The sequence below is a fragment of the Balaenoptera borealis genome (genome assembly GCF_965194805.1).
Source record: "Balaenoptera borealis genome assembly, chromosome: 13".
Classification (NCBI taxonomy): Eukaryota; Metazoa; Chordata; class Mammalia; order Artiodactyla; family Balaenopteridae; genus Balaenoptera; species Balaenoptera borealis.
In genome coordinates, this window is record NC_138870.1 from 104,807,849 (window position 1) to 104,871,557 (window position 63,709).

At 56.5% G+C, this 63,709-nt stretch overlaps 1 long non-coding RNA gene across 2 annotated transcripts; it reads left to right on the forward strand.

The window, feature by feature from the left end:
* Positions 1-7,926: 7,926 nt before the first annotated feature.
* LOC309610294 lies at positions 7,927-47,912 on the forward strand. 2 transcript variants are annotated; one of them, XR_014233819.1, is made up of 3 exons: positions 7,927-8,542; positions 15,556-15,683; positions 45,809-47,912. It is a non-coding gene; the product is annotated as an uncharacterized lncRNA (long non-coding RNA). The 2 variants fall into 2 exon arrangements; XR_014233820.1 differs by lacking the exon at positions 7,927-8,542 and adding an exon at positions 11,835-12,157.
* Positions 47,913-63,709: the final 15,797 nt, after the last annotated feature.

Sequence of the window (63,709 nt, forward strand, 5' to 3'; positions counted from 1 at the left end):
CTCCCCAGCGATGCCCGCCCACCGTCTGAGCTGCGAGGGTTCAGGGGGCACAGAGCCCTGGTTGGGAAGGACCCTCATGAGGAAACTGAAAGACGACGTTGGGGCAGGGGCTTCTCACGCTTGGCAGCTGGCAGCCCGAGCCCAGCCGGGGGCGCAGGGCTGCCTGTCTCTATCTGTCCCTCCCTCCCTCCCCCCTCTAGTGGATATTTCCAGAACCTTCTATGTGCAAGATGCTGTGCCGGGTATACAGCAGGGGACAGAGCAGGCCGGGCCCCACTCTCACGGAGCTGACCTTTTGTGGGGCTCAGACTCCCCAAATCCACGCTCAAATTCATGTGTCACTGGCCTCGTGAAGGGTCAGGGCGCCCGAGGGAGACCCTGGGGCCTGGGGTCAGTGGAAGGGGCAGGAGAGACCTCCATCGGGGGGGAGGTCTGGGTCAGGCCTGAGAGGCGTGGAGAAGGGCGTTGGGACAGTGGACCCCTTGCAGCGGGGGCGAGGGAGGGGGAAGGGCTGCAGGCAGGCGGCCAGTGGGCATGGGCAGGGTGGTCTTGGTCCACAGTCAGAAAGGGTCTCCGGCATGGCCCACGGGATGGAATCCTGTGCTCAGTGACAAGATGCTGGAGATAGATGTCACGACACGGAAACAACACTCAAGGTTGAATTAAAAAGAAAAGAAGCAACAGGACAAAAAACCACGTGCAGGTTTACGTAGCTCGATGTCATGGGGCAGATGGAAAGAGCAGAGGATGCCCCTCAAGGGTCAGAGGTTGGCTCCGAACGCCTGGCTCCGCCCTCAGCTCTCCGCGGTCCCCGCAAGGCCTTGGGCTGACTCCCTGGGACCTTGGCTCCCCCCTTGTAAGCGGGGAGGACGGCTCTGTCCCCAGGAGTCACGGGGGCCGCAGGAAGCCCAGACAGAGCCCTCTGGCCAGCTCCCAGCCCCGAGCCGGCCTTGCCTCTGTAGCCGGTTTGGTGCTGCCTTTGCCCCAGAGGGAGCCTTTGTCCAGCCGGGCCGTGGATGGGACTTCATTTCGAAAGCTATAGGCCCACAGGCTCCGTTCCCCAGACCCCGACCCTGGCTCCAGCCCGTGCTCTTAGTGGAGGCGGAGCTATAAATAACTCCCAATTTGCAGCTCTGTGGACACCAGGCAGGTGAGCCATTCATCCTGCTGCCCAGGCGGCCACCAGCTGTTGCTGGATTCTTGGAGCCGAAAAAGGGAGAGATTCAGAGAGAGGGCTTAGTTTCCAGCCCAGTTCTGCAGCCTGGAGCCTCCCTCCTGTGGCCCTGGGCACTTCCTCCCCTTCAAGCCGTGGGCGCCCCGAGGCGGCAAGGGTGCCCCCTGCACTGATTGGGGCCGGGCAGTCCCCCGGCAGTGAAGGAAAGCAGCCCCGAGAACAGGGGGCACAGGGCACGAGGGGTACAGGTAAGCCGAGGGCTGGTGGCTTTCCCAAACTGCTGGGAGACCCCCGGATGCATCCTGCATCCAGCAGCAGCCCCACGAGCATGAGGCGTGGGGACCCCCAGGCACCGGGACTGCATCAGCCCCACCTCCCCAGTAGGAAGGGCTGGGGATCCCTGGGCGGGGCACCGAGCCCATTTCAGCGTGCCATCCGCAGTGCTTCCAGAAGACTCCAGCCCGTGAACTGAGGGTCTTAGATTCCTGTGTCTCCAGTGGGCGTTTCACTCCCCAGGGCCCTTTCTTTCTGATTCAGCAGCTTTACTCGGGTGATTGGCAGGTCCTTGCCGTTACCCTGGCACAACATCCAGCCTTTGGGGATTTCAGCAAGAAGATTAGTGATGCCGGGCAGGGCCCTGTGCTTGGACCGAACCTGAGCTCAGAGTTATGGAGAGACTTGGGGATGCAGATCAAGGCAGTAACCAAGGAAACCGGATCAGACCCAGTTTGCCCCATTTTGGAGCCTCTCAGAACATGAGGGGCTCAAACCATCGAGCAAATAAACAGACCATCAGGAAAGACTTCCTTCCCGTTACTTTAAATCAAGCTTTGTAAATCTTACAATACAGGCGAAAAGCTTCCGTTAGAGACACCTTTCGCAGATTGTAAGATAAAACACGCGTGCAAAACTATTTGATTGGTTGGAAGCAGTCTATCCTTCTTGCAAACACGATAGGTTCTGGTGTGGTGTCCAAACACAGCCTCTCCCTGGTACTTGATCAAACACCCGTGCCCCTCATTTCCCAGGCTCCGTGCTGAGTTCACGTGACCTTGGATTCTGGGCAATCTGCCCACAATTCAGTCCACTTCCCAGGGTCAGGGGGCCTTGTGCTAGTCAATTCTGAGTGTGGGACATGGAACGTGGGATATGGCCTGTCCCGTGACCTGTACCCTGTTTTCTGTGCCCCAGGGAGGGCGTCTGTGGTGTGTTGGATTCAACAGAGAGATGCGTTGAAGTTCTAATCCGTGTGCCTGTGAATGTGGCTGTAGGTGGAAATGTAATCAGATATAATCAGGTTACGATGAGGTCATCAAGGTGGGCTCTGATCCATTGACTGGGGTCCTTATAGGAGGAGGAAATACCACGTGAAGACAGAGGCACTTGGGGAGCAGGCCATGTGATGATGGAGGTGGAGACTGGAGTGGTGTGTCCACCTTTCATCCCCGGGAGGCACCAGCCTCCTCCTGGGCCAGCATCTGCCTATCGATACCTTTCCACAGGCCTCACAACCTCCCTTCCTGCAGGGGCAAGGGGTTGGGGTCTCTGAGGCCGTCAGGGCCAACTGGCAGGTGCCCGTGTCAGGGAGGAGAGAGCAGAGCTGCTGGAGGATGGGGCGGTTGGTCTGGAGAACACCCTCCAAGAGCCGCTGGCACCTCTAGTTCCGTGGGTGGAAACTCGATGGTTCCCCACTTACAATGGTGACCCCAAGCCCCCACCTCCGCCCGTCTGCCCCGCTGTTTACTTCTCGAGAGGTGGTCACAGGTTGCTTCTTTACAGTTCCTCTCTGGGCCAGTCAGGAAGAGCCTGGGCAGAGGCCTTGGAGCCCATGGGCTGTCCCTGGCTTCTTCCATCACTGCCGGCTGACCTTCCCCGTGGACGCAGGAGAGGCTCAGAGGAGGGGAGAGGTGGGAAGCCCAGAATGCCTCGTGTTGACTACGCATTGGCCATGCATGCCTCAGGAGTCAGAGGGAGGCACGGTGGGGTCAGCACAGCCACCGATGCCACCCCTTCCCTCCCTCCTCCTTCTGAAGTTTGCTCTGGGGGGGAGGAGGACAGAGGGGTCCCTGAGCAGTGCGTTCCTTGGCCCTTCCCAGTACGCGTGGCACTGTGTGATGCTACCAGGCATCTCTGACCATTGGGGGAAGGAAGTCAAGTTCAGGGTTTCACGGTGCTCTGAACGCCAAAGGTTTGAGTGGATGGATGGATGAGTGTGTGGATGGATGGATGAGTGGATGGGTGGATGAGTGGGTGGATGGATGGATGAGTAGATAGATGGGTGGGTGGATGGATGGATGGGTGGATGGATGGATGGGTGTGTGGATGGATGGATGGAAGATGGATGGATGGATGGATGGATGGATGGATGGATGGATGGATGGATGGGTGGATGGATGGGTGTGTGGATGGATGGATGGATGATGGATGGATGGATGGATGGATGATGGATGGATGGATGGATGGATGGATGATGGATGGATGGATGGGTGTGTGGATGAGTGGGTGGATGGATGAGTGGATGGATGGATGGGTGTGTGGATGGATGGATGGGTGTGTGGATGGATGGATGGATGAGTCGATGAGTGGATGGATGGATGAGTGGGCAGATGGATGGATGAGTGGATGGGGGGATGGATGAGTGGATGGGAGGATGGATGGATGGGCAGATGAGTGGGTGGACGGATGGATAGTTGGGTGGATGGATAGTTGGATGGATGGGTAGATAGATGAATGGAGGGGTGGATGACTGGATGGCTGGACAGTTGAACAGAAGGAGAAATGAGTGGACAGAGGATGGTTTTCTAAATATTTCATGGGCCTCACAGTGAAACTTTCTGTGAGAGCTGATAGGTCTGAGTCCTAGTGGGGGCCTGGATTCCCTGAAAGCAGCCAGTGTTCTCAGCCTCAGTGCCCCTCTGTCATGCCCAGTATCTCCCCCATGCAGGCAAGACCACACCCCTGGACCATGGCCCTCATCACTTCCTGGGAGACTGACCCACAACACAGCCCCCACCCCCATGGGCGCCCGGCTGCCACAAGTGGCCTCCCTAAATGAAAGTGTGTCCCAGCTCTCTACGGAGGGCTGTGCAGGGTCTCCACACAGTGAGGCCGTGGCGCTCCCCTGCTGCCCCCCAGGAGCCCTGCCACCTCCCGGGACCAGGGAGATGCTTTCCTGCCTCAGGTTAAAGTGAAAAGCCGGTTGCATCTCCTGTCTGCCCGCTCAAGGGGCTTCTGTCAATTCATGGGAATTTGCCCAAGAAAAATGATTGGAGTGTTTTTCTTTTCCCCTCTACTTACATTTCTTAATCCTAGTGAAATAACGAGACAGGTAGCTCATGACAACTGTGGTTTTTCTCTCTCAATCCAATATGATTACCCAAATCTGGAGTGTTTTCCACGGGCGCAGGACGCTAACTTATCGTACCGGGACACTTCTCCACTCTCGAGCTCTGGTGGGGACAGGTCCCAGGCAGCTAATGAATCACACTAATCAGAGAACCGTCTCAAAAATTAATCCATTCTACTGTAACTTTTTAAAGAAAAAATAATTATCGAGACTGTTCTCGCTAAATTATGCTGTCTAGAAGTGGTCGAAAGAAAATTTTGTCTAATTTTAAAATGTAATCTGGGTTTTGCAGATTTTTCTTTTCTGAGTGGTTAAAGGATTCAGCATGAATGACCAGGAGAAGAATGTGCCTTTTCTTCCCGAATTGTCAGGTCTTGGGTGTGACGTGTGCCAGCCTGGTGTGGCCCACGGCCTTGGCCTCCATCACAGACCCCACCCGGGAGCGTGCATGGCCTTGGGGCCACTGGAGCCCAGGCTTCTCCAGGGAAAGTGGGTCTCCCCGCCTGCCCCTTGGTCCTGAGAACAGACCCACATCCTTGAGCTGGGCGTGCCCCATGGCTTGGGGTGAGTGCAGCCTGAGTGAGTGACCCTGGCCCTCTTTGCCCGGGAGGTAGAGGTTGACAGGCCCCTTGAGCTCAGGGGTCCCAGCGGCAGAGCTGTGCCCACTCCCATCCCACTCGGTTCCCTGATGGGTTAATCCCGGTGCCAAGGGCGGACGGGGGCCTCCCGTGCTTGGCCCCGAAGTGTTCAGAACATCTGAGAAGACTCCAGAAAAGTGACAGCTTCCTTGCCTGCGAAGGAGGAAGGTGTGACTCACAGAGGTTTTGCAGTTTGGGCTGGCTCACCGACGTCTGTCCATCCCAAGTGACCAAGGAGACCAGAGCAGTTCAGGGAGCCCGGAGCCAGAGCCCTGGGGTGGCCCCCCCTCAGAGAGGAGGCGGGCTGCTCCCAAGAGGTCCCCGAGCCTCGGGCTCCCCGGCCAGGCTGGGCACAGAGGCCACCCCTGGACCACAGAGTCAGGCCCCGGCTGGCTCGGGGGCGGTGCAGGGGTGCGGGGGGCTGCCGCTCGGAGCCCGTCCCTAGTCTGCTGGCTGGGACCTTCCTTCCTGCTCTGGCCTGGTGAGGATGGAATGGGATGGGGTCCTCGGGACCCTGTACTGACGCAGCTCTTCCTGTTGGCATTTTGGCCTTGCCGTCCTGCCCGTCCTGAGTGAGGGTGGGGGTGGGGGAGGGGGGATGACCAAACCAGTGAGGGGGGACAGGTACGTGACCCGCACACGGTGCTGAGTGTCAGGCCCCGTGACCCCAGGAATAGCGGGGGCCGTGGTAGCGATGACAAGCCACCCACCCCAGCCCAGGAGCAGAAGCCGGGCAGGGTCAGAGAAGGTTCCGGAAAGCCGGGATAGGGAGGGCTCTTTGTCCCTGGCACCCTTCTCCTGGCCCGACGCTCACCTGTGTATCCAGGACCACCTGGTCCATCCCCCCAGCATCCTTGTGGACCCCCTTCCGTGCACGACCCGTGCGCCCCAGCACAGGGAGCTTTTAAACCATCACCTGGGCCAGTGCTCTCCAGTAAGGACGTAGGGTCAGTGGCCACGTGTCTGTTAGTCCTGCGTCTCCTCACACCTTTTCCCACGGAACCCACTAAACCTCCCCAGCAGGGTCCACAGACGATGGACCCTATGTCCCTCCATCCTGGGGCTGAAGTCCACCTGTCACCAAGTGGGCCTCAGAGCTGGGGGCTGGAGCAGGTGTGCGCACAGGGCCAGCCCTGCATGGGGGCTTCTCTGCTCGGAGGCCCCTCCCTACCTCCCTCACCTCTACCCGGGCAGCTCCTTACCGTGACTTCAGGGTCTCAGGTTCCTTCAGGCTGTGTGTTCCTTCTCCCCACGGCCCTGTGCCCGTCCGAGGCCGCTGTGAGAATCCACACCACGCTCTCAGCTGGGACGTCTGGGGCCCCCAGAACACAGGTGGGTAGCGGGAGCTGCTGTGATTCAAGGCCCTGCTGCCATCACGGACCCCCCTTCCTGGCTGTCAGCTGTAATCAGCATGGCAAAGACCCGAAGCATATTTGGGGACCATTGGAGGCGATTCTATGTACCCAGTTCCTACAAGAGGAATCGGCACAGCCTGGCACTGGGGGAAGGTTGAGGGAATGAAGCTAGCCCTATAAACTGATGAATGTCAACACAGCCCACCCTGAAATCACAGGTAGGGCAGACACGTGCGTGCGGCGTACTCTAATTATTGGGAACCAAGCAAAATGTGTGAGCACGTAGAAGCTCCTAATACACGCGTGTATAGACGTATACCTGTGTATATGTTAGAAAGCCTTGTGGGGGGTGGCAGGGGGCTGTAGGCGGAGCACAGCCCCAGGCGGGTCAGAATGGGAAGCAGCTCCCTGTCCTCGGGCTGCTGACCGCAGACCCAGCCGGGCCCAGGCCAGAGCAGCCCAGAGCTGGCAGCCAGGCCTCTGGAGCCAGCGTGGAGGCCCCTCGGGGCTGGGATGCTGCTGGGGGGTCTTATGGGTCCAGCACAGTGGGAGCCCCAGGACCCCGTCCATCCTCTACCCCCCAGATGCTTCTGGGGACAGAGAGGGGCTGGGACAAGCCACCACCAAGGCCTCCTGGAGTCTCCCGTGACCCCTGCCGAGACCGCCCCTCCTCCAGAGCCCTGTGACCCCAGCCTGGGGCGTCTCGGGGACGGAGCAGCTTCTCCAGGGAGGACGGGAAATGCCATTTCTACCTGCAGCTCTCAGAACACAGGCTCGCTGGCCTAACGTGCACAGAATAAATGTCTGTGGGAGAGAGTTATTCAGGCCCAAGGCCGTCGGAAAGCTGCCCTCTGACCCTCCTCCTACTGATGGTCACAGAGTCGCCTGCAGGACGGGACTCGGTGCCAGCTCCCCTGGGGACAGATGACCGAGGACACGTGATTGGCCGTGGTCAGGGTCTGATCCACTTGGCGGTCAGCCTGGCGGGATGCGTCCAGGGCCGTGGAGACGCTCAGACCCTCTGACCCTGTAATTCCTCTCCCGGAAATATGTCCTGAGAAGATACTTCAAAAGAAGAGGAAAGGCGTGTTGATAGCAGAGCTAAGCTGGAAAGCGCAAACAGCAGAGATGCCCGTCTCGGGACAGCGTGGTGGACCACAGGAAGGGGCCTGAGTAGGTCTCCTGCAGCTGGGGGTGTAGCTGTGGAGCAGCGTGGAGGGCCTAGCGGACTCGGAGATGGAGACGGACGGGGCAGGCGGCGGCTACGCAAGGGCCCTTTAACAGAGTCGGGGGGTGGGGCTGCCCCAGGGGAGGGTCACCTCCCTGTGCCCTCAGTGGCCCTGGCACTGGTCCTCGGTGGGGCTGTGCTGTCCCTTGCTGGCCTCCAGAGCTCAGGATGCTGGCGCGGAAGGCCTCTGCCCCCCACCAACTGCCGGGCCAGCCACCCGCCTGCAGCAGAGGAGCCTGGTGCTGGGGGCACGCGCGTGTCGCGCCACAGCTTCCCTTGAGCTGTCCTAGCCCATAATGATGCTGAGAGAATGCACAGTGGTGGGGCGGGGGCGTTCCCTCAGCCGCGGCCGTTCAGACTGGCTCTTACATCAGCTGTGTCCTTGCATCAGCCCCCTACCCTGCCCCGACACAGCGGCCTTCATCCCTTCCACAGGTGAGAAGGCTGAGGCACAGAGAGGGCAGGCGCCTGACCTGAGGGCCCAGCTGTGAGCAGCCCTGGGACTCGGACCCCAAGGGGTCGAGCTCCGAACGCCCCCCTGGCCGCCTCTCCCTCCCTGGTCGAGTCACGGTTTCTCCTGCCGGCCGGGCCCTTCCTGCTCATCCTCTTGCTGCCTCTGGGATCCCGTTCCTGCGCACGGCCGCGTGGAATCAGGGAGGATGGGGGACCCTGTTCAGGCTGACCAGGCTCAAGCCCTCGCATCGTCGCCTCCCGGCAGCTGTGTGAATGTGGAAATCTCCTAACCTCTCTGAGCTTCCTTGTTCCCATGTGTGACGTGAAGATCAGGCGAATTGATTCCTCGTAAGTAATAACCAATAATCAGTGTATCGATGAAGGAGCATGTGACTCCCCATGAGCACCGGCAAGCCAGTCCCCACGGTCAGCAGCTGCCTGCGCGGCCCAGCAGCTTGCTTCAGAGCCCCCAGGAGCCACCTGGCCCGGCCCGGCAGCTTGCTTCAGAGCCCCCAGGAGCCACCTGGCCCGGCCCAGCAGCTTGCTTCAGAGCCCCCAGGAGCCACCTGGCCTGCTCCGTCCCGCCCGGTGTGCTCACCTGCTGTGTTTGGGCATTGACGTTTCAAATGGGAGTTTGTAAAATGCAGAAGCTGCCCTGGGTGTGTAAGGGCAAAATGGATTTCTCCCGGAATCGGGGGGGTGTCCCAGCAGGTGCTCTGGTTGTTTGCGTTTTCCCAAGCCCAAGGCCACCGATCCCCTGGTGGGGTCAGGGGGAGACCAGAGCCCGCCAGGGAGGCCCACGTGTGCCAGGTCATTTCCACACAGCTGCCGGCCCTCCCCAGGCCGGGCGGGGCCTCCCGTGGGCTCACCTGTCCTTCCACCATCGCTGTGCCCTCCTCCAGAGCGCTACTCCTCTGATTCCTCCCGCCCCCGGGGCCAGGGTGCCAGGGAGGGACGGCCTGAGAGAGGCTATTGCCAGGAAGGTCCTCTAAGGGTAGCTCGGGGGCTACCCAGGGTACCCTCTGACCTCCCAGCCCCACGGGCCTTCCTGCCCCTGCTGGTAACTGCTCCCAGGAGGGGCCTCAACATGCCATCCTGAGGAGCACAGAGATGGGAGCCCAGGGCCCTCCTGGGGTCCTCGAAACGTTCCCTGCAGCAGTAGCCTCTGGATTACATCCTCAGGGCCTGTGTCAGCTCTTCATGCGGTAGATTCTTCCAGAACCCTTGATACATCCCAGATATATTTGACTCCCGTGTGTGTGTGTGTAATTAATATCTATATGCTTATATTAAATGTCAGCCGCCCTTTTCCTCATGGGTGTGGATGTGGCCTCACCTCTCTGTCACCAGCAAGATCCGGGGGACTTTGGGGACAGATGCTTCTGGGTTAGATGCTGCCGGAGACAGCGGCCTCCCCGTCTCAGACGGACAAGGTCCATTTATGACCGTATCTGAGAATGTGGCCAGAGATTTCTGGAATCCCACTGGTTTTGTTCTGGATGATTCATTTTTCCAAGCTGTTGAGTAAAGTAAGCAGATTCATGTGTTAATGGAAATGAAGAAACAGTTTATTCCGAAGGGAACCATGCAGTTGACGAGCAGCAAAGGGTGCGGGCGTTGAGCGGAGCGGTATGGCCTCCGCGATCCCCGTGCATCTGTCCAGACCCAAGCGAGCAGCGCGCTGGTCGCCGCGGTTGCTGTCTGAGAAGGCGTGCTGTCCACCAGACCCCGGATGGCTTCACGGTCGCCCTGGTTGTCCAATCCCTAGGTTTGGGGGTGGGCGAAGGCATCTCGTTGGGGTGCGTTTCTGAGCTTCCACATCTTTGGAGCTTGTTTGTGCTGGTAAACAAAGAGGGGGGGGTCCCAGCATCACATGCATCACGGTGGGGAGAGGGGTGTTGCTGGCGGCAGCGTTCCCACATACGTGCAGCTCAGTCACTAGAATAGACTTTCAGACGTCACACAGGGACACACACACACACAAATACTTGTGCGTGCACGTGCGCACACAACATACAGGTGTGTGCACACACACGCACACATATACACACACACACACACGGGATCAACAGCTGGGCACACAGGCTCTTGGCCATAGGAGGCTCCCGTGGCTGGTGAGCTGATTGAACTGGGGTCCACTCAGACCCTCTGTATCTCCTCGGGACGCTGATCAGGAAGGTTGAAAGGAATCAAATAGGGGCGCTTAGCCCGGTCGAGGAGAGCACTGGGGAGAAGCCACAGCGCTGTGTCCCCTGTGAACAGGGCGAGTCTGGACTCTGAAGCCCGCCAGCTTCTGCCTTCAGTCCTGGCCCTTCCTGCGTTTTTCCTGCCTCACGTGGGTCGTCTTTTTCCCAAGATGGAAAATTCCAGAGCATTGGCCCTGGAGGGTGGACCCTGCAGCTCCAGGGCTAAGCCAGCCAGAGGCCCTCACGGGGCCTGGTGAGGGCAAGGGCTCAGGAAATGTGAGCAGATAAGAAAAAAAGCTTTGTCTCATGGGCCTTCCGAAGAAAGATGCTGCTGGTCTCTGCTGTTTGAGACCAACTCTGAATGTTTTGCAGGTTCCTGAGAAATTGCATATGTAAAGCACCATTGGCTTTTTGGGGCGTAAATGAACTCAACCAAGGGCCCCTCTCTCCGCTGGCTGTCAGATCTGAGTGAATTTAGCCCCGAATCCCTCTGATCCCAGGTGGCAGATCTTCAGAGCAGGGACCACAGGGGCTGGGCTCCTTCTGTCTCTTAAGGAGGAAGGAGCTGGTCCCCCAGGCAGGGCCCCAAGGCAGATGAGCTGTGTCCCCGTTAGGACCCCTGGGGAGCGCACCTGTCCTGAGGGTCCTCCCTCGGGTTCTTCGTGGGCTGCAGTGCCCAGGGCTTGGGAAAAGCCGTCCTGTCCCTTGAATGCATCACTCCGTCTCCTCTTGGCTGTGTCCCCGCAGCCCCTTCTGTGGCCCTTGTCACCCTGCAGCTGCCAGGATGTGTCTTCGACTCCAGGCACAGTTTGCCCCACAGTTTTGGCAAATTGGCCCTTCAGCCGATTGACCCAGACCCACCTGAACCAGTCCGGTCGTGTCCAGGACCTGCACCCCATCCGGGCCCCCAGCTTCTCAGCCCCCTGGACGCCCTGGGCCCTGCCCTGCTCCCCTCCCAGACGCCAGGCCCCTCCCTGCCTGAGAGGTTGGCCCGGCGCTCTCTGTGTCCCGAGAGGCCTTCTGTTCTGTCCTTCACGAGCAACTAGGCTGCAGGGGCGGCTTCCTTCTGGGGAGGCGGCAGCTGGGAATGAGCCTCTCCGGGCCTGGAGTCACCCGGGTGTCCTCGCAGAGGGGGATTCGGAGAGAAGGGACCCAGCCTCTGCATCCCCAGGCCCCAGCACTGGCCGCTGGAGAGACGGGTGACCCTGCAGGCCGACGTCCACACATACACATGGTGGATGTGTGTGCACGTGGGCGTGTGTACATGCGAGGTGGAGGGAGAGGCGTGTGGGCCGGGCCGGGTCCCGGGGCTTCCGCTTCCTCTCAAAGGCTCGAGCTCGCAGAGCTGGTCCACGCTGGGCCCCGAGGCCCGGGACAGGCACCAGGCACGCGGCCATCGGGAGATCCACGCCCCTGGCCTGCACGGGCCGAGGGCCCCGTGGTTGTGACACAGATGCAGGCTGGACCGCTCCCTCAGCACCCCCAGCCCTGGGCGATGCCCTCCCCCGCTGGGAGCTGCCACGACGCTGGGGCCAGAGGAGAGGAGGTGGTGACGTGTGGGCACGAAAGGCCCCTTTGTCCCTGGGACGTGGTGGCCCAGCCCTGCGCCTCCGTCCGCCCCCAGCAGGAAGTGGGCCAGGGCTGGGTGAGCCGAGCTCCCGCGGCCAACAAAAGGCGCTGTGTGATCAGCCTGGCTGGCCAGTGCCCTCCGCAGGGCCGGCACCCGCCCGCCCAGGCCACCGCGCCAGGTGGGGACAGGACGGTGGCCAGGCAGCAGGTATGCCCATTTGTTTTGCAGACACACCCGCGTGCCTGCTGTGTGCCAGGCCAGCCCGTGAAGTGGTCCCACAAGTATGGCAGTGAGTGTGCCTGTGAACGAGTGCGCATATCTGTGTGTGTGTCCGTGGTGTGCACGTGTGTGCTGTTCCACACGTGTAGGTGTGGTGTGCATGCCTTTGTGGGTGTTTACGTGTGTGCATGTGCCTGCACGTGGGCATTTGTGTGACCTCTGCCTTCCTGATTGACCCTCAAATGTTGTCCCATTATGTTTGTGGGGCTCCCCCCAGGAGAATGGGCGCTGCATGTTCCCCCACCGCCATCGCCCCGCCTCTTAGAACTGCGTGTGGGACAGAGCAGAGGGGATGAAGGCTTGGTGACACCCCGTGTGCTTTGGGGAAGGGGCACGGGGCCCGTGTCCTCGACCGAGGGCCCGGAGCCGAGCTGAGCTGCGGCCTGGGGGGAGGAGCCTCAGGGGACCAGCGGGCGCCCCAGCCCCTTGGATGCTTGCAGGCTGGCTCGGTCTCTGCCAGTGTCCGTCTACCGTCTCCAGCCCCACGGTCAGCGGCCAAGAGTGGCTTCTGTCCTCACCTGACCATGAAGGATGTGTGTTTTACACATGGACTGGCCGAGCCCTGGGCCAGGTACTCCACCTGCAGCTTCTCCTCTGTCCCCTTGGTCACCAAGCTTCCCGGGGAGGACGGAGCCCACGGGAAGCACTGCTGGCTCGAGGTCCCCTGCTGGCACAGTAGTGCAGGATTGAACCCAACCCTCCTCTATTTTCTGGTCCTGCAGACTAGCCAGGGAGGCGTGGGTATCAGAACCAGGCCTCTGACGTTGCCCATGCTGCCCTGCCCCGCTGGTCTGGGCCAGCGGCCTTCTGGGTGGCTCCAGTCTCTCTGTGTGGGGCCTCGCCTCGGCCTCCCTGCCTCCAGAGCTGCATTTCCCTCTTGCAGCGGAGGGCAGGTCTGTCACCTGAGAAGGCCCCGTTCCTGCTCTTAGCTCTGCTCCCTGGGCACAGCTGGGGTCTGGGTGCCCCGCCTCCGTGGTGACAGGCACAGTACGCTGACAGCATTTCCCTGGGTGCGGCCCAGGAGACAGACAGGAGCACAGATCCAGATTCTTTTTTAGCCACTCTTGAGCCCCCTCCCATGCCGTCTGTCCTGGTTGATCCCAGAGAAACCCTCCCTTCTTTCTTTAGTTCGTTATGACCGTCTCTAAGCCATGCACATAGGGTTTCCGGGAATTGGCGGGTTCTGTATTTCAATCCTGTTGCTTCCTCATGGGTTTACAGTTTGCATTTGTCGGTGTGCAACGAGCTTTTTGTGTTGTCATTTACTGTCACCAAAGTGGTGCACCAGGGACGGCGGGGCTGCTGCGGGGACTGCTGCGGGGACAATGAGCGAATGAGGAAGAGGCCCGAGGGGATGTGCCAGGGATGCAGCCGCCTGTGGCCCGCGGGTCCTGGGAGGGCCGCGTGGAGCACAGGTGCGGCTGGAGCCGGGCCTGCCGTGGCCTAGAGACGTTTCTGGGCGGCGAGACGGCCCGTCCCCCACGCCTGCCGTGAGAGCAGAGCCGCGTCTCCTCTTCCGTGGGAACCACGCTGACACTCAGCTGGAGTGTTTTTCCACTCTGACTTCAGTTGGATGTGGGGCATTTCCATGCTGTGAGGTCTCCCGGGCCGTCTTAGCTCAGGCTGCGGTCACAAAGCACCATAGGCTGTAGGGCTTGAACAGCAGAAATTCATTTTCTCGAAGTCCAGAGGCGAGGCGGGTGCGACGCAGGTGCGGCTGACGCGCCCCTGGTGGGGACCCCCTCCTGGCCCACAGATGGCCGCCTGCGCTGTGTCCCACGTGGGAGAGGCTGAGGTCTCTGAGGTCAGTTCCTATAAGGGCACCAATGCTGTGGGGTGAGGCCCCACCCTTATGACCTCATTTAACCTCAGGTACTTCTGTAAAGGCCCTGTTTCCAAGTCCAGCCACTCTGGGGTCAGGACTTCATCCTACAACCGCAGGGAGTGGGGGTCACAGTTCCGTCCGTAGCTCAGCCTAGAAAGGAGCCGGTCTCAGGATGACCAGCTGGCTGTGGGTAGAGGGATGCTTGGTGTGGGTCCAGGTGAGCAACACACTACCCACAGGGCCCTCTGCTGTGCCCTTGGCAGGCACCACCAATCGATCCCAGGACACTCCCCGCTGTGCTCAGGCAGCTCCTGCTTGCTTGTCAGAATTGGCATCAAGAGGTCACCTGGGATGCCATCCTTGTCTGTTTTCCAGACCACCTCCCAGTTCACCCTTTGTTAAGACTCACCGAGTCACCCTCCCCTGCAGGGGCCCCAAGGCCCAGGCCCCCATGGGGTGAGGCCCTTCCCAGGTCCCCTATCACCTTTGTAGGGACAGTCAACTGCCTGCAGGGCTGGTGGCGTGATGGGCGGCCCCCCTGCAAAGTGGAAATGCTGGGATCCTTGAGAAGTTATTAAGAATTTCAAGATGTAGGAAGAGCAGGGTGGGGCCATGGGGGCCGCTGCAGCCACCAAAGCAGTCGAACCTGCCTTGAAAAGGACGCACATCACTCTGTCCTAATTCAAAACGACCCGTAGTTCCCAGGTTCCTTGAACAGTTCCATGCATACAGTCGGTGTTCTTTCCATCACAAAGTCCCTCCTTCCACGGCCTCCGTCACTGATGGGTTCCCAGGCCCTCCCACCACTGCCACAGAAAGGTGGTGGGTTTCCCAGGAAGAGAGAGACGCAGCCCCCTTCTGCCTGGAAGCGTGGGTTTGGAGTCATCAGTGCTTAGCGGCCACGGGGTCTACCTTCCCCACCCCACCTGACAATGACAAGGACTTGAGTCCTGATGTCACCAGCCCTGGGACGTCCTCGGGGAGGGGGGTCCCCTTTGTGGATGAGGCCCCGGGAGGGCCGTGGCCTCCGTACGATCTGCCAGGAGTCCCCACCGTCCCCCTGCCCGCCTCCCTCCCAGCACCCACCCAGGCCCCAGGATTCCGGCCCGCAGACGGGCAGTCCCCACTGCATCTGAGGGGGGTCCTGATTGGGAGACCTCCCCCACCGCCCCCCGCCCGCCGCTGTCTTTCCTGGCTCTCACGTGGATTCCAGACAAAGGAGAGAAGTACATTGTTGCCTCCGGGAAGGGAGGTCCTTGAAACTGTCCCCCACGCCCTCAGTCACTACTTACTGAGTGGCCAATGGCAGAGCTGGTGATGGGCAGTGAGCGATTGACTGTGAGGCCAGGGATGGGGCAGCAGTCTGGCCAGGCCACCCTGATTGACACCAGGCGCTGCCCACTGGACCGTCCCATCCCTGAATTCCGGTGCCGGGAAGTGGGCTATGTAGGAACCGCTCATGCCCCAGGCCAGCGCTCACAGCTCTCTCTTCTCTCCGCAGCACGAATTATCCGAACAAAGCAGTGGTGTGACATGCTCCCTTGTCTGGAGGGGGAAGGCTGTGACTTGTTGATCAACCGGTCAGGCTGGACGTGCACGCAGCCCGGCGGGCGGATAAAGACCACCACGGTACGTACGCGGCCCCCTGGCTGTACTGGGGGTGCGGGAGCCTTAGGCACCAGAGCACACTGGGGCGGGGGTACACCCCACACCGGCGATGACAGGACAGACAGACAGGCCGCCAGCCCCTCCTCCTCCAGAACCTCCCTGCTCTGCGGCCGGGTCAGTCTGTCCCCGGGCTGCTCAGACCCATCACACGGTCACTGAGTGCCCAGCGGCCCGAGAGGCTGGACAGAACCCCCTCCAGGCCGATCAGCCCACATGAGATTGCTGGTGAAGTTGTCCTGTTTCTGGGCGATGTACTCCCAGCTCCAGGCTGGAGGGAAGGTTAGAACCCACAGAAGGGCTTCAAAACGAAGGGCCTTTAAAGAAAAAGGATTGGGGAGGGGCCGTGGGCCTCATCCAGGCCATCCCCTCCCCCCCCAGGCAGGCATGGTGGCTGTTTGGAGCAGAGACCCCGAGAGCCCCTGAGGGTGCCTCTGTCCCTCCTGGATCCCACCAAGAGGGACAGTTGTGGACTCTGGGCTCCCCAGGCTGGTCTCCAGCAGGCTGGGAGGCAGAGGGCGGCAAAGTGGCTCTGGGGCTGTTTTCTCTGAGATTCCTTTCCCAAAGGAAAACTCATTAAGCGCAGGCTGGGATGGTGTGGGCCAGGGGAGCGGGGCTGCCCGGCCGGGGCCAGGGGGCGGCTCTGGTGCTCCGTAGGCTGGGCCCGCACGGTGTTGGACTCGACCAGCCAATTGTCACCCCTCATCCGGGCTCTTCCTCGCGAGGCTGACGTAGACAGCTGAGGACTGGGGTGGGCTATGGCTCCTGGCCAAAATTCCCGCCTCGATGCTGGGGGACGTTATGTCAGGGAGGTCTGGGGTTCCGTGGAAGGATCTGGAAATTCTCCCCTGGCATCCACGGCAGAGAGGACAGGGCCACAGCCCCTCAGGAATTAGTCTAGAGGAAAACCCACCCCTTCCTGCCCTTGCAGCCTCCGCTGCAGAAGTCAGATGGGCTGTTTCAGCAACGTCCTTAAGAGGCCAATTAGGTGTAGCTGCTCCGAGATGAGACACGGATACCCCCCCGGTCCCATCGCCGTCAGGGAGGTCAGGTGGGGACAAGCCAGGCCTCTGGGGGCACATTCTGGGGACGGGGCTGTCAAGCGGAGACGCGGGCCCCCGGCTGCACCCAGGCAGCCCATCGGATGTCTCGGAGGCCTCTTGTGTTGGCGGGAGTTCAGGCAGGGGGGCCGTGGCTGCAGCCTCCCCTCACAGGCCTGGGGGCCCGTCCCGAGCGGGGCCGCCCACGAGGAGCGCTGGGTTGGGCTGCAGCGTGCGCCCCAGGTCTCCGGTCGCTGAAGCCGCAGCTGTGCGCTTGTCTGAGCGTCGGCCATGCTTGTTCATCCACGTGCAGCACGGAAGCGAGGGACCTGTCCTCACACCTGGCAGGTGTGCAGGTGTGCCAGCTCATTACCTGCCACCTGCCTCCCTGCTCCGGGAGCGGAAGGGCCTCTGAGGTGGGGCCGCTGCCTCCCCGACCGTCTAGGAAGCAGCTGACCTTTCCAGGTTTCCCGAAAGGTGGAGACTGGGGGACAAGCAGACCCCTGGACCCCCGGGGCCACCGTCCCCAGATCCGTGGGGCCCGGGGTCAGCGTGTGGATTCCCAGGGCGCCTGGTCCAGCCCTGGTGCGGGAGGCGCTGTGTTGGGGGTCTTTTGAATGAACACCCACAGGAGGTGAGGCTTGGAGGGGGCTCCGGGCCACCCGCCCTCCGTGGCGGGCCTGGCTGTGCATGGCTGCGGGGTCAGGCCTGCCCTCCAGGCCGCGGGGCCCAGGCAGCACCCCTCAGTCTCCTCACGGTGAATCGGGGCGTCTCCTCCCGTCAAGCCCCCGAGCCCTTCCCGGCTCCCGGCGCCCTGCGCCCCCGCCCCTCGGAGGTTCTGGGGGGCCTCTACGTGCAAAGGGCGCACCTTCGGCAGCCCTAGCGCCCTCTCCCTGCAAGCACAGCCTCAGGTCCTTAAGTTGCTCTAAGACCTTGGTTAGAAGGTGCAGACAGTCGTTCCCTTCGGGCTCACAGGTCTCGAAGCTCAGGACCATCACCTTGGGTTTCCAGCCGTGAAAACTGCAGCTGGGGTGGCTGAGGGAGGCCACGGCCGGGGGTCAGTGGGCCGTGGAGGTGGGGCTTGAATCTGCCGGGTCTGCCCAACTCAGACGCGGCCTTGGCGCTGCAGAAGGCCCACGCGTCTTCCGGGTGAGAAGACAGTCTCTGATGCGCACATCCTGAGATCAGCCCGCCCTGGAGAGCGCCTGGTGCTGGAACAGTTGCGTCAGGAGAAGCCCACGGTCCAGGCAGGAAGGCCCCGCCACACCTGGGGCAGGTCAGGGAGGGGTGCACCCGCTCAGGGCCCCTTCACTCCCCTGGCGGGAGACGCTCACACTTGGAGACACGGCCGAGCGGCTGGACGTGTTCAGTGACAGTGACCTCCTCCTGCCTGTGTGCTGGCCCGCAGGGTCACATCCCCACCGGGGAAGTGGGCCCCGGGTGCTTGGGTTGGCAGATCCTGCTGAGATGACCCTAGGGGACCAGCGAGCTCTGTCATCGTCCCAAGTGTCTGCAGAGGTGACCCTGGCCTGTGGAGACCTATTTTCAAAGCTTTCTTAAAAGCTTACTTTTAACCCAAACACCTTATAATTGGAGCACGTAATCCCCTTCCACGATTGCATCTAGGGCCTCTTACAGATGGCAGATTGGCACTGTGGGCTTTCACATTTTGGCATAAATTGGTTTTCCATGAGGGGGCTGTAAGACACCTCAGGATTGCTTGGCCACGTGACTGCTAATTCATCCCAGATGCCAGGGTCTCAGCCCAGCGCCCCTGCAGCCGGGGCCACGTCCGGAAGTGGCTGTCACCCCACCCCTGCCTGGTCACGCCCCACCCCCTTCTCTGCGTGGGCTGCGGCTGCTCCCTTCTCTGTGTCCCCAGCAAACCATGAGCTGCCTGAGGGCAGGCGCAGGCCTTGTGGTCCCGCCAGCCCCGTTCCCTCATTCGGGGCTCCCGTACATCCATGTGATAAATTGATTAACTGATTAGCAGGACCCAGACCCCAGGCTCATGCTGACGTTTGCATTTCCTAGATCACCTCTTTTCAAAGTGCAGGTCGTCACTCCATTAGTGGGTCGTGAAATTAATTTAGTGGCTCACGATCAGCATTTCAAAGAAGGAGGAAGAAACAGAATAAAAACATTCGGGCGCATCCGTGTCTTGAGGGTGAAAGCCACCTCGTGAGGCGCACACAGGGTCACAAGGTGAGGTCACGCGGGTACCAGGACAGGTCACAGTGAAGAGCTGGGCACCCGGCATCCCGGAGGTACTCGGGGCTGGGGGGGGACCTGGCATCTGTGGCTCCCGCGATCCCTTTTCCAAGGGCTGCCTGTGACGTTGGTCTGCACCGTGCATGTTGAGCAGGTGGACCTCACGGGCCCTCCCCAAGGTCGCAACCAGCATCCCCTCCTTAGCCCCCTCGCGGCCCCTTAGAGCAGGGCTGACTGGGCAGGCAGAAGGGGAAGGAAAAGGCCAGGCCCCAGGTAGGCGTGAGGCCCCCGCCAGTGGAGCGCCGTCCTGCCCACCCTCGGCTTCTGTCCAGACGTGAGCAGCTGGGGCGGCGCCCGGGCTTTAGCGGCACTCGGGACAGGCGAGTACATGCTCCGTCTGCCACGTGCGGTGCTTCTGTGTTAAAGATGCTCCACAGTGGCTGCTATAATGCACACCTCCTAGACCAGACAGACCAGCTGATTGAATCTGTCTCTCAAATGAACAGTTAAGTCCCACGTTTTAATTCTGTGCCACATGGACACACCACTGTGGGGGGCGAGGGGTATTCTGGGGGGTGTCTGTACAATCTACTCCAGGACCTCGGATGTCATGGAAATTCATGACAACAAAAGCGCTTTCCCAGGAGCTGCCTCTGATCACCTTTGCCCCTGGAAGTCCAAATTCTGCCCAGGCCCAGGTGTCCTGGACCTGGGAGTGCGCAGCAGGGAGGTGTGGACGGGCACCCGGGGGGCTCCCTTAGGCCCCGGAGGGACGGAGGCGTGCCCAGCTCTGCCCGAAGCCTGGAGGCCTGCGGCTCTCACCCCTGCCTCGCTCATCGTGTCGTGAACTGGCCGTGCTGGGGCCGGACAGCCCGGTACTTAGGCCGGCGTGCGCCGCGCACACTGACCCACGTGGCATCCAGGCCCAGGCGGCTCTTGCTGTCGCTCATCCATGCCGAGCGTCCGTCCTCCACGTGGCTGGTCCAGGATTGAAGAGCCAGCCCGGTACGGGGCAGGGGATGAGGAGGGTGCAGTGCCTCTTCTGGTTGTCCGTTCTCACTGCCCCAGGGACGGCCGGCCTCATCCAGGCTGCCCCCGCAGACCCAGCGCCGCCCCACCCAGGAAGCTTGGAGCTTCAGGAGGGAGCAGTCCTAGGTCCTACCTGGAGGCCTCTGCGTTCCCGGATTCAAAATGTACTACCCGAGGGCCTCGCGTGTGTCCGGTGTGAGCCTCTCCCACCGAGATTCCTGAGAAAGACTGGCCGGGGCCTTCTGTCCAAGGAGTTCTCCCAGCACGTCGCCCATGCTTCAGCCAGGGTCCTTGTGCCAGGTACCCACCCAGGGCTGGACACGCAGAAGGAGGAGACTCGGGGGCCCCGAGCACTGGACCCCTCACGCTGGGGCTCAGGTTCTCGAAGGGCAGTCAGGGGGCACTTCGCAGGTGCTTGTGCCAGGCTCCCAGGTGTAACGAACAGAATACACGCTTCCCACTTCTGGCCCCTGGAAACCCCTGGACGTGGCGGGGACGTGCGGGGAGTGAACGGAAGAGGAGGCAACAGCAAAGCCAAACGGGAGAGGCAGCTGCACTTGGCAGGTCACAGGGAGCTGAACCCCAGGGGAGCAGCAGGGTCACGCTCAGACCCCAGGACTCAGGAGTCGGGGCACAGGCCCCCTGCGTGTGGAGTGGAGGCAGAGCTGACACGGGGCCGGTGGAAAGGCCGCAGGAGGGCTCCCAGGTCCTCCCTACCCAGATCGTGGCTGGGGCCCCCTGTGTGCCCTGCAGGAGCCTGGAGCCCCCAGAGGCTCACGCCGGGGAGGAATCACACCTGCACAACTCTGGACCCCATAAAGCCAACGCCAAGTGTGGGGGAGCTTCCTGAAAACCCGGAGATGGAGAGAAACCCAAGTCCCAAGATGTGAGACCCACCCACTCCCAGAGGGTGCAGTCAGGACAGGGGGGGTTCTTTACCGAGAAACTTAGGCTCTGAGCTTCCCACGGCTGCTGTAACAAGTGACCACACGCTGGGTGACTTCCAGCAACAAAAATCACCCCCTCGCAGTGTGGAGGCCAGAGGTCCAAGATCAAGGGGTCAGTGCGGCCGCGCTCCCTCTGCATCCTTGGGGAGGGTCCTTCCTGCCTCTTTCTGCCTCTGGGGTTTGCCTGCCGTCCTGGGGGCTCCTGGGCTGTGGCTGCGTCCCGCCAGGCTCGGCCTCCGGCTTCCTCCCTGGGCATCTGAACTTCCCTCTTTCCTCTTACGGAGATGCCAGCATCTCATTTAGAGCCCGCCCTACATGAGGGATGATTTCATCTCAAGGTCCTTAACTAATTGCATCTTCAAAGACCCAATTCCGAAGAAGGTCATAGTCTGAGGTTTCGGGTGGACAAGAATTTGGGGGGGGGATATCCCGCTAGCCTACCAACCAAGCCTGATGCAGAACCTGGGCGCTGTGACCTGGGGTCTGAGGCCCCTCTGTGAAGCCCCCCATCCCCCCGCCAGGCTTCTAGCATCAGGATCCTCGTCTGGTGGGAGGAGAGATGACAAACAAACACAAACCTAAGGAAAGGGGTTAGGAGCTTGGAGGGGACAGAACAGCGGAGGCAGCAGAGAGGAGGCGGCACAGACGCAGAGACGCACGGCGAGCCCACCAGGCTCGCTGGCCAAGGTCACTTTCACCCCCAGCTCCCACCCAGAGTCGGGTGCTGCTTGTCACACGGCAGTAGCTTCCTTGAAGGAAGACTTATTTCAAGAGCTGTAAGAAGACAAGAAAGCGCTTCTGGAAATTACACACGTGCACACACACGTGATGTGTGTATATGTCTTCGCAGACTTAATACATACCTGTATGAGTATGTGTGTGTGTAACAGAATTTGTTACAACTCCAGCTAATGTTTGGGACATAAAACTGTGGAAATCTCAAAAAGCCAGGAACAGAATTTTTTTAAAAAAGTAGGAAGTAGGAAAGGAAAAGAAAAAGCAGATTAGAAGATCGATTCAGGAGGTCTAAAGAATATAAGATCCAAAAATAGAGACCAATGAAGAAGGAATTATCAAAGACATATTTTCTAAAGAAATTCCCAGGACTCAAAGCCCGGGTTTCCTGTGTGCAAGGACTCACCACGGGCCAGAAATGAATGAAGAAAGACCCATCCTGAGGCGTATCAGCATGAAATTTCAGGCCACTGGAGATGAAAACAACATTGTAAAACCTCAGAGGGAAAAAATAGGTCACATACAAAGGCTCAGACATCAGAGTGTATCTGGCTTCTCAGCTGAAGCGCTCCAAGCCAGAAAACAGCAGCCCTGGCCCTTCAGAGTTGGGATGCGTTGGAATTCAACGCCAGCCCAACAGTCCATGGGGGTAGGGGTCCACCAGTCTAAAATCAGTAACTGGGACGGTCCTCCCGGGGTCAGGCAGCCGTGGCCCTGCCCCCGCTCTGGGCACCCCATCCTCAGGAGGCTGTGCATGAGGTGGTCCAGGGGGATGAGGATGAAGTGAGCCCGGGAAGCCGAGCGGCCCCCAGTGCAGCCCCCGGCACAGCCCCCCGTGGCAACACGGGCTCCGAAGAGGGCTCCTCGAGGGAGGGGCAGTGAGGGGCTCCTGACGGATGCTCCCCGGAAGTTGTGGGTAAACCCCAAATGCAGAGGAGTCAGGCAGTGGGATACCCTGAAGCTCCCCCAGGAAGACAAAAAGGGAACTCATCCCAGGATACTACAGGGAAGGTGTGGGAGCCTTGGGTCTGATGCAGCCATGCGGGTGTATCAAGATCGGACGCCCTGGCACCTGTTGGGCACTGCGGCTGCCCTCGGGGACGTCTGGCCACTCGCGCGATGGACACGCACCCTTCCTCGCAGAGCTCCCGTGGGTCATCGGTACCACTTCCCAGGGAGCTGACCGCTGAGCTGACCTAGCCGGAAGTCAGGACCTGTCTACGGCCAGCTCCCCAGGCGCCGGCCCTTACGAGTTCAGGGGCCGAGGCGTCACCAGCAGTGTGCGAGGCGGGACCCAGGGGCCGTACGAGGTGTGAGTGCATCCTGAGCGGCTTCTGAGTGACTCTCGAGGCACCGGGATGGGCTTGGGCGTGGAGTTCAGGTCACTCTCTGAGGCCGGGCGGGGCTGCAGGTGAGATGCTGAGGTCTCAGCAGGAACGGAGGGACCCTGACGTGTCTGCAGTACCAGGGAGGGGACACGGCTGCACACGGCGGGTGCAGGGGCGTGAGGAGAGGCGGGGTTCATGAGGACTGGTGACCCCGGCCTGACCCCTCCTGGCCCACACACAGCAGGCCAGGGCCACATCCAGGTCGGAAGGACCAGGGACCCGCTGAGGACAAAGGGGAGCCACGTGGCAGGCCCCCGGCATCCGTGTGGAGGCAGTTTGTGTGCGTCCCCAAGCAGGGCGGGTAGGGGCTGTGGTCCTGGAGGGGAGGTCGGAGGTGTCCTGGTGGGTGAGATCCGCTGCTGGGTGGCCAGCACCGCGTGGCCGATGAAGGGGGGGGTGCGGCTTAGGTCCGGCGGGGCCCACTGTGCGCCCTTTGCCCCCTTCCCAGCCTCACCAGGGAGCCCATGCTTTCTCTTTCTCCCAGAGCTTGGCCCGGCCGGCTCTGGGTTCCCCTCTGCTCTGCAGGGTGCCCCCTGACCCTGCCAGGCTCCCTCCCAGGCCTGCGGTCACCCAGGGGCTCCTGCAGCCTTTCTGATGCTCTGCGGTGTCTGGGGTGACACGCCCCCACTTTGCTGTCCCTCGTGGGAGTCCTTCTGTCTCTCTCTGGGAACGTGGCTCCTTCCACGGCCAAGATGGCAGGGCCTCCTCCCCCAGGGCCAGCACTTCGGGGGGCCTTTGGTGCGGTTTGTCACTCCCCCGACCGGCATCCTCCAGGCCTCACTCCCGTCACAGCGGAAGGCCTTCCCTCCTCCACCAAATGGCCGTCCATCCACTTTTGGCTCCGGCCGGCCCTCCTCTGGGCCCCGGGAACCGTGGGCTCCGGCCCCAGTGTGGAGGAACACACGCTCAGTCCATTTCATGACCCAGGGCTTCGGGGGTCCCCAGCCTCCTTGCCGGGTGTGAGTTCCCACAGACAGGACTATCCCGACACCGGGTGGGGGGAAGGCCAGGGCTCCTTGGGGACAGTTGGAGGGTGTTTGGTTCCTCTCTGCTCCCAAACGAAGGAGCCATCCCAGCAATCAGAAGGGTTTATTACAGACCCTTACCACTTCTTGTTCTGAAAACCAACAAAAGAAAACTGATTCTGAGCCGGGATGAGGTGGTGTGCGGCCCTAGTGATCAGAGGCCACGGCCGGCTGCCTTCTGGCCGGTCTTTCCTGTTTCCTTTGGGAAGAGGAGATGGACAGTCCTGAGGACCTGCTGGGATCTCCTGCCCTGAGAGGGTCCACGGGGTCCGTGCTTCCGGCCGCTGCCCAGGCCTTTCCCGTCCGACAGATGACGCCCAGTGGGACCCTGGCGGGAGGCTGCAGGAATGGCCCAGGGCGAGGCCACAGCCTCCTGTCATCTGCTAAGCTCTCCGCCCGGCGGGGAGCAACAGGGGCTCAGCCCAGTCCTTCTCTCCAGGGAGAGTCCTTGACTTACGTGGTCCCTCCTGGTTCTGGGTGCCGGCTCTGCGCTGGGTATCTGGCTCGGGGCCACGTCTGCCCCTTGAGGGGAGCGGAGGGACAGAGAAGGAGCTGGCCGAACTGTGAGGTCTGGGGCTGAGTCGCCCCCCAGGCAGAGCATGGAGGCTGCCGTCTGTCTTCTGGAATTTGATCGGATGGTGTTTATGGCGGGTTTTGCTGGAGCTCACTCGGTGCTCGGAGCCTGAACTGGGGGCAGAGAGCAGGGCCCTGGAGCCCAGGGCTGAGCTCAGCAGGAGGGCTGGGGAGAGGAAAAGCCTGGAAGGAGCACTGTGGGTGGGAGGACCGCCCCCTCTCACCGCTGAAGGGAGCTGAGGTGGGTGGACCCCAACCCACGCCAGCCCCTCCGTTGTCTTCCAAGGACCACCCGGGAGGGAGCTGGATGATCTGTGTCCACGACGTCCTCCCAAGGGCGAGAGGCTTTTGTGCAGGAGGTTCTACGGGTGGAGGAATCCCCGGATGGTGGGTCCTCCTCCAGGAGAAACTCGGTACCTGCCACTCACCGATTCTTCCTCACACACAATGAAAAATACCCCGTCATGACGCTGATCCCTGTCTGCAATCCATGTTGTGTTCTTTTGAATCACTGCTATTCATCACGGCGGTAATAGCTGGACATTTTAATAGGTTCTGTGTGTAAACACAGACGTAGATGGCCGGCCTGGCACCAACGCATCGCGAGCACTGACATTCTTCATTTTCTCGGCAGAAGTGAGCCTGGAAACAAAAAACGGGTTTGACCAAACCCACAGTATTTCCATTGGCACTTTTGGCCAGTTTCGTTATAGGAGGCCTGACACACGGACAGCTGTTTACAGTAATTGTGCTGCATGAGTCTCGATTTTCCTTAAAGCAGTTGTTCTTTGAATCATTTTAAATGGCAAGGGTTGAAACAGGAGGAAAGGGGTCCAGTGGAGAAAGCCAGTGGGCACTGGACGGGCCACCACGGTGGGGTCGGGCGTTCCTGACACCACAGAAGTGACAGGCAGCCTGCCAAGAGGACCAGGTCAGGGTAAGGGTCAGGGTCAGGGTCAGCTGAGTTCTGACCTGCTTTTCCGTACCTAGGGGTGGCCTTCCCCTTGGCCCTGCACGGGCAGCTGGGTCACATGATTAGTACATCAGTATTGCCAGCTCCCCCTTCCCTCCGCTTCCCCCTGCTTCCCTGCCCTCCATCCTTTTTGGCTCCATGTGGGATGCTGGGATACAGGGATGAAACACTCATGGCCTCCAGACCTGAGGGAGGCAGCGGGCATGCCTTCAGAGTCCCTGGAGGGGCCGCTTTGGGGGCTGCAAGGATGGCTATTACTTAACACATGAGGTCAAGAAGTTGCTGACCAAATAGAAGAGAATGCTTTCTGCAGGACCTGGGTGAGGGGGATGCTGGCCAGGTACCCAAGTCCTACAGCTCAGCCTGATGGGGGTGCCTGGGATCCAAGTATTCCAAATAGTCCCAGATCTCAGCAATCCTAAGGGAAGCCTGGGGCCCCACCTTCGATGGGGTATGTGTCCCCACAGGGGAACCCTCAGAGGACACCATTGTTGATCCAGACAGCCGTTCTAGAGCGAGCAGACATTGCTACCACCATGCTGTCCATTTCAGCCAGCCCGCCATGCCGGCCAGGGCTGTCCAGGGCCTGCCACCTCCCCCCGGCCCTGTGCCACGGCCAGGAGCGCCCCTGTGGTCCTGCAGGCATGCAGTGTGTTCTCATCGTGTCAACGTGAGCCTTCACTAAGGATGTGCAAAGTTCAGAGTCATCCCCGGTTTCCAGCAGAGCTGTTTGAATTGATGCTATTTGCTGAGTCCACGTTTCATGAACTAATTGGGCAGAACTACTGGCAAAGCTGTTGAAAACACGGTTTTGTCCTGTTGGTTTACTATGTCCTTGTAATCTTACACATGACACTTCATTACCTAGAGATTTATTTTTTCATGAAAGACAAAGGTAAATCTGATCCTGCTTAACTGTACTGTGAAAAGGCAGATCGTATATTTGAGACGGAAGTTAAGTCAGCATGAGCACGGCAGAAATCGTCAGGGCAGTGATGTTCTTCCTAACCCAGCGCGGTTCTGGCTCTGACTCAGAACAACGGGCCCCTGGCATCTCTCCACCCACCCAGGCCTGCCCCTCACGCCCCAGGGTCTGGTCACCCAAACCTCTCTCTGTGGTTGTGTCTTGCTGCTCGGCCCTCTTGCTGCGGTCCGGGTGTGACCCACGGTCCCCAGCCCAGCCCCTCCGCCCACAGAGCAGCTCTGATGGCTTCTGGGCGCTACAGAGGGTGTGAAATACGGCATTTGGCGTAGACATTTGTTAAAGATCAGTCTTGAAAAATGAAATAGAAGGATTTGTGTCTCAATCTAAATCACTTTAAATGTCAACTCCCCATTAAACTGAGATATACCCGGTGATGTAAGTGCCGGGATGGTACCAAGGCCGGCACTGTCATCTCTGCAGTTCTGCCCCTGGGTCCCCTCCTCCCCCAACCGGAGCGTCACCTCAGGCTCACCTGGACCTGTGTGGGATCGCACCTCCCCACACTGTCCTGTTCTGTCAAGCCTTGTTCTCTGGGGCTGCTGCCCGGACGGGCCGCCCCCTGCCCCCCGCCGCCCCCCCCCCCCCCCGCCTGCAGGCTTGACAGGTGTAATGCACACTTGGGTGGCTGGCCTTGAGGGAGTCACTTTCACCTCTCAGAGCCTCAGTTTCTTCATCTGTGGAAGGGGTAAGCGTGACCCCAGGCTGACCTCACAGGTCCTTGGGGTTTGGGGAAAGGGAAATAGTGGATGAGAAGCATTTCTAAAACCCCAGGGGAGTCTCTGTAGGTGAAAGGCTGGTGATTTTCCTCCTGTGGCACCTTCCAGAATATTCTGGAGTGCTCATGTTCCCAATGGCTGCATCAGAATGAAGCCACACCCTCTCTCCCTCCTGAGACCCTCCTGCCCTTCTGGTCTTTGGTGCCTTGTAGCAGGGATGCCCAGGCCCCGGGGGTGTCTCTCCACTCTGCGTGTCTGGGCTGCATCTGGCCTTGTGCAGTCATGGCCGCGTGGCTTCAGGGTTTCACAGGACAGATGGGCGTGTGATGGACGAGGAACAGACAAGTGGAGAACTGCATTTTCCCTCTTCCCCGTGACCTTTGCCATCCATGCCACAAGGATGGCACGCTTCCCGGACCTTTGGAGGAGAGAGGAAGAGTCTGGTCCTCATGCCAAGCCTGTGGGGAAGTGGCCGTGGCTTTCTGGGTTGCTATGGTGACAGACCCATCGCACTGGCTGAACAGCCTCTGCCCAGCTTCCGGTTTCAAAAGATTTTGAAAATAAGGGCAACTGGCAATAGCATCATGCCTTGGAGAAAAGGGAAGTGTGCACTGAGGTCAGGTGAAGCCCCGCTGGGGGCTTTGCCAGAGTGGACGGTAGAAACCTTAGGATGCCCCTGCTTTTTTATCCTCTGAGCCCCTGCTCTGACTGAGGCCTCCTGTGATGCACAAAGAGCCCAGGGCCTCCTCCTGGTGCCTGGACCTAACCTTCAGACCTAGAGACACCTGCGGTGGTCAGAAAACCAACAGGCAGAGGTGGAGCCTCCCTGCACCGCGGTTCCCCCTTCACTCTGTGAATACGCGGCTCTAGCAGGACCAGGAAAAGATGCCAGCGCAGAGGTGAGCTCCACTGGAAGGGGCAGAGTTAGCAGGAAGAGCCTCTCACCTGGGGCAGGAGAAGCCAGATGACGGGCTCACCAAGGCCATGTTGTCCCCCCCTCAGTCTTCCGTTCTCAAAACTCTGCAGCTCAGACAGAAAACCTGACCTCCCCGGTGGGATCAGACCCCACTGGGGGCTGCCTTTTGGGTCCCATGAAGATCGAGGGTCTCTGCACATCACCCCAAACTTCTGGGCCAGCCTGGGTAAGGCGGAGCCTCCCACAGCCCCTGGAACTGAGAGGAAGGATGCAGACTCCTTCCCCCTGAGCTTGCTGGCTCGTTCCTGGCCGAGATTGGCCTCTGCCTGTTTAAAAGGGAATAAAAAAAGCATCACAGCCAAAATATAAGCAGGAGCCTGTGAAAGAATGCACACTCTCTATGGAAAGGAACACTTTCTGAAGACCTAAAGACAGGGTTAGCTCTGGAACTAACCCCCGCAGTAAACGTGAGTCTTCTGGTCAGTGTCTGCTTGTTGGCATCAAAGAGATAAAAGAGGCTGTGACCTCTGTGACCCAAGAGCAAGAAGCCTGAAGGAAGGGCAGCCTGGGATGAAATGTAGGCAAACGTCCAGAGTTTTGCAGGGCCAAATAGAGGCTGAACTCAATGGGACCCAAAACATCAGAGTGGATTGAGATGTGTACAGAAGCTGCAGATAATGGACGTGTAACTGCAGAGAATCAACACAGGGATGTGAACCAATCTTAAACCAAGAGGCAGTTCATAGGAGACCCAGGAAATGAAGCCAAAGAGAGAGAAGTTATACGTACAGAAGACAGAGGACAGAAATCCAACCTGGGAAAGTGGACACCGCGGCGGGGAGCCACGTGGTGAGAACAAAGAATAACCATGTTAAGATGAAAAGAGAGAGTTGCCAAGAAGCTTTCCTGAGCCAGGGAAAACCCCCAATTAAAGCAGAATAAAAGCATTCGGGACCCAAGCATCCATGGCAATATCTGTGAATTGGAAGAGTGAAGGAAAACTCTCTAATCATCCAGCTTGTATTGGAGAAAAAAATTAAGGCAGGAGGACAAGTCCATAGACTTCTGAAGGCACAGACAAGCTGCTTCTGAACCCAGGAGACCCAGAACCAGAGTGAAGGACAGAACCATCCCCAGGGATTTGTCAAAAAATACTTTTACTTGTGAGTTCAGTCCTATTTCTGGTTGTTGTTTTGGACACAGGAAGTGAACGGGATGGCTTTAAATTTGCAAGGATTTAGAAAGTGTACCACCCACATACCTTTCCTGAAAGAGTCAATGAAAGATGCCCTGGAGCCAATCAAAGAAATACGAATGAGTGGCTGATGACCTCGGAAAGGTCATAGGTCATATGTAAGAAGATCAGTGGTGACTAGATACCAATTAACTACATGGAGCTTAGATATAAATTATTCCTGTAACTGTGGTTATACAGTTGAACACAAAATTGGCAACACTATTATTTAATGTACTCTGTATGTTGTGAAGAATATTTTTGTATAAACTGATTTGTAACTTCTGGTTAAATTGACAACAGCTGCAGGGGGGCAGCTGCAGATGAAGAAAAGAGTCACTTAATGTCTCTTCATGGAAAGAAGGAACTTACATCACTAGGGAAATGGCTTAATCATTAAAAGTGCATTTGATTAACATAAAGGCCACCACTAACAGAAACAAGAACATGATTTCTCCTAAACTACAATGGAAGAAAAAGCGAGTAAAACTGTGTGTAAGGAAATGAACCATGAAAGGAGCAGAACCAGAAATCAGTGTGGAGCATGCTGATCAAGACAGAAATGCAGCCTCAATGGTGACAATAAATGTAAATGGGTTAACCTTCTCTTCTAAAGGGCAGAGACTATCAAATCAGGTTTTTTAAATAGTCAAATATGTGTTGCCTTCTAAGGGCACTCCTACAAACAAACTATAAAGTTTAAAAGCAAATAGTAAACAAAGATACTAGGCAAATGAAATGGAAAGGAAATCAGTAGGTAAAGTGATTAAATTGGAACAATATGGTGGCATATATTGATACATTTAAGATGTGTATATAATTATTGACACATACTGATCCATTACAGTTCAAACCAGTAGAAGTACCACAGAAACATTTATGTACTGATTAGGATAAGTTTACAGGAAGCAAACCCAAGTACAAATAAACAAATTGATCAGAAACACAATTTTTAGTTGGAATTTAAACAGCTCTTAAATCTGTGTTAAGGTCAAGTAAACACCACTGATAACAACAATAAAAAGAACCAGGGTATAGATCTTTTGAAAAATGAAATTACCAAGGTTGAATTTGCAGCAACATAGTGAACATTATAACATTCAAATAGGCTGCTTATAATTTTCTATTATTTATGAAATTTATAAAAATATCCATAATCCAGGTTACTAATTAAACCTAAGAGGAGGCATGTGCCAACTTTCTTTTCCAACCACAATGCGACATATTTAAAACTATACCCAAAATAATAACCTTAACCCTAGCAACCAGGACCTTCCTGTAGTTTGTTGGTTGAAGGATGAAATAAAACATGTAGACTCACCCATGAGTCACATGCAGGTGTGAGGTCAGTCTTTCCACCTCCGTTCCCGGGCAAAGCAATTGTGATCTGCTTAACTCAGAACACATGACCTTGCTCTCTGTGCCTCCGTCTCCACATCTATAAAATGGACAAAATGCTATTCCCCGCTTCCTAGGGCTGCTGTAAGGTTGACGGAGTTAGAATGTTAACACCATCATGTAGGCCAGCACTTACTGGACGATACAGTGTACACATCTGAGTGACCATTAAATCTCATTTAAAATGTGACGAGAATAAGATAGTGCACCTGTGGGTACAGGGAAGGATGGACTCGTCGGTATACTTCTGTCTTAAATAACTTTATTATTTAACTCAGAAAGAACGAAAATGAAGAACCCAAGCTATGGAAAAAGCCACCTTCAAAAAGATTGGAGAAAACATGTAAAAATGAAAAAGAAATATTAATGATTTTTTTAAAGGCATGGAATTAATCGTTGCATCTCTGGCAAAACTATAAAAATGCATTTTTACTTCTGTCATGTGTAGATTTTTTTTATGTTAGAAAATAGTTCTGAAAGGAAGAAGGGAAAATCAGCCTGCATTGGGGCCTCAAATTATTCAAGAGTGCATACATAGCTAGCCCACTGATCACTACGTATGGAAATTTGATTAAAGATATGATTTTCTGGGGAAGGGGGATTACCAAAAATAAAGGCGGAGAAAAATGTAAATATTCTCCAGTAAAATTCCAGACGGAGATGTTTTATCTGGCATGTTCTTGAAAGCATTCAGTGTACAGGTGTCTCTTCCCCGCCAACTGGAAAATGTGGAAAATTACCCGGTTCATTTTAGGAACTAGTGAAACCCTGATGCTGGAAAGGTCCTCAAAATTAGAAAAATACCCAGAAAGTCATGTTGTTCAATAAAGACTTTTGAGTCTGTTCTGTGGGCTGGGAGCCCTGCCAGGCACAGAAATCCTTCAGCAAAGTGCCCCGAGGCCCTCCAGGACCTGGCATTGTTTTCAGGATGCAGATAAATCTCTGGGGTTCCTGCCCCTGGTGGGAGTAGTGATTGGGATATATGTCTCCTGCACCTGCATAAAATAACAGCAGACTGATTTCTGCAGTCCTTTAAAAGAACCCCCAAAAAAGGCCACCACACAGTAGCTCTACGTAAGAAGTGTAAATACACTTTAATATTTCAGAATCAGGTTGAACGAAAAGCCCTATAAGGAGATCAAATAAAAAGTGTGTTCTGATTCAGAAGATGCTGAAAAAGGCACCAGGCAGACCCTGTATTTATTCCTCAGAAAAATATCAAAAGAACGATGGTCACAGACCTCCAGGCTAACCTGGAAGAGAAGGTGGGCCCTCCCTGGAACCCAGGGTCCCCCCGAAACCAAAGCTGCCATTGCACTGAAGATGGACCCCGCCCTGTCCATACCGGGGCTGAGGCCCAGGCTGGCTGTCATGAGGCTAGCCTGCAGTCACCCGGGAACTTGTTACTTTTTGGAAGTTCTGGCAAATGAACTCACATAACTATTTGATATGAAAAAATGCAATCATTATTACTTACAGAAGGTAAATAAACAGGTATTTCCAAAACTCTGGAGAATCACCTGAAATGCCTTGAAAACTAATTAGAGAATTTATTAAATTGGACCAGTTATGAACATAGAAGTTTCTCTACTTGTGTTCAACTGTAAGCTTTCATAGACACAAACAAGCTCTGGTCTAGATCAGAGGTCAGATGACTACCGCCTGCTCACCAAATCTGGCCCCCCACCTATTTTTTAAATAAAGTTTTATTGGCACACAGCCTTGCTTATTCACTCACATATTGTCTAGGCATACATTCACACTGCAATGGCAGAGCTGAGTCTTTGCAGAAAGACTTTTATGGCCCGCAAAGCTGAAAATATACACTACCCGGCCCTTGGTAGCACAAGTTTGCCAACCCCAGACTAGATTAATAAAGGCTTATCAACCCTGAGGGCCAGGGCATGGAGTCAGCGGTAGCTTGAACACAAGTGTCATTTAGGAGGTGAAAACGGGAGGTGAAATTTGTAGGCAGCTTTAAGGAAGAAACATGCCCGCTGGCATATGGAAGAGAGACTGGACAAAAGCCTGTGTGTTCTCACCTCCAAGCAAGTATGTGTAATGATTCAATTACAATAAATAAGTGAAATAAAAGAAAGAGAGTGGGGAGAGCTCTGTTAATAGCAGGAGAAAACATAAAATAACTCGGAGTTAACTTTGGTAAGAAAAGGCACCTATGAAGATAATGGCAAAACCTCCCCATGGGAGACTTAAAACGACTTGAATAAATGAATAGAAAGATGATGTCACATACTTTGATAAAGTGAGGGATTGTCTAAATGTTATGAGGTTGTCTATTCTTTCAAATTTGATGTTTAGATTTAATACAGTTTCAATCAAATCTCCAGTGAGTTTTTCTGGAACATTACAAAATGATTTCACATTTTATATCGGGTGGGACTCATCCACGGTGTGTAGGAAGGCTTTGGGACATGCCCCAGTGTCCACCTCCTGCTGGGGATGGACAAGGGGGTAAGAGAGCTTTGTGAGCAGCTCAGCAGTGGGTGATGCAGCCGCTGCTTGCTTCTGCCCCTCACCCCCCTCCTGAGTTAACAGCGGACCCTGTCTGGCAAAGTCCCCAGGATACAATTAAAACCGGAGAAGATGTTGGCTCTTCTGCTGCTCTTTCTGACCCATGAACCAGACCACGTGGTCCTGCGATGAACCTGGATGTTGGTGAGCACGGGCTGGGGGTACAGTGCGGAAGGGGCAGCCCCCAACAGCAGATGCTGGGAAAACCGGCTTCATACTTGGGGGAAATTCAACTTGCATCCCTACCTCACACCATGTTCCAAATTAAATTCCCTAGGGATTACAGACTAAAATACAACACATGAAACTATGCGATGGTTAAGGACAAGTCCGGGTGGACATTTGAGTTCAGGGGGAGGAAGGATGCTGAAACGGTCCATCAGCCTGAAAATAGTAAGAATCAGTGATGATCGCAGACACTCGCCTATGCTGTTCTGAGCACCTGCACAGGTTGTCCTGCTCAGGTTGATGGCCACCGTGGGCCGTGCACTGTTACCACCCCATTTTACAGATGAGGGCACTGAGGCCTTCTGCGGGCCACCCAGTGACCGAGAGACCCACGCTAGGCCCGCCTTCAAGGGGCAGCCCTGCCTTGCCTTGATATCCCAAACTTCTGAAAGTCCAGCTCACCTTCCCGAGAACAGAGGCAGACGGCAAGGTGGGCGTCGGGGGACCCGCCCGGCAGGAGCTGGTTTCTAACCCCGGGGCTGGGGGCATCAGGCAGACGAAAAGGCACACAGCCCAGGGGTGGAAAGTTCCTAAAACATGAAGCGGGGACAAAGTGTGACGAGCGATTCTCCGTCAGGTATCAGCAGCTGAAACACGAATGGGTGCTTCTCCTCAGGACTCACTGTGGTGGGTGTTAATGTCCTTTAACTTCACTTTGAGGCCTCGTGAAGGATGCTGGTTATAAGCATGTGAATTTGCCAGTCTTTCTGGAAAGTGCTGGGCAGTGTGTCATCAGGAGAATCAGAAATGCATGTTTCAGACCCTTTGGAAAACAGTCTGGCATTTGCTCAAAAAGTGAGACACGGAGCTACCGCGTGACTCAGGATCCCTCTCCTGGGGGAACTCCCGGGATGGGATGGGGGTGTCACTGCTGGTGAGTGTAGTTTGGGGGGATAGAAGTGCTCTAAGTTGACTGTGGTGATGGTTGCACAGCTCTGAATAGAGCAAAACCACTGACTTGACCCTGTAGAAGGGCACATACATGGTCTGGGCTGGGAGCTATCCCTCCGTGAAGCCGCTATTAGCAGATGGATGTGGATGGATATTTGAGCAAGAAAGGGTTTGTCCTCGGCCTGGTCTTGGGACTCCTCTGACTGACAGCGGCCTGGCGGGGCCACCGCCCCCTCTGCCGACGTGTGGCACCGTGAGGAGCCTGCCTGGGCCCAGCAGGTGACATCCCGAGCCCCTGAAAGTGGACACAGGGGGCAGCGCGGGGAAGGGGTTTGACGCTGAGCTCCTCGGGCACGCGGGGCCTCCCTCGCCGCTGTGGACGGCCAGGTGTCGGGGAGAGCGTGTCTGATGGCACCTCTGAGGACACACCTCCACCCCCCACCCCAACCCCGTCGTCGCCAGGCATCGCCTGTGAACTTGGGCCGGTGGGTCGGCCGCGAGCTGCGGTGGCCGAGGCCATCATCCTCCGATGTCGGCCGGGCTCTAGTTGCTGGGGTTGGCGGAGGGGGTGGATGGGACGTCAAAGGCTGGCTCTGCCAGGAGACAAAGCAGACAGGGATCCGAGGCCGGCCTGCACTTATCCACACTCCCTTTAGAAAAGCCGCCTGGCGAGCCGGCCGTTCCCAGGGCCGCTGAGCCCGTGGGGAGGTCGAGGGCAGCCCCCTGCAGAGCTGGAGGTGGCCTGCGCTGAGGCTGGCCCGCCACGGAGACGTGACCCTGGCAGCGTCAAGGTCATGAGTGGAGCTGGACTGGACCAAGTGTGAACCGTGAGGGGAACGGGCTGGTCTCAGCCTGGGGGCCCGTCCAGTGGAGGCACCTCCCCGCGGGAGCTGGGCAACACCCGGACCGGACAGGGTGCTGCAGGGATGCTGCCCTCCCTCGGGCCGAGTGGGGCTCTCAGCCGCTTCCCTCACCCGGGACTCGGGCACCCACCCGCCTTTGGGTAGATGGAGCTGGAGGCCCCTATGCGGGGCTGGGGCCCGGGAGCCTGGCTCGGGGTGGGTGAATTTTTTGTGCTGCTGCGCATTTGGTGACGGAGAGCCTTTGCCATCTCACAGCTCGGCAGTCAGACATCCAGCACCGCGTGGCCGGGGTCTCGGCCCAGGTCCCACAGGGCAGAAACCCAGGTGTGGGCCGGGCTGCGTCTCACCTGAGGCTCCGGGAAAGAGCCTCGCCCAGGTTCACTCGGCTGATGGCAGAATTCAGGTCCCTGATGCTATAGGGCTGAGGCCCGTTTGCTTTCGGCTGTCCTTGGAGGTCGCTCGCCGTCCCTGGAGGTCACCTCACTCCTCGCCAGGCCCTGCCCTGACCCCGGGTGGTGGGTGGGTTCTGAGGGTGGCCTGTGGCCTCTGTCCCTGGTGTCACCTCGTGGCTGTGCTGCATTTCATTAGCGTGGCTCCCCTGGTGGGGTCCCCCCTGACATTCTTGCATTGGCACCACCTCTGAGTTCTGCTTGCATTTTTAGAAAGTGGAGTAAGAACTTGTAGGTACTTAGGAGATGGTGTGAATGCAGAGTCCTTCCAGGCCTGGAGAGTCGTCTGTCTCTGCATCCTTTATCTCATCTTGCTTGCCCATCCTCACATGGCGTGTGGTTTATTTCCATAATCTTGCTAGCTGCCCTGTGCGGTGTGGGCATGCTGCTCGGCCACAAACCCACGGCTGCTCGAGGGGGGCCCTGGGCTGTGTAGGGTGTTTTCCTGAGAGAAGGAGTCCTGGGCTGCAGCGGGGCTTTGCAGTACCTAGCGGATGCCCTCAGTAAACCTCCATTCTCAGTGAAATCCTATTACAAGCATCATCACTTTATTTAGGTCTAGGAGACCAGTATCCCTTTATTTGTTCAGAGGCCTTATAAACCCAGAGGAGCCTAGACAAAGCATCGTCAGGCCCCAGTTCTGCAGACATGCAGGCGTCGTGCAGAAAAAGATGCAGTGGACCTAGGTGAGGTTGTCGGACGGCAGCCGTGCTCTGCTCACATCCTCTACTCCTGTGAAAAGGGGGAAACTGTGCCCCTGGGTGGTCCCGTTTCAGGCTCCCATTTAGTGGATGTGGAAACTGAGGCTGTGGCAGCCAAGCCCATTTCCTGAGGCCGCAGGACAGGAAGAGCCCAGCTGAGATTCAAACCCAGACCTGTCTCAATGGGGTCCTTCCTAAGACCCCAAATCTCACCAGTGACAGACCCCAGGCTGTAGGGAGGGGGCAATGGTGGGGCAGGAAATGCACACTGGGGTGACTTCAGGGAGGCAGCTGCTGCCAGGGTCCTGGACCACAGCCCTCCGCCCTCTCTGAGACCTGAGTCAGAACGGCCCTCTACAGGCCTCCAGGGCCAGGCAGGGAGTTGTCCAGCAGGTACACACGTGTACACACATGTACACACACACACGCACACAATTCCACACACCTGCACACACATCCACATAAATGCACATACACTCACATGCACACATCTCCACACACGTGCACACACTTGCATCGACGTTCTTTTTCAAATGCCCATGGAGGCTGTTGTCAGTTTTGTTGGGACCCTTGTATCACTGGGCATTTAATCAACCCCGGCATCCCTGAGGCCTTTGTAACTCTTTTTAAAATATGGCTCCTCATCACAGAAAAGCTGGGGATAAGGCCCTTGGAGTTGGTAAAGCCCCTGATGAAGGGTGTGCTGGGCCGTCACTCACCACAGAACCATCCGGTAAACAGGTTCTGGATCATTGCGTTAATGGCTACTTGCTGATCACCCTTCAGAGCCAAGGGTGAATTTGCCATCACAGGAGGGACAGCCCAGCACGGCCCCTGATCTGCCCCTGTTCGGAATTCGAGGCTCAGGGGTGATTTTGCTTTGGTGGCATGAATTCTCAGTCAGCCCTCCTCCTTTTACAGGGGCCTTATAACCTGAGCCATCCCTTGTATCAGGATTGGACCTGGAGCCTAGCGTTCCTGATCCAAAACCAGAGGCTCCAGAATGCTTTCTTCCCTCCCGGAGGAGGAAACAACACAGCTTGTCCGTAATGAGGCAGCTCAACAGAAATAGAAACTGTGGTCCACTAGGACCCAGCCCCCCTCAGAACCCCACCACGCTGGGACCCAGCCTGGTGCAGACTTTCTAGAAACCTCTCTCAGAAGGCAGACTCCAAGAAAGAGTCATGAGCAAAAGAAAAGAAATAAATGGTTGTAAAGATAGATATATAATTTTCCCACATCAGATTCAAGAAATAGTTTTTTTTTTTTTAGAAAGAGAAGCTAGACCATTTAGCTAAACAATAAATATATATTATTACAGCTATCAGCTTGCCTAAAGTAAGGACACTCCAGTCTGGTTGTCTATAAAAGCTAAATAGAACAGCACAAATCTTCCCCCAGAGGGCCCTGGCAGCTCCCCCCCATCCTCCTCCCGCAGCTCTCTGCCTCATGGCACAGAAGGGCTGCACTGTCTGTGCCAGCCCACATCACTTGATGCCCTGGTTAGAGCAATCTGCTGCCTGGCCCCTGGTCCCTCACGTCCAGGTACTGCGTCCTCGTGGTGACTGAGTGGCGGATGTTTTAATGGTGAAGACAAGTGAGATGCCTGGAGCAGCCCCACTGCACCCAGAGTTGATATCTCATCTTCGGGGTCCCTGCTCAGATCCATAAAGGCTAAGAAGCAGCTTACGACAGGTGCGGGGTGAGGGGCTTGTGGTGGTTCTGGCCGTCCCCGGGTTTATCCTAAGCTCTTGCTCTCAGGTCTTCTCCCTCTCATTCTGCTGGGACCCCCGTGTCAGCGCTCAGCCCCTACCTGGCACTTGCTACGCCCTTGTCCCTTCATCCCCTGGGGTTCAGTCACCCTATGGTCTGTGGCAGCAGCCTTGACCCGGGTGAGCGGGCACTGAACCCGCTCCTGTCCTCGGACCCGCTGGGTCCGCTGTGCGAGGGGGAGGTCAGTGAGCACCCAGACATGCCGACTCTACAGTTCACTCCAGACGGCCCTCCCAGCCTTTGCTGGCTCTCCATCAGCCCAGCGAGGGCTGCGGTCTGTCTCCTCAGGCCCTGGGAGATGAGTGGCTTAGGGTGATTGAAGCCAAGCAGAGGCTTTGTTAGCCAGAGACCCCAGGAGGAGAGACCCACTCCGGCCGGCGCTGAGGCTGGCAGGGCAGATGTGGTCACCCAAGCCCTCACCAAGGGCTGAGGTGTGAGGATGGCGGGTGGGGGGGGCGGGAGTCAGACCCGGGGCCTCCCCGTTGGCTGTGCCGCCCTGGGGTTTCCAGACTCAGGCCCTGGCGGGGCCATGAGAATAATGGTGCACAGAGGTGCCTGTCTGCTCTGCCTGGTGCAGGGCCGGGGTGGCCACTTCACGCTGCTTCACAAGCACAGGGGGACGTGTCCTGAGGCCACAGGGCAGGGACGGAACTGCCCCTCCGGCTGAGAGGGCGCTCAGCACCCCACCCAGGCTTCCCCTGTCCCCCTGCCCTGCTCCATCCCCTCCCCGGCTTCTCTCCTACATGGCCCCGTCTGGCCTGGCCCTTCAGAGCTGGCTCAGCAAGGTCCCGCCAGGTGCTGCCCGCAGCCCGCAGCCCTGCAGATTCCCCAGAGCGTCACGGGCCGTGCATGTCCCACGTCATCAGGGGTGTGCTCCCTGTTTGGGGGCAGTTCACGTGACCTTGCTATGCTGTGGGCTCCAGGAGACGAGGCCCTCCACTCCTTGCCTACTAAGGGCCCCTAAATATCAGGAGATGGCGTAGTCGTCGTTCTTCGTGGCGTTTAGCAGCCCCTAGATGGGGGCAGAGGAGTGATGGAGATTGGGTGGGGGACAGAGGTCCTTAGAAGCAGCCGCAGTGACGAGACGCAGGTGCGTCCGGGGCAGCTGGGCTGGCGCTCGAGGGCCGGGGGAGGGGCTGGGGCCCTGCTGTCTCGTGCTGGGCATCCTCAGACCAGGCCTTGGCCCTCGTGCTGCACCCCCAACACTTTGTCACCGGCCCCGCCGTTCGAGGTGCCGCATCTCTCTGTCCCGTCTCCCCCCTGCGCGCTGGACGCCAGTGCGAGTTTTCACAGGGCCTTGGGTCTCCAGGTGGCCGATCGTCTCCTCCCTCACAGCAGGGCAGAGGGGGACGTGTCTGAGCAGCCAGGGCCCCTCTGCGGACGATCGTGTCCCCTCCCTCCTCGGGCGTCTGGGACATCCCAGGCTCAGGAGTCAGTTAACCGCACTCCTCGGGTGTGAACTGGCCAGATAAGGTCAGGAAGTGGTCCCAGAAACTCAATCACATGGCTGGCTGGGCATGGATGGGACGATGCACAGCCTTTCCAGAAGCTTCTCCCCAGGTTGTTTTTACTCTCTCCGTGGTAGCAGCCTTCATGGTCAAGCTCTCTCGCGCAGGCCACGGTCATCTCGCTGCCCCGCAGTTGCCACGTCTCCGCTGTCCGTTAGAACCTTTCTTTCGGGGCTTTCAGTCCAGAATATTGTGCCCTTTAAACAGAATACTCATCCTGACCCTAAAGGCAAATGGAAGCTTTCAGAGGAAGAGGGAGTATCACTCAGGGCACTCACAGGGCTGGAAAGTTTCCTTTTGTTTCATCAACGATGCTTCATAGCGTCCAAATACCAAGAAAAACCTCCTGGTCACCTGGGAAGATGTGCTTTCCTTGGCCGGCGGGAAGGGCTGCCCCGGACGGGAGCCCCGGGCGTGTCCACAGCTCAGTCCTCAGACCACACACTCCCGGGGCTCTCGCCACTGACTGAGAGGCTATGTCCACTGAACCCGGTGACCGCAGGGGACGTGGGCAGTGCTGGGCCGGCTCCTGTGTCAGCTTGTCGTGTGTCCAGCGTGCAAGGCGAGGTGACCCTGGGGCCAGCTCTGTGCACCTCGGGGGCGGAGTCCCAGAGAAATAGCCGCAGACCCCGAGGACGCAGCCCATGACCTTGGGGTGTTGGACGGCCATGCGCAGAGCTGGAGCCTGCTGGGTGCCGGCTGCTTTCCGGGCCCAGGGACACCAGGGGGTCACACAGAGGCTGCGACCCCAGGACACTCTGGATCTTCCCACACCGGGAGAGCAGCCGCACCGACCACCGGGATTCAGGAAGCTGGGTGCAGCTCCCAGAAAGCCCCTCCGGCGGGGAGAGGAGAGTTGAGGACAGCTCCCTGGCAGCAAAAGCGGGGTGTGGAGGCTTGTCAGTCACCTGGGACCGGCCGCTCTGCCTCCCTGGGCCTCTGTTCCCGTTGGGGTAGAAGGTCCTAAAGCCATGTGGTCAAGGGGTGTCTGGGCGATGTCGCACATCAAGCCATGGTCAGCAGGACTGGGGCTCAGAGTGGGTGTCACTGCCCAGTTCAGAGGGGAGGGAGGCGACCCCGGCCCTGAAGGAACCCATGGGGGTTTGGGGAGGCCCCCAGTGCAGTGACAGATCTGACCCGTAAGAAATGTATAGCCAGGCTGAGCAGGTGCCCACCAGGAGGTCAGCTCTGGAAAAGCTCAGGGCCCTCCGAGGAGCTGGGGCCCACGTCGAGTTTCTTGATCAAGCTCAGCTCGCGGTTGGAGTCGCAGGCCTGCTTAGTGGGACCGTCCAGGGGGGCAGGCAGGTCTGGGCGGATCCTCCTGGGGCCAGTGGAGCAGGGAAACCCCTACACGGGAGCCTTCACCAGGGAGGGGGAGAACATGGCCACAAGGATGCCACCTGCTGACCTGGGGCAGCGTCCTGGGCCCTCAGGTGCACGGATGGGGAGGGGACCCCAGGTTGGATGCTCTCTAGGGATACAGCAGGGCCCTCATGACACAGCCCAAGCATCCGGCCAGGTGGCTGTCATGGTCCCGCCAGGCCCGGGGCCCTGGTCACTGGCCCTGCGTGTCCCTGAGCAGGTGGGAGGTAAGGGCCACGTGGATGAGACATGACTCACTTCTCATTGGTCATCCCTGGGGCTCAGGATCCCAGGCGGGGTGGGGGGGGCAGCCTGCAGGAGAGCAGGGGCTGCTTCCTGGGTGTCCCTGGGGGTCTGGCCGATTGTCTTGAGAAGACGCTCTCTGGGGAAGGGTGCTGGAGACCAGTGGGCCGCTTCCCAGGACAGGAACGTCCTGCCGCCTGCAGGGACCAGCCCAGCGCTGGTTTTCCAATGAGCTGTGAGGACCAGCACAGGGCCCTGAGCGGGGACCCCCGTGAGGCCCGAGATGGGCCTCGGCCGTGTGATTTCCCCAGCGGGAAACGCTTCTCTGGGGCCAGAAGGGCTCTGCTGGCTTCTCCAAAGCCTGTGTGGCTCTGCTGGAGCTTGTCCTTGCAGTTCTGACTACTTTTCTGGGCTGCAAACCCGACTTCCAGGCCTCTTTTCTGGGCTGCAAACCCGACTTCCAGGCCTCTTTTCTGGGCTGCAAACCCGACTTCCAGGCCTCTTTTCTGGGCTGCAAACCCGACTTCCAGGCCTCTTTTCTGGTCACGAGGCCTGGGGACGAGCTGGCAGCCATCACTCAGCTGCTGGCTGCGTCGGGACTTCTGTCCCATCCGAGCACAGCCTCTGCGGACATCAGGCTGCCCATCCGTTCCTGACGGTCAGGCAGGTGCCGGGGGGCAGCCAGGCCCAGGGTCTGACAACAAAGGCCTCAGAGAGTGTCTGAACTCTGGCCTGGGGGGTCCGGTGACAGCCCACCCTCTCCGGGCAGCTCTGGGCCTGCCTCCCTCCCCACTTCGCCTGGGCCTGGCAGGAGAAGGAAGCGGACATCCAGGGCTCGGAAGTTAGCTGGACGGGCCTCTGTGTCCCTCCAGACCCGTTGGGCTCAGGGGTTCTGTCTCTAGACTGGCCTGATTGGGGGGACTGGCCAGAGCAGACAGGGGCCTGTGTCCATCCCTCCCCACCCACCCACCAGGGGCAGGAAGCGCCAGAGGCCAGGGTGTGTGGAGGAAAGTGGAGACCCCCCCCAAGGATGGGGGACCTATAGGGACAAACACCTGTGACTGTAAGAAATCACTAGAACGTACGTAGTGACTGCATTGCTTCAAGTCGTGAGGGCATCCTAATGAAACATCAGCCGTGCTTACTTCCCCCAAACGAAAACCTCCATGTGTGTGATGCGCCATGAATGAAAGCTAAGGGTGGACCAAGCTGGGAGACAGGCCTACAGTAAACATGCTCGGGACTCTCCCTGGCCTGTACACATGGGCGCAGCTGAGATTATAGACGCGGTCTTGTTCAGATCAGTAGGAAATACAAGACCTGAGCAGATGAACTGACAAGACGGGCCGGCGCGAGTGGCCGGGGACCACGTTGGCAAGATTATTCTACTCCTCTGGTCGTCAGGAGAAGTGAAGATGAGCCCTCAACCAAATCCTGCTTCTCTTCTATCGAATTAAGGCGGACATGAAGCCTCTGCCATCTCAGCTCGCAGATGACGAGAAGCAGCCCCCCAGGCGGGGCGCGTGGGGCACTGAGACAGCCCGGGTCCCTGGGAGTCCATCCCATGGGGGCCCCGTGAGCACGTGTGCAGCCCAGGAATTGCCGATCGCCCAGAACAGGCTGCCGACCTGCTCTCACAAACAATGCAAACGTTCATGCGGAACCCAGCCCTCATCGTACGCATGTATATGTTTTAAAGGGTGTGAAGGAAATACACTAAATTTATCCAAATATCTTCTGATATGGAAACGTGGATGGATTTTTATTTTCTTTTTATACTCATATGTTTTCCCGTTTCTCTACAAATAAGAATTTATACAATTTTGTAGGTAGAAAAAGTAGAATCAGTGCATCCTTTCTTGGTTAACCCCTCAGGTGCCGGTGAGTAACTGTGCTGGACGGTCTCCGTCATGGACGTGGCTGGACAGGTCGGGGAGGGGACGGCTGCCACGTGCTATGGTCAGCAGGGCGATGGACCTGGACGGGTGGGCCTGCAAGGTCCGGGTGAGGCGAGGGTCACCACCACTCCTGGACTCCTGGGTCGAGCATGGCATGCAAGGAGGCCTTTGCCAAACTCGGGAAGGCTGGGGCTGGAGGCGTCCATTGGGGTCAGGGTCAGGGTCAGGGTCCCTGGGCCGAGATCAGGCAGCTGGCCAGATGTGGAGAGAGATCTGCAGCTAGGACCCTGCGGTGGTCTGAACGGTGATCCCCCCTCCAAAGATACCTCGTGCCCTGGCTCTGCTCCCCGTGCCCTCCCGCTTCTGGGCTGGGCTTCCGTCAGTGGAGACAGAGCGAGGGCTGAGCGCACGCACGCCCGCAACTGCACATGGAGGTTCTCTCGGGCCCCCATCACTTCCGGACGTGTGCTTGCGGCCTTGGGGTCCCACAGCAGCCCTGCTTCCACAGCCCCGTGGGGGGCCTAGTCCTGCCGAGTGGGTGGGCACCTGCCAACCTGGAGCCTCAGGCAGCCTTGAGTCCCTTGGGGCTGCGGGCAGAGAGCTCTGACCCTCCCTGGACACCCTCAGCTCTGGTCCAGCTCTGCCATCAACCTGCTAGGTGTCCTTGGGCCTGAAACACCTAAATCCAGCTAACACCCCCTCACCGCTGATGCGTTCGGGGCGCCCGCGTGTGTGGGCTGCACACGGAGCTGGGGATGAGACGGCACGGTCCGGCGGGGGCCTCGGGGGAACCTGCGGTCCTCAAAGCTGCTCCTTGGAACCCGGTGCCGGCCTCGGGGTTCCAGGGCCACGGGCTTGGAGGAGGGGAGGCCACGCTGAGTCCTGTCCGGCAGGTGCTCTTCCTCCTGGCTCCTGGCTGCTGTCTGGGGGCTGCAGCTAGAGGGCAGGGTCCCTGCAGGTGCTCTGAATGCAGTGCCGAGGCCCTGTCAGAGCTGGGGTGGGAGGTGCCGCCCAGCCCCCTGGGGAGGGGCCTTGTCTGTCCTGGAGGAGGGCAGGCCAGAGGCAGTCAGTCCACGTTCCCCCCGAGCCGGTCACCGAGGGAAGACCGTGAAGATGTCAACAGCGCTCGCCCGGCTCACGGCCCCCGACGGCTAATTGCAGGGCAGGACGGGACAGACGGGCAGGGTGAGGCCCTCAGGGTGGGGCCTGGGGAGAGGGTCCGTGCGAGCGGGACAGCCTGGCGGCTGAGGACTCGGGAGGAGCCAGGAGGCCGTGGCGTGGTCCGCGTGACAGGGACAGGGGCCTGCGACGTGGGCGGGGCCTGGTGGAGTGTGGGCGGGGCCTGGTGGAGTGTGGGCGGGGCCGCAGGCAGGTGGGAAAGGGCCGGGGCTCAGGCCGGATGGGGTAGACGCAGGACCAGCCCGGAGGCGGAGGAGCAACTGCAGGGAGAGGGGAGGGGGTTTCTGGGGGAGGTGTCCCCCAGCACATCTGGAGGGGCCCCACCCGGGCCGTCACACCCGCTGTGTCCCATCCCCATGGCGTCTGTGGGGACCCCAGAACACCGTCCACTCCCTCCAGAGCTGGGCCTGCCGGGAGACGGTACGGGGAGCGCAGCCCCATGCGCCTGACCCAGGCCCCGGGTCCTAAAAGGCAGTGACCACCAGGATACTGTCTGTGGGACCCCAGGCCTCGGGGTCCCTGCCTCAAATTGGGGCCACCCTAGGGGACGAGGGAGCCAGTGGTCCAGCGGGGACATGGGACGGGAGGCTGCTGGACACGGGTCCCACCACCTGAGGCTGTGACGCTCTGTGGGAACCACACTCCCTGCTTTCCTGTCTCCGTCACTTTCCACGTCATATCTCCGCTGCCCCAGAGCAGAGGCTGGAACCCTCACGTCACTTCACGGCTGCGAGCTGGCCTGTTGTGTCGCATCTCCTGGGACTCTGGGGTGCTGGGTGTGGGTGCTTGGGGCCTCATCAACCAGCACGAACACCCCAGCTCTGCAGCCTCCCAGGGGCTCTGTAGGGGTGAGACACACGTTTTCCTTCACTCTGCTCTGTGCAGTTATGCAGTACCTGCTGTGTACAGGGCACAGAGCAAGACACGGTTAGGAAAACAGCCGGATGCAGCCCAGACCCGAGGCCCTGGCCAGCACGGGGCGGAGGACACGCAGCTCACACTGGCGGCTGACGGAGCTCCAGTGCGGGCCCCCCATCAGGGCCAAGGGCGGGGTCCCACCCACAGCCCAGAGGAAGGGGGTGCCCCCGGGCCGCCCTCTGTGACGAGCATAGGGTTCTCCTCCAGCACTGGGGTCCGAGACCTAGTTTTTGTCCTCGAGCAAGTCTGCTGGCATCTTTTAAGTGTGCTGTCCGGGCGAGGCCAGCCTCGTGGACAATCTCTGGGTTCCTGCCATTCCCGACGGGAACCCTTGGTATCTGCGGAGGCTGACGGCTCTCTTCTCTGCTCCTCAGGTCTCCTGACAAACGCAGCCCCAGAGGGGCCCCAGGAGTGACTTTGGCTCCCTGGAGAGGCCACAATCCTCAGTCCATCGTGGATGCCACCCACCCTCCGCCGCCCGCCCACCCTCCGTTTCTCTAGCCTGTCAAGGACAGCCTGCTTCCTCGGCCGCCCGAGCTGAGTCTGTCCGGCCGCCCCGAGGAGTCAGTCCTGGGACATACAGCAGGGCTGCGTCACCGGGCGTCCCTGGAACCTGGCCTGGCCACCCTCCCGGCCGCAGACGAGGAGGACGAGGAGGCAGCTGCAGCCCAGCCAGCCCGAGAGAGGAGGACAGCGCCGGGCCCGGGGAGGACTGAGTCTCGGGCGCAGCAGTGGCCTCTCCTTGTGCCCCAGACTGTCCGAATCGCTTTTATTTTCTTATCCTTTCAGTATATTCAATAGACCAAAGAGCAAAATCTATTTTAACGTGGACTCGTCCGTACCATCCGAGTCCCTGGGTTCGATTGGGGGGCACGGGGGCAGAGACACGCTCGAGAGGCACCCACCCCACGGACGCTGCGGGGCCCCCTGAGCAGCCGGAGGATGTGGCCGGAGGACACACGGCCGGCGATGTCCCCACGTGGACCCCGCGGGCGCGCCTGGCCGGGAGCACGGCCCGCTGTGCGCACCTGCTCCCCTGTACTTAGATGGACTTTCTCGTACTAAAATCACTTTCTGTTTTAACCAGTTAAACGCGCCTCTCTGCAGCTCCATTCTGATAGTGGGATAATCCAGGATTCGCCAAGAGCATGTCGGGTCTCCCATGACTGCTGTCTCATCCAATCACCATTTAGCTCCAGAAAGCAAATTAAAGAAAGCGAAAGTAACACTTGTTTGAAAGAGATCATTAAATGTATTTTGCAAAGCCGAAAGTTATATATTTAACAGTTTTTATATGTTGTATATTTGTAGAAAATCCTATTTAACAATTCATGTGGTAGCCCCGGCCGTCCTGAAACGTGGGCCGGGGCTGGGGGTTCGCGAAGTCTCTGGGGTGGGCGGGAGGGGGACCGGCATCCCCGGACGTAGGGGCGCCCGGCACCGCCGAGGGGCAGGACTCTGCGGGCCGCGAGCTGAGGACCAGGTCTGGGGTGGCACAGGCATGCTGGCCGGTGCCAGCGGAAAGGCCACTTGCCTTTTACTGGGTTTGGGTTGGGTGGTCCCTGCCCCCTGGGGCTCTGTTGTGGGAGTGTCCAGTCCTTTGATCACGCTTCTGCCAACGGATTTTGTTTCCCTTTTTCTCACCCCTCTCACGTTCATACAGCTTGAGGGCAGTTTGTGGCCGGCCTCGCTTCTCAAGCGGACACCCTGCTCTTTCTCAGTCTTCATGTCAGAGGGTGGAGACAGCGGGGGATGGGTGGAGACAGCGGGGGATGGGCGGAGCCCCCATCTTCCCACTTCCCTCCTGCAAGGCGGGGTCACCAGGCCCCACGGATAAGGGACAGTTACGTTTTACCTTCCCCTGTCCACCGTCTGCCAGGTCCCTTTATTTTCCTGAGTTTCAGCTGAACTATGCTACCTAAGAGTCCAATTAACAGGAGTTATTATGCTAGGTCTATGCTACTAAAAAAAAAAAAAAGGAAAAGAAAAAAAAAAACTATATAGAAGCTGTTCCAGCCACCCATAGACTAAAGACAGGAGAGAAAATCCATTTATTTGAGACCCGTTTCAATGTCCACGAGCATATAGTTTACCTTCAGTCACCACAGATTTATGGGTGTGTGTATCCTGGGGTAAAAGGACTGGCCGAGGTTCGGGTTTGTCATCACAGAGGAGGCGGCCTGCACACCGTGCTGTCCCGAGCTGGCCAGCCCCGAGCTCCGCGGCCTGGGCTCACCCCGGGGGCAGCGAGGGAGGCCCCGGGAGGGTCAGCCGGCCCAGCACACCCCTGCACTGCCCGCCGGCGTCCCCACCACCACCCCCCTCGCCTGTTCCTTTTGACAGTGGGTGTAGACACCTTCCGAGGGCGGAGGTTGGGAGATTTGATATGTTACAGCATTTTTTTTTCCTTGTTTTACACTATTCAGTTTTGTGTTGATTTAGCTAAATTATGAAAATAAAGAAAAACTCCTTTGATAAGCATGGCTTTTGTTCGCTGGCCGCGGCGTCCTGGGACAGGGCTGTCGCCGGCGCGGCTGGTGGAGACAGAGCCCAGGGCACAAGTGGTGACAGGGAGGCAGGACCTCTTCCCGGGAGGCAGGCCCACCGTGATGATGCTGTCAGGGGCCCTCCAGGTTCTCCCGGACCCCCAAGGATGCTCCCTGAAGCCCGGCCCCGGGCGCGTAGACAGCGTCTGGCCCGCAACTACCATCCCCTGGGACGCCGTGCTCCTGGCCAAGCCAGTGGGAAGTTGACAGCCCCATCCATTCAGCCCTCCCCCAGGGTCCGTGAGCCAGGCCCTCCCCGCACATGCCCCCGGTTCCAGGAGCAGAACCCCACTCAAGGGCTCCAGAAGGAGACCTTCTGGTCTAAAGGGTCCCCTTCCCCGGGAAATCTGCTCGGATCTCCAAAGAGCACTCTTAGGCATGTTCCGAATCCATCACCTACAGGCGTGCGTGAATTGGGGGAGGCCTTGCCTGTTTCCAACTGCTCTTGATAAAATGTCAGCCTTGGGACCTGCGGCCGGGGGGGCGGGCCGTGGGCCATTCAAGTTCTGCGCTTGATTTAAGGAGACTTCACCGGCCTTTGGAGCTGTTACAGGGAGTAAGGAGACCCCCGCCCTCTGGCACAGAGCCGGGCTTGTCCTGGGAGGTAGGGAAAGGGACAGAATGCAGACCTAGCTGCTGCCACAGGGACCCCCAGGTGGGCCCTTCCCCTCTCGAGGGGGCCTGGGTGCCCTTGCCAGGAAGGGCCTTCCCCGGGGGCTACACCTCAGGGAGCAGCTTGGGGGCTTTGCCATGGGCCCAAACAGGGCAGGGCAGCTTGATGGGGAGAGGGGCCCACCCTCGCCTCCTCCCTCTGTCCACACGGAGAAGTGAGCTGGAAGGGGCGGGGGTTCATGTGCAGGAGGAGAAGCGGCCCACCGGAGAGCTACACACACAGCCACTACTCCGGAGACTTCTGGGCATAGCAGGGGGAAAAACAAAATCGTGAAGCTAGAGAAAAGAAAAGAGCTTCTGGGCCACCAGGGCTCGTAAAAGCGGACACCGTCTCCGACCGGATCCAAGGGTGTGTACCGGTCAGGTGGCGCTGCAGGAACAAACAGTCCGCCTGTCCAAGTCCAACCTTCCCGTAAATAGGGCTCTCCCCTCCTGCCCCAAGCCCTTAGAGAATAGGAGGCGTGTTTATTTAGGGGCGATTCTGTGATTAGTGCCACCGGTGCGCCGCTCCGTCTCTCAGAACCTGGTCCTGAGGCCACCTTTAGCGGCTAGTCTCCATGGCCACCTGTTGGCCTGCATCCTGGCTCTGCCTCTTAGAGGGTGTTAACGTGAACCCAGGCTGCAGGCACTGGCTGTGGGGCAAGTGCAGCTCCGGGTCAGGGTCCGAGCAGGGCTTCCTCGTGGGCCCCACCGTCACCGTCGCTACAGTGACCAGGCGCCGCCTCCGTGGTCAGTTCCCGGACTGGCCAGCCGGGATGTGTGTACAAGCCCGTGTAGGTAGTGTGTGCATGTGCGCGTGCACGTGCCTGTTTTCACGGTCACCCTCATGTTCTGGGCACCTTCTAAGTCAGGGGTCCGAGGAGGAGCCTCCAGGAGCCCCAGGTCATGCCCAGAGGCGTCGCGTCGGTCCAGAGGACGCCTGGGGTGAGTTGACCCCAGTGGACACTGCAGCCCCCATGTTGCCGAGGCCTCTCCTGCTGGTGTCCCACGTGCCACAGTAACTTGTCACGTTGGCATTTGGGAGGGGACACCTGTGCCGTCCTTGTCCTGAGCTGACCATAGCCCAGAGAGGCGGGCGTCCACAGAAAGTGTGCTTCTCTGGAAATGCCCTGGTGGAATGTGAGGGCCGGGAGGCTCCCGAAGATTCCCAGGGCGCTGGGCTCAGCGAGAAGACGTGGTGGCCTCTGCCAGTCCTGCCCATCGTGCCGATCTGACTGATGGTGGGCACCGTGCCCCCCGCAGAACCAGCGACAGCGTCCTGGGTGTGTGGAGAGCACCCACTTCAGGGCTGAGAAAGGTTCCTGGCACGCTGGCCCTGCTCCCTTAGTGGCCTGGGTCGGCCCAGCCCAGGGAAAGGCCATAGTGGGGTGCAGGAGGGGCCCCTGTCTGCTCCTGCAGAGGGTGGGGTGGGTGAGCCCCGGGGGAAGGGCTACAGAAGGCAGACGGGGGCGGGGGCGGGGGGAGGAAGTGGGCTCAGAGGCCCAGGGCGGGGGCGATGAGGAGGGGGGCTGGGACGGGCGTCTGGGCTGCTCAGCGCAGGTGCAGGCCCTCAGGACAGCTGGGGACAGCAGCCACCCCCAACAGACGCGTCCCCGCATGTGCCCACCCGGCACTCTCCTCTCCCCACCCGAACATGCTGACCATCCCCACACACACTAAGATGAAGGTTCACAGGCACCCACTCCAAGGGGGTTGCTCACGCCCTCCACCCTGCCCCCGGGGGCCACTGCCACGTGGAGACGGGACTCGGCTGCTCCCAGACAGGGGACAGCGTGCAGGCCTTTGCAGGTGCCGCGGTGACGGTGGTGAGTCAGCGCTGCACCGTGTTCCCCGCTGCTCCTGGCGGGTGAGTGCTCAGAGCCCCTGGTCTGTTTCCAGCGGTCTGTGTGTCTTTCTGTCTCTCAGCCGCCCCCCAGGCCTCAAAGGCAGGGCCTGATCACCCAGCACACGAGCCGCCACCTCTCCACTCAGGCTGGGGTCCCAGCCTGGGGCATTGGGCATCCCTGCTAAACCTGGGGGGTGGCCTCCCCAGTCTCATTGCCCCGAAGGACGCGTGTGCCGCCTTTCCGGCTGGCTGTCTAGTTTCCTGGTCGTATATATTTTCTCCATTTAGTCGCTGGCATCTTTAGGGGCCACACTGCATCTGAAATATCTGTTATTTCTTCCTTCTGTGACCAGGGTCATGGAATTACTTTAAAATAATATTAATTTTCCGCTTTTACAGATGTCACCTCATTTATTCCTTCCACCAGGGCTGCAGGGATGAAATCCGTCTCTTTCCTTGGTGGGGCTGGCGGGCAGGGGGCCCTTGCAGCTGGGGCAGCACACAATGGACCTGCATGTGACGTCGCCCTTCGTCCCTGGGGCAATAGGAGCCTGAAAGGCGCCCATCTAGGCCAGCCGTACTATCCAGTCCCGCCGTAAAGGTGGGACGTGAGCGTGGGAAGCGGCACAGGTGCCGTCCGAGGAGGTGCCCCCACCTTACATTTCACCGGCTCTGCAGAGGGTGAGCGTTAAGGAAAAGTTACTCTGACGCGTAGGAAAACAGTCAGGAAGATTTCATGGAGGACTAGGGCAACAGGCGAGGTCAGGCTCGCCTCCCAACGCAGCAGACGGCTGGGGATTTACAGCCAAGGAGCGGAGTGGACGGGAGACCGGGACCGGAGACGCCGGGGGCAGGGGGTTCTTGCTGTAGGCACGTCGGCGAAGGTGGGGGTCCCTCTAGGCTCACTCAGTAGGACTCTAGCTAAGATGGGGCCCATCGAGAAAGCACACGGGATCCCAAGGCCAGGTCTGGCGGAGCGCAGGACTCTGGGGGCCTGATAAAATTTGGTCAAGGGGAGCGTTTCGGTCACAAGCTCTCTCTAAACGTAGAAATGGTAGCCTTCCACACAAACCTCACAACTTGACCCTCCCATTTGAGCCCAGCCTCACTTCTGGGAAGACCAAGGAAGGAAAAGCTCCCGTTGCCATGGAGACACCGAGACTCATGCTGAGCCCATGGTCACTGCCGGGGTTCTGACGCTCCTTGGAGAGAGGAGAGGAGAGTCAATCTCGGAAGCTCCTTTGGGAGCTTGGGCTGACGCTGCCCAGGCTTGGGCAAGGTCAGCCCTCAGTCAGAGGTTGTCCGTAAACCCTGGAGCAAAGCCCTCCCCTCCCTGTCCAGGGAGCGCAGGTGTACTGCCCTGAGTGACGGGCTGTGGCCCAGTGGGCATGTCCAGGTCCAGGCCCCCTATTCCAAGGATGGGCCCTGCTGCCCCTGCAGTTCTGGGACCCCATTGCTGGGGCTTCCCAGGACCTTTCCCGAGGGATAAGGCCTCACCAAGCCGGGCAGACAGGCGGCCTGGACTCCCTCCCGAGAGAGGTGGACGGGCTTTCCATGTCCACGTGCAGAGGTCTGGCCCCACGTGCCTGCTCAGTCTCGCCCCAGAAAAGCCACGTCAGCCAACACACTCAGGCACACGGCCCACTGGGAGACAGTCTAACGGGGCCGAGGCGGGAGGGGCCGCGTCGGGGCCGAAAGCCCAGGGCCCAGGGCTCCCGCTGACACGGACGGTAGCGGGAGCCCCGTCAGCCCTTTGCGGCCTCCCTTCAGCCCCATGGTTGAAGGAGGAGGGGAGAGCAGCCTCAGGGCTTAGGGGTCAGGGGCGTGAACGCGGGACACAAGTCCCCAGAACCCACATCGTCCAGGAGTTGCCTCAATATGCAGGACGCGTGGGGAGGACGCTGGAGCCCCTACAGGGAAAGTCCTCTGACGCTCAGGGGCCCAGCGACTCACCCGCCCTGAGCAGGTGCCCTGGGTCCTCCAGATGCCTCCACGGTCTCTGGGCCGCTGCGCGAAGGAGGACAAGAGCAACCCCAGGGGACGCAGGGACAGAGGGCGGACGCTGCGGGGGGGGCTGGTCCCAGCAGCAGGATCGTGAACGTGCGTGGCTGCCAGCTCGATGGACTCTCCCCCCTGCCCCGTTTCCCAAGGGCTGCTGTCACTTCCTGGTGCCGAGCTCCCATCATGAGCTGCGATCATGACAGATCCATTAATGAAATCGATTTGGTCACGTTATCCGTTTAACGCCTAAATCGGAGCCCGATCTCACCCCCAAGGCTGGAGGCTGACCGTCCTAAGTCGCCCGGAGAGAATGAGCTTCTGACGTTCAAATAATTAAACTTAGTTTTCTGCTTGGGGCTCGTAAAATTCCCCTGAATTATGACTGTGAGAGCCCCTCAGTCATCTGGGGGGTGAGTTGAGGCCGGAGGTGGCCCATCCCTTTGGGGAAATAGCCTGCGTAATGGGTGTGGGAGGGTTCATGGTGGAGGGGGGGGGTTGGTCAGCCAGGCTCAGATGCCCTGAGGCTCCGCCGTGTGGGGATGGTGTGAGGTCCTGAGCGAAGCTCCCAGAGCCCGGCAGCGGGGCCTCTCCTCGCTTTGCTTGGTCAGTGCTGTTCTGGAGGCCCTTCCAGTGAGGCTCCAGGGAAATACCTGCCGGGGAAGCAATAAAAATGCAAATGTTCCAGAGCAGTGGGTGAAAATTGTGTTCAGACACTAAATTGGGGTGTATGTTAGCAGGATCCTGCCCTGCCAGATTGTCAGGGAAATTTTTGTTTTCAAAATTAGCTTTCCTGCGGTTGTTTGACCCTCGGAGGTGCCTGCGTGTGTCTGTGCATGTGTGAATGTGTGTGTGTGTGTGTGTACATGTCTGTGCATCTGTGTGTGCGTGTGTCTGTGCATGTGTGAATGTGTGTGTGTCTGCGTGTGTCTGTGCATGTGTGAATGTCTATGTGTGTGTGTGTGTGTCTGTGCATGTGTGAATGTCTGTGTGTGTGTCTGCGTGTGTCTGTGCATGTGTGAATGTGTGTGTGTGTGTGCGTGTGTCTGTGCATGTGTGAATGTCTGGGTGTGTCTGTGACAGTGTCCATGATGTGTGGCAGTGTCCCGGTGTCTGTGTCAGGCCCCATCTGGTGTCCACAGTAGGAGGGGTCCTGGGCCCAGACCCTGAGCTTGGCCTGTCTTGGAGGAGGAGGGCTTCCCTGGGGGCTCAGTGACATAGAAGTGCTCCTGGCCTGGCACAGTGGGTGGCAGAGACAAGCCCAGCGTCCCTCTGCAGGGACACACCTTCCACTCGCCCGCTCAGGACCCTCCTGAGATGTCCCCCAACCATGAGTCCCACGGACCAGAAGACAAAGAGCGGGGTGACCCAGGAGCCCGGATCCCAGAAACGTCCGGCGACAGAATCAGTCCCGGAGCGCGGACGGCAGTGTCAGAGGTGGACTTCCAGAGAAACTACGGTTTTTCCAAAAAGGAAAAGAAAATGTGAGAAGGGGGAAAGATGCTGTAGGGAAGAGGCACAGGGGACCCAAACGCAGTGGCCCTCGCTCCCCAAGGGGCCATCCCTGCTCCCAGACGCTCCCCTGGGTGCCGCCTCTGGTGGGCCTGCCCCTTCTCACCGGCATCTGCTGCACTCGCCTCCCCGGTGACAGGAATCCCTCACTCACCCGCTCGCCTGTGCTGTCACCACAGCCCACCCAGCGTGATTGAGCCCTGGCGCTGGGGGACGGCGGGGAACAGAGCAGATGAGATGTCGGCCCTGCTGGGTCCAGACTCTGCTGCAGGGAAGGGGGAGGCCCGGGGAAGGCAGCCCCCCACCAAGCAGATGGGTAAATGTCGTCTCCATCAGGGTCAGCGCGGGGAGGGGAGGGGAGCCCACTGCTGGATGCGGGGGTCAGGGCCCATCACAACGTAAGTTGTCCTCATCTGATTGAGACAAAGCCTTGAAACCCAGAATAGCCTTCTTTTAGGATTGGTTGAAATTCGAAGTTTGGGTCTCTGCTTTGCTTTCCTTCCCACTCAAGCTTTTTGAGAATCCGGTCTAGACCTGCACTCTGCTTCTTTGAGGCTCATGGCACAGCCTCCAGACCGGGCCCTGAGTGATGTCCTGTCCTATGGTGACATGCCAGGTGTGACTTGATGTGACCTCTTCGGGGCACGGACCCTGGTCGCTTCCCCACCCGCGCAGAGCACAGGCAGGACACGTGGCAGGCCTTCCATGGCCACACCCCCAGGATCACCACCACGCGCTGTGCTGTAGACACCCACCACAACCTGGCAGAAACAAGAGGCCCATTCAAAGCATCAGCCCCTGGGCTCTGTTCAACCCTTTCCTTCTTCATAAAGTGAACGGCAACCTGCCTGCACGAGGAATTCTAACAGAAGACCATCATCCCAGCCACCAAGAGACGGGCCCAAGCAGATCACCAGCTGGGTGGTGGGCCTGTGAGCATCAGGGTGGCCACGGACCCCCGAGCAGCCAAGGCCGAGGACCCACTCCCTGGTGCAGGCATGCAGAGCACAGAGACTGTGTGGGTCAACCTTCATCCTGTGGGTTCAAAGCCACACCGGAGCATCTGAACAAGAAGCAGGAGAGGCGTGGAGACAGCATCAAGGCCAGAACGCAGCCTCAGCTGAGCCTCAGGACACGGAGCCCCTGTGGAGGAAAGCTGCCTACAGCCCCACGTGTGTCAGCTTCCTTACCCGCTTCCCCTCACGTGTCTCAGATTGACGCCCTCTTTAAACTCTGCCTTCGCTCTCCTGGTCAGATTCCATTTTTGACTTTTCAGGGAATCAGATTCTTCCCACCTTGAAACGTGGACTCCCCAAGGGTCCTCCCCCCCGCTCTCTGCCCAGCCCAAGGGTCACATGCGTCTCCCCAGTCTCCTGGACATAAAGACCCACGGGAAGGGGCTGCATCTTTTCTTGCGTCTCCAGAGCCTGGTGACCATCAGCTCTCACCACACCTGTTAAGTGAATGTTCAAATGTTTGTGGAATAAACTGAGTGTCTGCACGCAGGGCCTTGGGGGCTCTCAGTGTGGATGTGAGGGTGGCCTGCTGGGATGTTTCTGAAAGTCCCATTTGAAGGGGGAGGGGACAGTCAGCTGAGGCTCCAAGGGAGGGTACAACAGTCCCTGGCCAGGCCCTGGGTGAAGGAGATGTAACCCTGTGAGCAACGTGGATTGACTCCTCTGTACTTAAGTTTCCCAGCCAGCTTGTGGGTTCTGGAAGGTTCCATGGCATGTGCATCGCAGCCGTCAGCATCAAGAGTGGAGCCGTACAGCATGCCCTGCCCTGGACACATGCAGACAAACAATCAACCAGGCACACCAGGGGACAGAGAGTGACCCCAGACCACGAGCTGGAGCCCTAAAGGAAGAAGACTTTGGGGATGGGAATCATGGGGCCACCATGGTGGATCGTTGCCATGACAGCCACCTTGGCTCACACTCCCATGTCCCCACACTGATGCTGAGCTTGGTCATGTGACACCCTTTGGCCGGTCGAACAACAGCAAATGTGATGCAGGCAAACGTTTAAAAGGCACTGGCTTCTTAGAATTTTCCCACTCTTGATGCTGTCACATCCTATTACCATGTGACCCAGTCTAGGTGATGCCACAGGAGGACGAAATAACACATGAGGCCATCCAAGCCCAGCTGACAACCATCGTGAGCCCAGCCGAGATCAGCAGAGGAAACATCAGACAGAACATGTGCTGGACACACGAGGGCCATGGATAAACAAGACTGTGTAAACCAGACAGCAGTGGGTTACTTTGAAAGTTCTGGGGGAGAAAAATCAACCGTTCCAACTTAAAATTCTATGTCTAGCAGAGGTACACTTTGAAAACAATGGCAAATAAAGATACTTGAAGAAAAATTAAAACTGAGAGAATGCACTGCTAAAAGACTCTTACTCCAGGAAATACTAAAGGATGAGACAGGAAAGAAAGTACCCCAGGTGGAAGCTTGGAGGTTCAGGAAGGAACAAGGTCTACGGGAGGTGAGATGCTGGTAATGGTAGGATGGTGAGGTTTGGCAACTCTTCCCAAGAAAACAACTACACAACCTGAATTCAATTCCCCAGCACAACCCTTTGAAAGCACTGAATAAAGGCAGGAAGAAATGACGAAGAATTTACTTTTGAAAGAATGCTGCTGATCAGGTAAGAACTGCATTTTTGTGGCTTCCTTCCTGGGGCTGCTCCCCAAACCCCAGGTTTGGTGATAGAAAACACAGCTTTGGCGCGTGAGGCAGCAGGTGACATAGCTCGGGGCAGCAGGGCAGCAGGGAATGTAAGGAGGACCTTTGTGAGCAAAGAGCACCAATGGGTCCAGATCCAAAGCTGAGCATCAGGTTTGCCCGAGCCCCTGGCTGACCACTAAGCAACACAGGACCGTGGGGCAGAAACTGGAGACATTATTTGTGATGATGTGTTTAGGAAGGCCATGACTTTGACCGAGGACATTCCCCAACCTGCACGGTCCAGGCCACCGAGAGAGGAGCGTCTCCGGCTTGAGGCGTCAGAAGGAGGAACACAGGGTGGCCAAGGAAGACAGACACCAGAGACCCAGAAAGTGGGCAAGCCCCCAAACCTGAGTATGAACTCTGCCCAAATCCTCAGGTGAGTGCTAGACCACATAGGTGTAGGATGCACACATGGAGTCAGGAGACAAATAAGCACAGCTGGAAACCAAAACAACACAAAACAAAGCCCTAAGCAGAAACATCAGCTGCTCCACACTTTGGGGAAGACAGATTTCACAGTTTCTGAGGGCAAGCAAAATAATTGCCAACTGTAACAAAAACCAACAACCCTCAGAAAAACAGCAGACATTTCAGAGTGCCCACAACATACTATTTACAACAAGCTTTCCACCAAGATTTATCAGGCATGCAAAGGAGCAGGAATGTGTGATGTGTACTCAGGAAAAAATTCAGATGTAGAAACCAACTCGGAGCCAGGCCTGCTGCTGGATTTAGCAAGACTTCCAAGTAACTCTTATAGATGTCCAAATAATTAAAAGACAATGTGGTATTAATGAGTAAATAGAGAATTTCAACAAAGAAATTAAGACAACAGAATAGCAGTTCTACAGGAGGAAAGTACAATATCAGGAAATAAATCGAAAAATTGACCAGATAGGCTCAACAGAAGACTGCAGCCAGCAGAGGAGAAAGCTGGTGAGTCTGAAGAGAGACCGGTAAAATGACCCAACCTGAAAAATGGACAGAAATGATGGAAGAAAGTTGTAAAAGCTTCAGAGACCTTTTGGGACAATATGAACCTGCCCAGTATCAGTGGAAATTAGGTCCCTGGAATGAGAGAAGAGAAAATGTGGAGTAGAAACAGCATTTGTAGGAACGATGGCCCAGACTTCCCAAATCTGGTAAAAACATTAACATACAGATCCATCAGATCAACAACCCAAAGTGGAATAAACACAAGAAACTACAGCAAGGCATATGGTATTCAAACCTCTGAAAGACAAAGACAAAGAGACATCCTTGAAAACAGTAAGAGAAAATGGCGCATTTCATGGAGAGTACAGTGATGTGACTAATGGCTGATGTCCCAACAGAAACCAGTGAGGCCATCGACAGAGGAATGGATAAAGAAGTTGTGATATATATATACAATGGAATACTACTCAGCCATGAAAAAGAATGAAATAATGTCATTTGCAGCACCATGGATGCACCTAGAGATGATCATACTAAGTGAAGTAAGTCAGACACAGACAAATATCATATGATATCACTTATAGGTGCAATATAAAAAGTGATACAAATGAACTTATTTACAAAACAGAAATAGACCCACAGACATAGAAAACAAACTTATGGTTACCAAAGGGAAAAGGGGGGAGGAATAAATTAGGAGTTTGGGATTAATATATACACACTACTATATATAAAATAGATAACCTACAAGGACCTACGGTATAGCACAGGGAACTATACTCAATATTTTATAATAACCTATAAGGGAAAATAATCTGAAAAACTCCCCCCCCATATATATATATACAATTGACTCAATTTGCTGTATACTTGAAACTAACACAACATTGTAAATCAACTATACTTCAATTTAAAAAAAAACAACAGAAAACAGAGATGCCAGACACTGCAGAGACAATCTGAAGTGTCCAAGGGAAAAAATGTCTGCCAACTAAAGATTCTATTTCCAGAAAAACTATTCCTCAAAATAGAATGTGAAATAAAGACATTTCCAGTAAAACAAAGCTGAGAAAATTCCCTGCCAGTAGTAGTACTGCAGTGCAAGAAATGCTAAAGTATTCTATAAATAAAAACAAATATGAGTGTGTACACAATCTCATAATTTCTTTAGAATACATATTATTGGGTGTAAAATGTACAGAGGTTTTATTTATCTCTGTATAAAGGTATATAGCCCAAAGATTGTGGTACAAACAGAAAATATGGCAAGGTTCCTATTTTTTTTTCCAGAAATCGCTTAATATTAACCTTAAATTGAGTGTGATAACATAATATAATCCATAGTGAAACCTCTAGAAAATAATGCAGTTTTACCTAGAAAGCTGAAAGTGGAATTGAAGTGGTATGCTAAAAATATGTGATGACCCCAGAGTAGGCAGGAAAGAGAGGCTATAGAAACAAACATGAGATAAGAGCATGGAAAAGAAAGAGTGAGGTGGCCCCAAAATCCAAACACCTCAACAGTTATATTAAATACAAATAGAAGAAACTCCAACCAAAAGTCAAGAGTTGACAGATGGGATAAAATAGCAAGAACAAAATATGTGCTTTACCCAGACAAACCCTAACACAAAGACACACACAGTAAAAGAATGGACAACATATACCATGCAGACAATAGGCATGAGAAATTGGGAGGGGATGTGTTGGTAATAATAGTCGAGATGGACTTTCTGACAAGGAAGAGTACCACAAAAAGGAACATTTACTAATAATAAAGTGTCAATATAGCAGGAAAATATAGCAATACAGCAGGAAAATAAAAGAATAATAGATGTATATGTGCCTGAAAATAAATGCAAAGTACATGAAACAAAATGGACAGCACTGAAAGGAAAATCAGAGACCATAACCATTAGAAATGAAGATTCCATTACTCTGCCATCAGTAACTGATAAAACAGAGACAAAATCAGTAAGTCCATGGAGGACCCAGACAAGATCAGCCAATACCTAATCACATTTCTAGAATATTCCACCAACCAAGAGTGGACCCCTAGTAGCGCTGGAACGCATGGTAGGGCTGCGTGCTTATATTTTCTAAAATTGCTAAACTCTATTCAAAAGTGGCCATACCTATCTGATCAGTCTTTATTAATTTTAGCCATACTGTAGAACTAATTTTGCACATACTCTTTTCAAGACACATGGAAGATGAACCAAGACAGACCAAGTGCTGGACAAAAAGCAAATCTCAAAAAGTTTCAAGGAATGAAAATCATATAATATATGTTCTCTGACCACAACTGAATTAAATTAGAAATCAACCAGAAAACGATATCTGGAAAATTCCTGAATATTTGCAAATACCTTCTAAACAATCCATGAGGCAAGAAGAAAAAAAAAAAAATTTAAGTTTTACAGATTTAATTAAATTAACTTAAATATTTTGACTTGAATGAGAATTAAAACACACTATAGTGAAAATTTCTTCAATGTAGCTAGTGCAGTGCTTTAGAAGCTTATATTAGGAAGGGAAAATGGTCTGAAGTGATTGACATAAGCTTCCTCCTTAAGAAACTAGAAAAAGGAGCAGAGTAAACTCAATGTAAATAGGAGGAAGGAAATAACACAGAGAAGAGCAGATATCAGTGAAGTAAGAAGTGAATAAGTAATAAAAGCAATGAAACCAAGAGCTTGATTTTTAAAAAGCGGCTTTACAGAATTACAATTGAGGTGTAATTAACCGCACATATTTAAAGCACACTATTGTCAAACACATCAGAATTCTGACATGTACACACACCCTTGAAACCATCACCACTGTCTTAGTCTGCTCTGGCTGCTGTAACAACATACCACGGACAGAGTGGCTTTAATAAGGGGGATTTATTTCTCACAGTCCTGGAGGCTGGAAAGTCCAAGATCAAGGTGCTGGTTGATTGGGTTCCTGGGGAGGGCTCTCCTCTGGGGTTACAGGTGGTCGCCTGCCCCTCACTGTGAACTCACAGGGTGGGGAGACAGAAGGAGGGAGCGAGGGAGGGAAAGAGGGAGAGACAGGTAGAGAGAGAGAGGGAGACAGGGAAAGAGCACTCTGGTGTCTCTTCCTAAGGGCGCCAATCCCAGAGGACAAGGGCCCCACCCTCATGACCTCATCCAACCCTAAATACCTCCCAAAGTACCATCGCATTGGAGGTAGGGGCTTCAACGTAGGAATTTCGAGGGGGCACAATTCAGCTCCTAATACCCACAGTCAAGATAAAGAAGATGCCCACCAGCCCCAAAGCAGCCTCTGGTCCCTCCTTGCCTACCTGGTCTGTTTTCTGCTCCACTGATCTGTGCTCTTGTCTTTCTCATTTTCTTCCTCCTGCTCTGGGTTTACTCTCCTCCTGTTCTCTGCCTTATTAACATGAAAGTCTGCATGTCTCATTTTAGATTTTCTTCTTTTCTAACATAAACATTTAAAGCTGTAAATCTCCCTCCAAGCATTGGTTCTGCTGCATCGCACACACTTGGGTCTGTTGTATTTTCATTATCATCCTGTTCAAAGTATTTCTCTAACTTGCTTGGTTATTTCTTTTTGATCCATGGATTGTTCAGAAATGTGTTATTTAACTTCAAAATAATATTTGGGGATTTTCTAGATATTTTAGTGTTACTGATGTCTAAATTAGTTGCATTGTGGCCAAAGAAAGTATTCTGTATGATTTCAACCCTTTTAAATTTATTGAGCCTTGTTTTATGGCTCATTGTATGATCTATCATGGTGAATGTACTATATTAATTCGAATAAATGTGTATCTGGTAAATGTTGCATTTGTGTCTTGTAAATATCAACTGTTTATAAATACCACATATCTAAACATATATGTTTTAATTTCAGTTTGTCTAGCTCTACCAAAAACCTTATTAGAATTTTGATGAGATGTGTACTGAATTTATGGAATAATGTGGGAAAACGGACATTTTTCAGGTATTGAAACTTTACGTAAATGAACATAACAGATCTCTTCATTTATTTGGTTCTTCTGATTGTCTTTTACTATCATTGCATTATTTTCTGCTTGACAGATTTTTATGTATTAAGGCTTTATTCCTATGTTTTTACACTTATTATTTTGAATAATATGTCTGTTAATACCACAAAATTGTCTGGCAATAGTGTTAAATTTTTGCTTTTTAATCTTTATATATTTTACTATTTATCTTGTCTTACTCTGCCAAATCAAAGTGTCCTTAACTTGTCCCAGATTTTAAAGAGAGTGTGTCCGGAATCTTTATACTGAAGCATGATGTTTGTGGTCATTTTTCCTAGATAACCTATATCAACGTAAGGAAGTACTCTCCTATTCATAGTTTTTTAAGAGCTTTTATCAAGAATGGAGTTAAATTTTTTTAAATGCACTTTCTTGCCTCTATTCGAATAATTGTATGTTTTTTAAGTGGTGAATTATACATGCGGTATTAATGCATCCTTTTACTTCTAAGAAAACCCAATTTGATCATGAATAATTTTTAATGGATTACTGCCTTTGAATTGTTAATATTGTGATGGATTTTTAGATCTATGCTCATGAATTATATTGACCTACACTTTTCTTTTCTTATAGTGTCCTTGACTGGCTTGGGATCAAGATTATACTCATCTCATAAAATGAGTCTTTTCATTTTTTATTGTGTGGAAAATTTTTATGAAATTGGAATGATCTGTTCATTGACTATTTGGTAGAAGTCACCCATAAAACTATCCGTACCTCTTTTAAAATTGAAAATATAGCATGGGTGGCCTTTATAATACTGATCCAGTAGGTCTATTTAGGCTTGCTATTTCTTTGGGGGTCATTTTTTGGAAGTTATGCTTTTCCAGGCACTTTTCAAGTTTACTTAAATTTGCACATTTATCAGGACAGATTTGTTTATAGAGTTCTCTCATCTTTGATGTCTTTACTATGAAATGCATCGTGCATTCAAAGATGCGTGTGAACAGTTCCAACAACAGTAACAGACGAAACACACATCCTTCCAGCATCTCTGTGAAGAGTCAGAGCCTCACCAGCCCTGCTGAAGCCCTCACAACTTCACCCTCTACCACCCTCTTCCCAGAGTAATCATCTATTTGACTTTGTGAAAATCATATTCGCACATTTTTAAGAGTTGATAGTCTAAGAATGAATCCTTACATTCTATCATTGGGTTTACAGTGGGAGTAACAGACACAAAACGAGCTTTATGAGGTCAGAGTACAGTGGCCACCATCTAGGGAAGGCACCCACGGAAAACAAGCTCAAGAGAGTGTGTGGGGAAGCCTCGTTTCAGCATCTTGGAGAGTTTACAGGAGCCTCCTGCAGAATTCCCTGAGCAGGTCACCTGTGAGGCGGGGACCCAAGGGCTCGCCCTGGCTGGGGCCCCTTCAGGGACTGTCGTGCGGACCGGGAGCTAGGCTGCTCTGTCTGCACGTCCTCCTCCGGTTCCTGTGTTACAGCAGCCCCATCTGTGCGGTGGGATGCACGCCCTCAGCCGGCCCAGGATCGCAGCATGGAGAGGAGCACACAGCCAAGGTAAGCCACAGAGAAGAACCCTGGCCAGCACCCCAGGTACGCAGAGCTTGGGTCAAACAGCTGATGCAGTGAGGGTGAGGCCCCGGGTTAAACTCCACGTGCATCAGTGGGGATGCACTCCAATCTGGGCGGGGTAACCTCTGCGTCCTGTGGACGGCTGTCCACAGAGGGGCCTCCACCAGCCTCCTGAGGGTGGTGGTCCTGCCCCCTGCATCACATCTCCAGTGTCCTGAGTCCCCTCTGTGGGCTCCTGCTCTCAGCTGGGTGGGCACAGCCTCCCGAGCTTCTTGAGAAGGAGTTCAAGGGAAGCAATGTTTTTGGACCCAGCCTATCCAGAGTGGTTTTTATTTTATTCTACATATTTTACTTTATTGTTGAATATTAAAACATATCGAAGAGTTTGGCTGGGTAAAGAATTTTGGTTGGAAACCATTTTCCTTCTGACTTGAAGGAAGCCCATCACTGTCTTCTGGATTCCTCTGTTGCTACTG